This window comes from Rhipicephalus microplus, chromosome 10, assembly GCF_043290135.1.
Source record: "Rhipicephalus microplus isolate Deutch F79 chromosome 10, USDA_Rmic, whole genome shotgun sequence".
Classification (NCBI taxonomy): domain Eukaryota; kingdom Metazoa; phylum Arthropoda; class Arachnida; order Ixodida; family Ixodidae; genus Rhipicephalus; species Rhipicephalus microplus.
Genome location: NC_134709.1, coordinates 36,313,538 through 36,385,626, shown reverse-complemented (window position 1 = coordinate 36,385,626; position 72,089 = coordinate 36,313,538). Strand labels below are relative to the sequence as shown.

The 72,089-nt window shown below is 45.8% G+C and overlaps 1 protein-coding gene across 1 annotated transcript; it reads left to right on the top strand.

Annotated features, from left to right (window-relative positions):
* Positions 1-31,541: 31,541 nt before the first annotated feature.
* On the top strand, positions 31,542-58,467 carry LOC142774204 (uncharacterized). Its single transcript, XM_075874598.1, has 4 exons — positions 31,542-31,966; positions 50,343-50,985; positions 53,400-53,709; positions 58,030-58,467. The coding sequence occupies exons 1-4, from the start codon at positions 31,760-31,762 to the stop codon at positions 58,307-58,309; spliced, it is 1,440 nt and encodes a 479-aa protein (XP_075730713.1). The 5' UTR covers positions 31,542-31,759; the 3' UTR covers positions 58,310-58,467.
* The last annotated feature ends 13,622 nt before the right edge of the window (positions 58,468-72,089 follow it).

Below are 72,089 nucleotides of genomic sequence, written 5' to 3'. Positions count from 1 at the left end.
CGTTTACAGTCATCCTCGTGCCGATCCTACACTGGAACGCGGCGAAGAATTCGGGCATGCTTCTTACGGCCATGTTGCAAGCATGCCTCGAGCTGAACCTCGACCAGGCGTCGGCCTTGTGAGTGGGTGACTCGGCGCACAAGGTGAGACATGCCCTGCGGAAGAACGTCCTCAGCAACGCCGGCTTTTCGGGCTCTCGGTAAGCCGAGGCTGCCCACGAGCGGTACGCCTCCAGGGCCGACCGGAGACCCAGGGCGTAGATGACGGCATCGGGAATGTCTTCGACGACCCGGGCGTCTCCCGTTCGCAGCTGACAGGCACCGGCTGTGGCCAGGAGCGTGCCTATGGCACGCTCTTCTTTGTCGGTATGCGCCTTGGGCGCGAGGAAGGCGTGGAGTACGCGGGTGGCCATGAGAAAGCCCATGGAGGCGTAATTGAAGTACCTGTCGGCATTCGGGTATTCCATCGGCGGTAGCAAGAGCCAAGGGGACATGCACATCTCGTTGCCCACGTCGGCGAGTGACGAATCCTTGCCAACGCAGGTGTCCAGAAATTCTTCGGGCACCAGGAAGCGGGCCTTCCAGAGGCTCTCCTGTTGGACGAGGAAATAGGGAGTCTTTTCAGTGACTATGTCGAGATACATATATGATAAACGTACCGGGGAATGCAGGATCTTAAAGGGAAAAAACGTCCTTGTGACATGGCGTGCCGTTGGAGCCAAGGTTTGAACAAGCAGAATCGTTTTCTTCGAAGCTACAGATTGGACATGCAGCCTTCGAGAAGACATGTCGGCTTGTCAAAACGTTGGCTCCAAGGTCTTTCATGCTTTGCAGATTTTTCATTTGTGCGCGGAGAAAGCTCAGCCAGGAGAACGAATGAGAACAATCTTTACATTTCAAGAAAACCGACATCTTCATCTTCTGTAGTACATGCAAGATATAGCACAAGAAATCACTGCACAGTCCGTATGAACCGGTATGACACACCTTTAGCGTAAAACAAGCCATGGACTAGTGAACTTACGTTGTGGCATATAAGTTGAAGGGCTTACGCGATACGTAAAGCTGGTGGGATTTTTGCACCAGTGCAAGCTGATAGTTAGAATTATGCTTAATAACTATTCATAACAACTCTGCTTTAGAGCATATCTCAGGTTCAAATAATAATAAGGCATGTGACAGTTTTGCATTAAACTGTTAGCAGCACAGCTTTCACCTTTCGGCCAAAGCGTGAAGTCTTGGCGAAGTAACATGTGGTGCGCCAGAGAATTCTCATCTTGCACTGCGCAAGCGCTGTTGCGTTCGCTACGATGTACTTATTATAGTCCGTACTTTTTCATGAGTCCTTTGATGGCTAGGTAGCGTGAGCCACCGCCCAATCGAAACTATACAGCCCGAACCATTTATCCATTTATAGGCGTGACGCACTGGTCAAGGTTGTTTCGTCGCTATCAACAACAACAACAACAACAACAACAACAACAACAACAACAACAACAACAACAACAACAACAACAACAACAACAACAACAACAACAACAACAACAACAACAACAACAACAACAACAACAAACAGCATATTCACGGGGTCAATGTTGATGAATGGGGATGAGTTTCATTATTACCCGCAAATCTTCCGAGAATTTCACCCAGCCGATTATCATGTAAAAATGATGAGCACACGCTGCAGCCATTTTCCAAGCCCTCCACTCCACCACCCTGTTTGCCTTCGTCGCTCATACTCGAAGCACACAGACTGCCGGCGAAAGAGGAAGCACGCCATGAGCGAATGCATTTTAACGCAAGAGCGAAAACGGTCTCTTATTACACGACAGCACGAAGCTAACGCCGCATTGCTATCTCGTATTGATTTCATCACCTATGCCCTGCGAGATCCATCTAGTAATCTCTCATCAGAACAATAGCTCCTACGCATTGTCAATGGATGGATGGATGGATGCTATGAGCGTCCCCTTTATAACGGTGTGGTGACAAATATGCCACCAGGCTCGACAAAAAAAAAAAAAAACCTTTTTTCTTTTTTTTTTATGTTGGCCTAATGCCTCTACTTCGATAAATTCTATCTTAATGGAAAAAAGGTAAATTTTCAGCTTAAGTTCTCTGCCATTTACGGCACACTGTCCATATTTTATTTTTCCAATATTTATTTTTGTCCTTTCTCTCTAATTTTCTGCCACCAATACTCTAACCGTCTCTTACTTATTTCAATCGCGGGTGTGTTCAGCTTTCCATTGTTGTCCCTAAAACCCAAGGCTTCCTGTAGGCTCGTGCCCAAACGTACACCTGGGTGGATATCTCCACATTCAATCAGAACATGCTCCGCCGTTTCCTTATCTTTCCCGCAGCATGTGCATTGTTCTTCTTCTTTACTGAATCTTGCTTTATAACTACGCGTTCTAAGGCAACCCGATCTCGCTTCAAACAGTAAAGCGCTTCCCCTTGAATTATCGTAAAATGCCTCCCTCCTTATTTCATTTTTGCCCTTTCGGTAGTTACTCAAAGCCGGTTTTTTCTCCATAGCTGCCATCCAGTAAATCCTCTCCGCCTCCCTGACTTTTCCCTTAACGCTCTTTGTTGACATATGGCTCACAATACCAGCCGTATATTTACTAGTGAGTCTTCTAGTTCTTTTTCTCCACTGTGTGTCCACGCTCTTCCTATACAAATAACGGAACACCTTCTCTGCCCATCTACTCTCCTTCATATTTCTTAGCCTTTCTTCGAACCTTATTTTGCTCTGCGCTTCCCTCGCCTCAAAACCTGCCCACCCCATATCGCCCTTTACAGCCTCGTTTGTCGTCTTCCCGTGAGCACCCAACGCGAGGCGTCCCACAGTCCTTTGATTTACATCCATTCCCGATTGCACCTCTGCCCTCATGCACACCACTGAGTTCCCAAAAGTAAGCCCTGGAACCATTACACCCTTCCACAGACCTCGAAGCACCTCATACCTATTGTATCCCCACAACGCTCTGTGCTTCATTATTGCCGCATTCCTCTTTCCTTTTGCTGCCGAGGCTTTTTCCTGTACCTCCATGTATCTATCACTCTCATTTACCCATACTCCAAGGTACTTGTATTCACTTACCCTCGGTATTTCTTGGCCTTGTATGGACACCGTCTGATCACAGGGATCATTGAATACCATCAAACCACACTTCGTTACACTGAATCCTAGTCCAAGAGCTTCACCTTCCCTTCCGCATATATTCGCCAGCTGCTGTATATCATCTCGACTGTCCGCAAATAAGACGATATCGTCCGCATAAAATAAACCTGGAAGCTTCTGCTCAATCATCATGCCGCCCTGTTTGTGTGACAGATTAAAACCAATGTTGCTACCTTCTAGCGCTTTTTCCATACTCACCATGTACAGCATGAATAACAGTGGGGACAAAGGACATCCCTGTCTCAGACCCCTGCTAACCTCAACGTTCTCTTTGCTACGCATTCCTTCCCACTCTATGCAAACTGTATTTTCTCGGTATATCTCCCTCAAAAGCTGTATACAGTCGTCGCCCATGCCCATTCCTTTCAATATATCCCACAAAATTTCCTGATTAACGTTGTCGTATGCCCCAGTGATGTCTAGAAAAGCCACGTACAAGGGCCTATTCTCTATTTTAGATATTTCTATACACTGAGTGAGAACAAACAGGTTATCGTCTAACCGCCTGTCGACTCGAAATCCGTTCTGAAGTTCTCCCAAAATATCGTTATGTTCGGCCCATGTTTCTATTTTCATTTTTACTGCTTGCATCGCCAACCTGTATAGTACCGATGTAATGGTTAGTGGTCTATACGAGCGAATCTTGTCCTTTTCTCCCTTGCCTTTATAGATTAAGTTCATTCTACTTTGTCGCCAACTGTCCGGTATTTGTCCGTCCTTTAAGCTTTTTTCTACTGCTTTTAACAATGCTTCTTTAGTGTTATGTCCTAGTTCGTTAATGAGGCTAACGGGAATCCCATCTAAACCCGCGGCAGTGCGCTTTGGAATTTTTCCTTCGGCCTTTTTCCAGTTGAAATTATCTAGTACTAGCTCTTCCTCTGTTGCTTTCTCCGCCACACTTTTACTCACCGGGGAGATCCCCTGGACGCTCTTTTGAAACGAATCGGCTGTTATCTTTGGGATGTAACCTAGCGCTTCGTACCCTTCCAATTGATTTCCTCCTTCATCTAGAATATGTTGTTGCGTTGTGACAGACTTCCTACCTAGCGCCTTTATGTGGCTCCAAAAAATCCTAGGCGCGGCCTCATTTTTTTCGTGTATCTCTGTCATCCAGCGTTCACTTTCACCTTTGTCATGCATGGCAGCGCAGCGCCATCTTGTGAACACTCCGAGAACTAGAGGTGGCTACGAGAACGCTGGACTTGCTTACGCCTTAAAAAGCTTCGTGCCTAAAAAAGCTGGCCCGTAGATCTTCGTCCCGGCGCAACGTGCTTCGTCGTGGCACACCCTTGCTTTAACTTCACCGCTAAAGTGGTCCCGTGTATAAAATTTTTTCCGCACTTTCATTGTAAAAGAATTGACAGCACAATGGGTTGGAACCATACAAGAAGAAGCAAATGACACTTTCTGATAGTTTCTAACTCGTTGCAACATCAACTGTTTTACGATGAAACACCACAAAGTTGCCAAGCACGCTATTCGGCGTCAGCATTAACGAATGAGAAATTTCGGAAGTGGACGGCACATCACGTGACGTTCGCGTCATTAAAACTTGCCGTCGTCGCTTCATCCGCTCTCCCCTGCTCGCGGCACGTATGGAAATGCTTCGCCGCTATTTGGATCCGTCCGTTTGATGGCCGTCTGCCATCGATCGAGATGATTGAGCGTCAAATCTGTCAACACTGGTCGGATTGAAGTGGCTAGGAAGCAGGTTTCCGGTTTAAAAGCAACGTGTTTTAGTTTTGTGGCAACGGTCGCATGTGTTTCGTGTAACAGTATGAGAGGCAAGTGGTTTTTGGGGGTGGCATAAGCACGCTGCATATGCATAAGAGTCGAGAGTATGCACGAGGATTCCGCGAGCATAGCTCGGGATATGTGCATGCGACCTCTCCGCTGCTGCACCGGAATAAACTAATCACGTGACTATTCGGTCCACGGAGCAGCGGCATTTTGCCCTCACGTGTGAATCTAGCTTTGATGACCTGCTCGGCGGGACGGTAGACGGAGCGAGCGACAGAAAACGGGGGAGGGGTATGTCCCGTTGGCTGATCTGCAATAACCTCTCCCCACCTTTTCCCTCCCGAAGCGTCATTCTGGTCATGGCTCGCTCGTCGCATGGCTGGTGCCATACATGATAAGACGCACGGACGGCAGATGTTGCACAGTCACCGAGAAGAAAGCTATAGGTTCTGGTGTTTTACGTGCCGAAGCCACGATGCGACTGCGAGGCAAGCCACGATTGGGAGTTTCATTTCAACCTGGACCACACGGTTTCTTTGACGTGCGTCTAAGCTTTAGCGCACCTTCCTTCTTGCCCTTCGACTGAACCTAAGTGTGGCTCCGACCACGGCGAATCGAATCCAGGTCCTCGAGAATTCAAGCCCCAATCCGGAGCCATTGTAATGCTACAACTGTTCGTATTTTACGGCTCAAAACCACGATTTGATTACGAGGAACGATGCATTGGGGGGGGGGGGGGGACTCCAGAAATGTCGACCACACGGAATTTCTCTGACGGGCACGTAAATTCAAGTACGCGGGACTCTAGTATTCCGGCTCCATCGAAAAGCGGCAATGCAGGCCGCGATTTCATCCCGCGATCCTCGAGTGAGCAGTCGAGTGTCATTACCACTAGACCACCACGGCAGATGTTCGGCTGCTAAACTACCACGACTGGCTGCCAACACGAATTTGGGGGACTCGCTCGCTGGATTCCGTGCCGACCAGTTGTGCCCTCGCGATCTCCGACGACAGCGCAGCTCTGGCCGACTGGGTTAGTCCTACGCCACCTCCTGCCGCCGGTCCCCTACGATGACGACAGCGCAGCTCTGGCCGACTGGATTAGCCCTACGCCATCTGCCGTCGCCGACAAGAGCTCTCGCCGAGTGGTGCCCCGTCCTCGGATTCCGGTGACCGTATTTCCATCTTTCCTATCTCTCTTATGTCGTCGCTCATTGTCCTTGCGCATCTCTTTCTCTCTCTATACCTTTAATCCTATCCTTTTAATCCCTCCTCACCCCCATTCCTTGTGAGCTACTGTTGAGGTGTCGCACGCTGATGCAGACAGTTACGGGGCTCACGTTTCTCTTCTTTTCCTGTTATAACCACAATCATCACACGAACCTGGTACAAGTTGGGCGCCGCCGGAAACGCCTGGTACGCGGCTTCGAGCCGGGTCATGTTCAGGTAGGGTCCCGAGAAGACGCTCTTGTAAGAGTAAGCGCGCAGCATCTGGCTAAGCAGGATGCGCGCCGATGCCTCGAGGCGACGATTGAGCGAGACGCGCTTTACCAACTGCAGGGTCACCAGGGACATCATCTCCTTGGTCAAGAAGACGGCGCGCTCCGGCGCCAGCGTGGAGACGGCGAACGCCCGCTTGGCCGCGGACAACTGCTTGACGTCGAGGCGACGCAGGCACTCATCACCGGCGACGTCCGGGCTGCCGTCCACCTTGTCCGAGGATGCGAAGGTGGGTGAGGAAATCGCTTAGTCGAGGTCGAGTTTTTACGGCAACATTATTCTAGCATATTGAGAATACCCGCGCTGGCAGTAAAGACAAACGTTCAGGGGCACACCCCTGCGCTGGCCCCTAAAAAGGGAAAGCACACAAGGCTCCGAAAAAAAGTCTTTGGGTTTAACTACGAATGTGATGGTACTTCGTTAGCTTCAAGATAATGGCGAATTAAGATAGTTTGTGGCTGTTCATGGCTTGCACTGGTTACTTGGGGCGTAGCCAGAATCTTTTTCGAGAGGGGGGGAGGAGGTAAACTATATTTTATGCATGCTCGTGCGTGGGTTCGTAGTGCGTGTAATACACACAAACCAAATTTTAGAAAACTAAGGGGGGTGGGGGGGGTCAACACCGACCATTTCTATGCCCCTATTGGGTACAGTCTTGATAACAAACTTGTTTAGAGTTGTAAAGCACTTGGCTGTGTACATGGCACCATCCGGCGCTACGATAGCTCGCCTTGGCTACAAGCTTTCGTTCACGCTTGAATCACTGCACAAGGACCGTGTATGACTATGTTTTTTACTATTACGGCGTTGGTCTCCGCGAGTTTTCGCAACAAGCGGCGGCTTAATCAGCCGAATGCCTGGTTTAGAAAACCGGGATTCCGACTTCAGCGGAACGATCACAAAAAAAAAAAACAATTAGACGACAGATGGTGCACTATGTTGAATAAAACAGGTCACTGACCAATGTCAAACAAAACAAGACGTTTCGGAACCCATACGGGTCCCTTGTTCACAATGGAAAACGTCTTGTTTTGTTTGACATTGGTCAGTGACCTGTTTTATTCAACAATGCCTTTACCTGACCAGACGGCATTCCGTCTCTCGACTATGGTGCACTATAGCTCGCGCCTGGAAAAATACAAATGAAGTTGTTGCGAGTTTGCGCATCATCCATCGTCAACGTGTCCCTTTCTTTTCGTCCTCTTTTCGTAGCACCCCAGGCAAAACGCAACCACATAGAGGTCAGCCTTATGATTAGCTTTCTTATATTTCAGCGTATCGCTCTGTTGCGAGGTTACAAAGGGATCTGAAAGCAAGGTTCACGGTTATATCAACTGACCATTACATATACTCGTCCAGTCGAATAGCTTGTTTACTGTGATCAAAAACTATTGTTGGAAGACGACAGCTCCTGTCGTAGAAGCAGCTGTAAGCTTCTGCGATTTTAATGCTTGAATTGATTGTAGAACATATATGCAGTGCATGATTAGTGTTTGGCACGTCCTTGAGTAGCGACAACGAGTTGCTGTGATTTTGACGCAATATGAAGCCTTCAACCACTGAACAATCTGCAGATGTCCAGCTTTCCCTATCCAAAAAAAGGTACTGCTGTACTGATTACATTTGTTTTCGAGCAATCATCTAAGCTGGACAGAACACCTTTAAACGTTGGCAGTTCTTGTTCAGTGTACTGAAGAGACCTAAACCGGAACACGTTTATTCTCTTTTACGATATCGGTCAGAACTACGCGCTGGGTGAGACACATTTTCCGTGGTGTACTGAGCCCGCTTATCAGCGCTCCAATTCAACTGCTTATGATTTTTACAATGAAATAGATTGCTATCACGTGCCACGATGACTACTTTATGATTGCATTCTCGAATAAACACGGGAACTCTGGGGCGCGCTTTGATGAAGAAATACGATAAGAGTATATAGCTAGCACTCATACATAGGGCACGTAAAAAAAAAATCCAGGTCGTAAAAATTAACCTAGATATTGACGCTGCCACTGCTTTCATAGCCAGAGCGTTGTTTCAGAACACACTGTTCTAAATGAGCTCTTTTTCACTTGATGCTTCTAAACAAACAACAGATAACGGAACTTTATATAGAAGGAAAATACAGTGCAATATAAAAAATCACAATATAGTGTTAGTACCGCATCTTGTGTCAAGGAAAAACACGTCTGGTATATTCTGCACTCAAAAATTATGTTGCGAAATACTCATGGCGATGTGAGTGAATCATTAGCCACAAAATCGAAATTGTTCGTGACACGAAGTTGTCGTGAAGATATCTCAAGTGAATTAAATAGAACAAGAACCAAACCAGAAAATAGTTGCATAGCTATATAAAAAAATTACTTCTCTGAAACGTCTTACGACGCTTTTAAGGGCAACCTTGACCATATTTATGGCTGGAATGCCGCTCTGTAGTGTGTCTTGTTGCTGTTCCATGACGAACCAACGAAACAGCTTGAGGCGTATACAATCGACTACTTTGCCACCAGGCAATAGACAATTAAAGGAGACGTCTTTAACATTGTAGAGAGTTCTAAGGAAAGCTGTTTTTGCACTCGATGTGTACCTGCTGTTAGTACAGCTTCTGAGGAGAAAACGAAGACGCTTTCGTCTTCGAACGGCCGTCGCCGAATGCGCAAGAGACCTCGTGAGCTCTTTTCCTGGCGGCATTCGAGTCCTCTTGTTGAAACAACGACTTTAACGACATTCCCTGTTTACTATATCCCCTCACTAGAAGCCTAACGATGTTTCAAATACTGCAGTCCCGTACGTACGTTGAAACCACCATTTACCTTGACGTTCAGGTCGTATACAGCCCAAACGGCGTGGATGACGTGCGCGTACAGGTAGACCGACCGCGCCAGGTCGTCGGCAAGGGCGAACAGTTGCAGCACCGCCTTCAGCAGCTTGGGCGATTCGAGGGCCACGGCAGAGTCGTCAGTGACGTTCAGGCGCGTGTGCCGGCTGACAGCCTGCAGCCAGCTGCGGGTGTCGCCGAGTCCCAGGTTCGGGAGGACGGTCCTGGCGTCTCCCAGGATCCGGGACTCGTTCCTATCGCGGTTTCGGTACGCTTCCAGGACTCGCTGGTGCAGATCTTTCGTGCGGTTCAGGACGTCGCGCTGGCGGCCTTCCTTCATGGACTGGCTGACGAGGACTATTACCTTTGACAATGGGGAAAGGAGAAGCATTGATGCAGAAGCATCTCAACAACGACAAGGGTCTCGCAGGATTTTGTCTTAAGGGGGAGGAGGGGTAGCGAATTCGAGATGCATTTTGGTGGGGTAGGCGTCAAGTAACCTCTTTGCATCCTCCTGCTGGTGCCCATGCTTTAAGGTTGTGCGACCATACGTAATTGTGCTGCTATAGGGCACTGGAAGCATCCCCACCTACTCATCTGTGTCCTATCTGGCGCCTTACATGCCTGTAGTATTCGTAGTTGGAGTGTCCATACGCTTCGGAGGTCGACGGTTCGGCATCTTACACGCTTTGATGGTTCGAGGTTACGTCAAGGGCTCGATAAACTACGCACCTATAAGGGTTGCGAGTTCCTGTACACATCAGAAGTTGTGGGTCTCGGTGCCGTACATTCGCCTGTAGTCAAGGGTTTCATCCCCGGATAAGATGGTAGGTTGTGCTTTGAGTCGTTATTCATTGTGTAATATATGTTTTGCATGTATTTCCTCTGTATCCTTATGCATTCCAAAAGAAGGTTGCTAAGGTATAAGTGGACCTCTGTGTTTTCAGATAGGTCGCAACAAATTTCTATGAATATTCGCACATATTTTTAAGAATTTGGGTTAATCCTATAAACTCCGATTTTAACAGCAAATACGAACCATTTCTGTTTTTTTATCGAAATTTCATTTTTCAAGCAGTCATAGATACGTCGGTGGTTTGGGCGACATACATTTCGCCCCACGTCAACAGAATCTCGGGCTGCCGTCCCTGGTGCCAGACACGCCAATCTATGCAGGATGGCCAGGAGTGCGAGACATCTTGCTAAACGGTGCTTTGGTGACATTGAAGCACACCCTACGACATCGAGGGCAGCATCTTGTATGCGTCCTGTGTGTTTTGCGTCTCGCTTCTCTCGCAGTTACAAAGTTTCCTTTCTACATATTCTGTCATTTAAGAAATTTAGAGTATTAGGAATAATGCGAATTATAAACTCCGATACACTCCGAACTTCCGACAAAAAATGTAAACTACAGAAAAAGACCACCACAAAATTCACGAAGAATGAACCTTCAGAACACGGAGTGCAGTTAGAGACAAAGGGAGGAGGCGTGGACGAACTTGCTGGGTATGCATTCTAAAAAATAATGGTTACGTACTAAAATTTGATGCAAAAAGTTAGCGTCGATTTACCGGATATGCGAGAGGAACGCGTATTGCGTTAAGGGGTGGGACAATGCCAGGTTGGACCACCCTGAAGCTATAGGGTTGGGGTGTTCCGATAAATATATATATTCCTGTCCAGGGATATCGCACAAAAATATACTCGACAGCGCTGACAGACGCCGATACTCACTTTTCCCGTTTGATGGGGCATGTAACGTTTTCTCAAAAAGTGAGTCAGAGAAGACAGAGTGCCTGTACCGTCTGCCGAGTTCATGGTTTTTGTCACACACTTTGCGTTTGACTGCAAAAAATAGGGTTCACCAACTGGACCTGAACTCTGCTCCTAAACTTGCACTATACAACCTTTTCGAGGAGGGTGTTCATCTCGGAGGCGCTGATTAGCTCGTCGTTGCCGAGCGCGTTCACGACAAAGCTGTACTTGAGATCGATTGTGACGATCCTGATGAGCACCGAGACAGCAAATCGGGCACTCATGGCGACCAGCACGTCGACCAGCTCGTTGCTCGCCCGCTTTGCCAACAGTGTGTCCCAGCGGAGGCCCGTGGTTGTCGCGAAGCGCTCCACGAAGTAGGGCAAGTCGTGGCGGCTCTCCATGTCCTGCGAGCAAGGTGTCTGTTACACTAGATAAATGTCCAAGTACTGTCAACATGAAGTGTTTGCAGTACTTGGACATTTCGAAGCATTACTGCTAACACAATGTCCAAGTACTGCTAACACGGAGTGTTAGCAGTACTTGGACATTGGCTGAGTGTTAGTAATAGTTAGACAAGAGTTAGCAGTATAGTGGACCACAGATTGAGGGTTAGCAGTGGTCAGACGTTGGCTAAGGTTCAGTAACACTGGGTAAGGGTTGGCAGTAGTTCGCCATTGTCTAAAGGTTGGCAGATGTTGATCGTTGCATAATGGTTAGCAGCATTAGCCAATGGTATGTAGCAGTTGCCTGTTGACAAGGTTATTACAGTAGTTGGTCATCGGTGAAGAGTTAGTGGCACTGGCGAAGAGCTAGCAGAAGTTGGATATTGGCTATTGGTTTGCAATTGTAGGCCATGGGCTAAGTTTTTCTCGCCAAAATCACACTACGTGGATTCACTCGTTGCCAAGTGTGGTATCGGCACAGCCACCTGGGACGCCGACGCCGAAGTAACAAAGCATCGGGTGCACGTCTTGACGGTGGACCCGAGAGCGACCAAACAGACGCAGCGGGGGGCCTAGCGAAGGACTAATTTTTATTAATGACGATGGTTTACAAGCAGTGGTATTGCGATAAGAAAGCAGGATTAGTAAGCGACACCTAAACCACTATACACCATTCTCCGTCGTGTATCTTCCAGCCCGTTCTTCACCATGAGGAAAGAGAGAAATCGGGCAAAGTGTGACTAACGTGTGCAACTCTGATCGTTTATGACGGATTTGAGTAAGTTTTTTGCCGCAATCGATTCGTCAGGCAATAAACTTCAATAGTGAGATCATTCTATGACTAATTGGAAAAGGTGTTTCTGGACCCTGGAAGGAAAAGTCTTTCTGGAACAAAGTGACCCCTTGGTTCACTGAGCTTCGTTACTTCGCTCATACAAGAGTCTCACCTGATAGCAGGAGTGGTAGTACGACGCGAGCTTCTCGAAGGTGGCGTAGAGCTCGTGGGCTCCCTTTGGGTAGGCAGCCAGCCGGCGACGCAGGGTGGCCTGTCCGTCGGCAGCCAGCGCCGCCTCGAACGAGGCTGCTCGGTCGCCCCAGCCACCGCATACGTGACCGTAAAAGTCGTCGCATGGAGAAACCCGAGGGTCGGACACCTCGTCGAGGTACTCCTCAGCGTCCTGCGTTGAAGCGCATATAAAAGAACCTCATTCAATGTAACGTATGTGTAACGTATTGTAAAGTATGAGGTATGCAATGTATTGTCGTTGTTTGGCGTAAGTTACTACTTTTGTTGTGGAACATAGTGTAATGTAGTGTTGTAGAACAGGGTGTGTTGTTGCTTTGCATATTGAAGTTTATTGTAGCGTATAGAGCGAAGCGTGATGTTGTTACATAACGAAGTGTATTGTAGCGTGTAAAACAAAGTATGTTTTTCGTATGATGTACGTCATTACGCCTGTGGTATGCGTGACGTGCCCTTCCTGCTTGGACCACTTAATGTCCGCAGTATGTATTAAATAAATAAATAAAATAAAAGGAAATCACCGAGGGCGCTTCGCTCTAATGGCGCCCAGCTTGAAGGAAGTGCACAGCTCTATGGGTGACCTGCTTTTTTTCCCTTTAGTTTTCTCTTTCTTCCGCCTTTTCTTCCTCGGTCAATCTTATAATTTACTTGTTTCTGATTATTCCCAACTGTTTTTCTCACTCAACCTATTTATTTCTCTATCTACTTCTTTCTTTTCTTGCTCCGTTTCTCGCTTCCGCTTTTTGCGTCTGTGTCGGTAGTTTTCTGTCTTTCTCTTTCTTTCTCTCCGCTTCAACCTACTCAGAAATATATTGTAGTAAGACGGTAAGTTGGGCCAGTTGGTTAGGATCCATCATGAACTTACTTACAGTGCAACACCAGAAAAAAATACAGGACAGTGAAGCAGCAGCGCCATCTTTTCTTTCTCTTTTGCTCCTTCCCTGTCCTGTATTTTTTCCGGTGTTGCGCTGTAAGTAAGTTCATGATCAACGTACTCATTTTCTCACCCATCCGAGCTATTGCATCTCCACATCGGACGAATCGGCGCACATTTTCCGGTTGGGAAAGAGAAGATGGAGAAGAGGAGGAAGTGAGCACATGTCAGTTCATCATCATGATAGCTTTCTGTTCGCTCTGCATGGAACTAACGATCGGCATAAACATCCCTGCCGGGGAAAAATTAGGGCAACCACATTTCTTGAAATGAGTACTTCAGGATTATTTCTTCCAGGCCAGTTGGTATTCACGTAGTATATAGCAGCAGCGCAGGGTTCGAAGAAAGCGTAAGCCAAGAAAAAGGAATGATACACTGCAGGTGCGAGTGTAATGTCAATTGTGGGTGCGACGACTGCCTTTATTTCCTTTCCTTGTTATGGTTTTTATTGTTTTTCTTTATGAGCTTTGCGATGCTGCGATGTGTTTTGCATTAGGTGTCCTTGAAGTGGTTTGTGAATGTGATTTAGCGCAGTTTTTTTTTCGAAATGGTATAAGACAAAATGACATACGGGCGGTAACTTTCAGCAAACGATTGATTTTAATCCGGATCGCACACAGTTATGCATTGAACCAACACTCACGCATTCGCAGATACGGTTTCATTCAGGAACACAAGTTCTTTTTTTGTCAAGGGTATATAGTAACAGGGAAAAATGCTATCGTCACCCAGCCTATGAATATTAGACGATGTTACGATTAATATAGTGGTTTCGTCAAGACACCAATGTTCCATTTTCCGTGGGCATCTTGACGAAACCACTAGATTAATCGTAGCATCGGCATATATCCATAGACTGGGTTATGATTATGTAACTACATTGCCACTGCCTCTGACAAAAAAAAAAGTTTTCCTCAATAAAACTATCTGCGCATGCGTGAGCTTTGGTCCATTGTATAAACGTGTGTGATCCGGATTCAAGTATATCATTTGTTGAAAGCTAGAGCCTGTGTGTGTGCTCTTTGTCCTGTCCCGCTTGGAAAAAAATCTGCGCTATATTACTTCAAATATGTCGTATTAACAAGGCGGAAAGTTAGCCGCTGTTAGAAATCGTACTTCTGGGTCGTCACTCAAGTGACCCGGCGTTTTTCGTTTGCCGCCTATTGTGTTTCGTCATACTGGCAAAGCAGATCTCGGAGTCCATGCAGAAAGAAACACTTGATTCAGATTAGCTCCGCCAGGTGCCGCAACAATTCCATCCACTCACAAGAAAGCTGTCTGCTCGTTCAAGTAAGTCAATAAGTTAATTAGCAATAATTATCCTGGCAGTTATTATCCTTTATCTTGGCGAGAAAATGGCATGGCGAAAGTCAATAAGTTAATTAGCAATAACTATCCTGGCAGTTATTATCCTTTATCTTGGCGAGAAAACGTTGCTGATCACTAGTCGAAGCTTTTGAGAACACGCGAGTAAAATATTATAACGGTACACGTGGCCATTTATATTCAATCGATTCTCAAAGTGAGTAAAAAAAAACGTTCCCTCTTTTGTCTGTAAATGATGGCATATGCCAAAATTCACGGATATGAGCTGATTTGAGTATCGTGAGCTACATATTTATTGCGGCCACCGCGAAAAGCCACCTCAATCTCAGGCGTGCAATCGCGATCACACGGGAAGACAGCCGTGGGTTCTCGAAGAAAAAAAAAGAGTGAAGTGCTCAAGGGGAAGAAGTGCACGTGACGTGGCTTATTTGCCCCGCGAAACTGCTCCCTGCTTAGCTTCCAGTGCACTATTTGGGACGTGTGAAGAGAGAAAACAAAGACAGCGTGAGACGCATCTTTAACCATACGGTATTAATTGAAAGATTCTATATCTTTGTGCGATGGTCGATTCGTGAGGCCATAAACAAACGCCTTTTAAGAAAAAAAAAAACTTGCCACTTCGAAAAGAAAAGCGTTGCAGAGCTGCTTTAAAGGGGCTCTTACCATTTTCTGAGACTACAAAAAAACGAGCCCATTATATTATATGGTTTGGCAAGTCCGGTTTACTTTCTACCAAGAAGGATGAAAAGCATTGCTGGCGTGTAAATTATTGCCCAGGAGGGAAGCCGAACCAAGCGAAATATGGCGGCTGCGGCCGCCATTTTACCAGGGTCATGATAATCTTTCGGTGTTGGGCGATTGAAACATAAAGGCTAGAGTGTACTAGAATAGGTTGAGTGGCGCGACCGCCGCTGTTTTCCTGAAGCTCCGCACGCGGTTGCGATAGAGGGCGCTACGAGCAATCCGGCTTGGTCGCGCATCGCTCTTGCGGTAGTGCGTTGCCGGGCTTCTGCGCCTTTGGCGACACGTGCGACGGCCAGTTTCTTACCGGTGTACGGCTATAGATTTATACTGTCAGAGTAGCATTAAAAATGGTGTTTCCACACGATAATCAGGCTTTCGCCTCATAATATTGCCCCTAAATGTTGCTGCACTGGTTTCGCGGCTCTGAGCGTCTGCTACGGTGACGCGCGAATGCGCCCCTTGTGTAGGTTCTGCGCGATTCCGTTTTTTTTAGTCTTTTTACCAATTGAGAGAAACTGTCAAGTCCACGTGCTGTCCGTCTCATTGTGCATGGCCGCAGTAAAGCGAAGCTGTAAATAGCAGTTCAAATTGGAATGAATGTCGTGAGCGAAAGCTACACGTGTGCTTTTGTCACAACGCGTCGGCTACGAAAAAGAATGATTTAAATAACGATGCTAATAGAAAACTGCTTTTTTTTACACCCATATTAAAAGGACAACAGCGATGTCTGCATCCCTTAGGTTTTTATTGGATCAGCAGCAAATATACAAATATCGTTCAATGTGTAGAAACAAGCAGCTGTAATTTAGCCAAAGGATAAAGCCAGGCATAAACCAACGCGGTTTTTTTCCACCTGTCAACAGCATATTAAATGTGTTTACAGACACGACAAAATAAAAATAAACATGTTTAAAACCGGCTGCTATATACAAAGAAATATCAGTCACACACACTATGCATAAAGATACATTTTAAAGGAAAACAAAATAAAAATAAAGATGCTTAAAACTTATTGCTTTACATATATACAAAGAAGTATCACTGTTACACTGGCTATGTACACAGATAAACTTCAAAGTACAAAAAAATCACTGTAAATACTATGTGCAAAGAAAACTGTTACAGGTATGTAACAGGACGAGTGGAGCACTCAGCTGCACGGGAATCCTACACGCACCTACGGAGCTTTAGGTGCTGCAGCCTCCTGCGCCGTTCTTCCTTAGCTCTATTGATTCCTTTAACCAAAAAGTGCAATCGAGTGACAACATAAAATTTTACCACATGAGACTTCACTGCTCTTGCATGTTGAGCACAGCCAAGGGGTCTCCCTTCAACCCTGACCAGATGCAGCACATCTAAAATGCTATCACTGCGCAGTTCATTAGTGCTGAAGCAGTCTGTAAATGTGTCGTCTAAATAGCTAACGATGTCAAACAGCTCCTTAGACGGGTACAACAAACCACCTTTGTCGCAAAAGTTCGTAAACGCCGAACACTCATGTTCCTTCCCTTCTGAAGCTGGAACAAGCAGTGAAGTACGACAAGCAGTGCATCCTGACTTCTGCACACACTTTCTAGAACATATCCAGCCATGTAATATGCTAGGTGAGAGTCACTTTTTTTTTCCCACAAGGCTGCAATGCTCAGTTGGGGCAGCAATACTGTCATGGCAGGCAGCACTTTCTATCACGTCAAGATCTCCTTGAGCGATGTTCCTTGAACACCGGCACTCGTTAGTGCCGGTGTTCCGCGCTCAATCCTCACCTCCTTTCCGTTCACAATGTGCACGTAGTCCCGCTGAATGTACCACTTATCGAAGTGGAGCTCACACACTGCGCATTTGCTATCCAGGGGTTTGTCGCTCCGATGTAAGTTCTTCTCCACGAGCGCCCGACGAGCTTCATCTTTCGGCACGCTGAACAATGAAAGCTGCTTCTCCGCTTTAACGCCCGAGTAACCGGTGTGACAGCCTATCGCATAACAATGCCGATGCCTGCCTTTCGGCATGGCTACACCGTTTTCACACACGAGTAAGCGGCGCTGAGTTGCAAAACATTTCGCGCAACACGCAGTCCCCGTCGCCTTCGCTGCAAATTGCAATGGCCCGGCGGCGGACGCGGAGGAAATTTCCAAGCCGCTTCGATCGCAGCGCCCCCACGCTAACTTTCCGCAGTTCGGGCTTCGCCAGGAAGCGTAGGCGGCGCCCGGCGATCGCGCCACTCAACCTATTCTAGTACACTCTAATGAAGGCGTATTGCGTACTAGCAATGGCAGTTCCGGTAAGTACAACTGCACCGGGTAACGGAATCACTACACGGGGACGTACAAACAAGACAGCGTCTAGAACAAATGTTCGACGATTTAGAGTACGATGTACTCTAATAAAGGAGAGCAATAGGCTGTCGTTAAGAATAAATGTTAAATGATTTAGAGTAGTCAGTACTCTACTATGGAAGAGCAAAAAGCCATCCCGCGGGTCGGCGAACGAGGAGTGCGTCTGCCAACCTTGAGTTGATTTTCCGGAGCGGGGTAGGGGGGTAGGGTAGGGAAAAGTGGGTAACGATTTAGAGTACCAGGTAATCTACTATAAGAGAGCATGAAGCCGTCCCGCGGGCCTCTCTATCGATGATGCCCTGCTTAGAATAGAGTCTGTTTAGAAACAAAGAAGTGTTGACCGATTTATATTACTTGGTACTCTACTATGGGAGAGAAGGCATCCCGTTATTAGTCTTTCCCGTGTTTATACTCCGCGATTGTTGTGTGTTTAAAAACAGTGGTTAACAATTTTAAGTACTAGGTACTCTACTAAGGGAGAGCATAAAGCCGTCCCGTGTGCAACCAGGGGAGTGAAGATAAGCGTTTAGAAGAAATGTTTAATGATTTCGAGTACTTCGTACTCAACTATGGGAGAGCACTGAGCCGTCCCGCTAAAACTACCTGTGTTTAGAAAAAAAAGGCTTAACGATTTACAGTACTTGATACTGTACTATGGGAGAGCTGAAAGCCGTCCCCGAAGTACACCGACCTGAGGAACGAAGTGTTTTCCTCGCAGGCCTAACAAGTTTAATGGGAAAACTTTTTCGAGTAAGATACTGCTCGAAGTGCATCTTGTGTTACTAGTTTTCATTAATAAGCTTCGAAATTCTAGGCGAATTTTCTTAGGGGTTTGGTCACCAATGCTCGTCACGATGTTTTATTTCGTCGGGAACAACTGTATTTTAACCTATGCTTAACGAGCGCTTACAGTAACAGATCAAAACCACTTGAGCTGAAAGTGAGTGTCACCAGAAAAAGAGCGTGTTTGCGAGAGTTTCGGTGGGCAAAAGCAGGCTTCACCTTACATGCAGTGATTGCGGGAGCTTCCACTCCAGCAGTTTTTTAGGCTCGAAGCTCTTTAAGGTCGAAGCTTTTCTGTTGGAATGCGCCGTAGTCGTGATGCCGATGACCCTGTTGACGATTGTGATTACGCAAAACGACTGGCTTGTGTACCATATGACGTCTCGATATGCTCTAAGAGGTATTTAGTATGACTGAAAACAAGCAACAAACACCAGGAGAACGTGCCCAGACCTCGTCTTTGCCAACTTCAGGCTACTCCCGATGCGTAAAATCAGTCCCACGAAGTCCGGTAAGATCCGATGCGACAAACGAAATTCACAACTCAACACAACGTACCATTTATGACCAGTAATCCTTGTACATAGCTGTACACCACTTAGTGAGTTCTTTACATGCGTGAGCGGTAAATTTAACGAGTGATTTACGGTAGCACTAAACGGTCCCACTGCTTCAACTACTCATCATCGTTCACTTGATAGACATGCCATGTTTTTTTTAACCTGATTGCCTTCTACCGTTCTAGGCTGCATTTTCCAACTCTTGGTATTCATTCCCTCGTTCTAAGTTTCCATACGCATCACGTGTTGGGCCGAAGTCTACATTCTTTATTTTAGAGGAACACTAAAGAAGAAAATGAATTTTCTCTAATTAGAAAATGACTCTAGAAATTCAGTAGCCACCACGCTTTCCTCCACCTCGAGAGCACACTAGGCGAGCGCGAATACACGCAAAAAAAAAAAAAAGAATGCGAGTGGCGACGCCACCTTAAAATTTCAACACCGAATGTCATATCGTTATATAGTTTAACGGCGTCTGCTAGGTTATACCTAGTTCCTGAACGATAAAATGAAATAAATTGCACTCTGAAGGGGCATAAAGCAACATATTACGTTTCAGAAGCTTTCATTGAGCTAATGTCACTTAAATGCGTAAAGTACACTTTCAAATACGTGAAGTTACGGGTGGTGTTTCCGGTGAGAAATTTAAATTGAGACCAAGACCTTGATTTTCTCGATTGCAATAATTTATCAGCCCCCACCACTTACGCAGAAACCTCCGCTCCTTGTGGCGACAAGATAATGTCACATTGCCGGAAGGCCAATTCGTGCTGGCGGCGTCTTTCGGCTGAAAAAAAAATTGCTGCCGTTTCGGTTTACTAAGGAAACTGGTCGCGCGCATTGCTCGCGTTCCGCCGCAGCCACGGAGTCGGGACGCGGGGCGCGTTCGGCAAAGCTCCTTTCTTGCGCCGTGGCCGCTCTCTGCCGGCTGCGTTTCCTTTTATTTTTTAAAGGCAAATTCATTTGTCAATTGGGCTTTGTCAGGCATCCGTAGTTGTCAGCGGTGGTGACCACGCCGGCAGATGTTATCTTTCCGCTCTCACTCCTCCTCCCATAGAAAGCAGGAGCGAAGATAAGTGCGCACACCACACGCTCCCGTTGCCCCTAGAAACATGAGCTGTGGTGCGAGAGAGTTCAGGAGAGGGTAGGCGCAGTGCTTCGCCACTCCATATATCGCCGTTCACTTTCTCTCCTCCCTGCGCACCATTCTCCCGTCCACTCGCTCCTCACTCTCGACCGTTCGCTGGCTGGGCGCCCCTCAAGGCGATGGCAGAAGTCAGTGAAGGCGAATGTATGGCGGCAATGGTACCCTCGGCTGAAAAAATTCATTCGCATATCCTCACGATTCCCTTCGGGGAGGATATTTGCGGTTGCGGCTTTGCGCCGCTAAACGCCACCGAATGAAATGCCCCCATCGGAACATATCATCTTTGTATTTTTTGTTACGTTATCTGGATGCCTCCGGACAACCGTTACAATGAGACTTTCACCTCCTAAATATTTTTTCCGTGGCCTGAACCGATTTGTGTTTTCACTTTAGTTTCCCTTTAGTGCGAAAGGTTCAGTGCTGATGAAAGTGGTGATCTGCTGAAGTGAGCGTACAAGTATCTAGATCGTATATGTGCTCTAATGTTGTTCATCTTCGGCGGCAGTCGAATATGTAAGTAAGTGGTTCGTGAAATAAATAAAAAAGAAGCCCATTTCTGTCTGCTCTGTAGGTGACATGGCTCAGCTCCTTGTAGGGGATGGGTGAAGGATATAAAAAAACAGAAAAAGATATCTATCGAAGACTGAGCACTCGCCCTACACGAGTGATGAAAGAGGAGAGAAGATATGGGAAAGATGGGAGACATGGTCGAAGGATTACGAAGACGGGGCACCATTTAGCGAGAGCTACACAGGTCGTGGGTCAATCGGTGAGAGCTACGCTTGCATCGGAGATCACGCGCGACAGAACCATTCAGCACAGAATCCAGCAAGCGAATCTGATATGTGCTCGGGGTATCCGCGACACACACAGATAGAGAGAGATTGAGGAAACAAAAAGACGAAACTGCTCAGCGCCGTGACACAGCAACCATGCTTTCGCAATCGTACCACTTGGGTTCAGTGCCCTTTCTGGGATGACGCTAGTTCGGAAAGGGACGCTTGCTATGTGAAGCTCGGCGGGCTTATTTCACATGCATTCAAAACGGCGAAAACTCGCTTAGCATTGGAGAGCTACACAACAAACATGCGATCACCTCCTTAAACCCATGCGATACGTATCGTGAATGATCTTCTTGTGGTTAATGCTGAAAAATAAGAAACAATGCTCCTTGTGAGTGACAAAAAGGTGCCTTTTCGTGATTGAGAAAGATTTGCATTTCAAAGAAGTGCTTAGGCTATAGATTTCAAAAAACGTTGTGCCGATTTCGTGGCCGACAGGAATGAAGCCCTACAAAAGCTTCGCAATTGTAGTGGTTTTATGTACACACTGCCATCTTCGAGACACTTTAGAGCTGCTTCCGGTACATCTGGTTCAGGAAGTCTACGGGACGGCTTTCAGCTCTCCCATAGCAGAGTACCAGGTACTCTAAATCGTTAGTAACTTTTTTCTAAACACACAGAGCCGGTTCATGGCCCGGGTGCAAGATTTGGTCGGCACGGCCTCGTCAAGTCTGCGGGGGAAACGTGGTGACAGCGAGCGCAAGACAGGCTCGATTGGCGAAGTACGGGAGGTGCCTCTGTCGCGCAGTAGGCATTGTCAGGTCCATGGTGAACACAGCGTAAAACACTCACCTTACACGCGGGGCACTTTCGAGGAGGCGAGCCAATCACCTCACGCTCTGCAAACAACCAGGCACACATGGAGGCAATGACGCCAAGTATGATCAGTGCAATGCCCTGGCTGACCACCAGGTCCAGAGGATGCACGGGGTTGGGTTGCCTGTGCTTGTGAGACCTCTGGTCGCTGCTAAGAATATCACCCGAGAGCCTGCAACAACACAGATACTTTCAGAGTGAGGGACACTGCTATTATTAACATCATCATTTCAAAGGACTCTCAGTGTTGCTACTACTGGCTACTGTTCGCCTAATTGGCCTACTGGAAAGGCCCGTATGCAGTGACCTAAAGTTATGAATGGTGACATGGCGAATATTTGGCGATTTTCGGATTAAACCATATATGCCTGAACTTTGGGATATTATTAAAACGATTTTATTCTCTCCAAATCGTAGATTTAAAGATCTCACAAAAAGAATAAAATGTTTATTCACGAGAATACTTTTTATGACAACGGTTTTGGTACCGTCTTCCATATAGGACACTAGGCCCATGAGGTGTCACGTTGTGTCAATTTCGAACGCGTCGCGCACTATTTACTTAGTTGAACAGTATCATCATCATAAGCCTGACTACGTCCACTGCAGGACAAATGACTCTCCCATGTTCCGCCAGTTAACCTGGTCCTGTGCTTGCTGCTGCCAAGTTATACCCGCAAACTTCTTAATCTCATCTGCCCACCTAATCTTCTGTCTCCCCGTAACCCGCTTGCCTTTTCTGGAAATCCAGTTAGTTACCCTTAATGACCAGCGGTTAACCTGTGTACACGCTACATGCCCGGCCCATGACCATTTCCTCTTCTTGATTTCAACTATAATATCCTGAACCCCCGTTGGTTCCCTAATCCACCCTGATCTCTTCTTGTCTCTTAAGGTTACACCTTACCATTTTTCTTTCTATTGCTGGCTGCGTCGTCCTCGATTTAAGCTGAACCGTCCTTGTAGGCCCCCAGGTTTCTTGGCCGTAATCGTTTCAACTTATACCGTTGAACGGTATAAGTTGAAACATTTTGCATGCACTTTGATGTCACATTCCCACAACGTGTGGTGGTCTTTCCATGGCTATGAACGCAGCTCGTTTGCTTTTTATTTGGGGGGGGGGGGGGGGTTGGGATCACCAAGTGGTAAGTGTAGTCGAATGATCTTTGCGCTTCTAGCGGGGACTGGTGGCTTCTGCCACACAATTATTTGTAGCCATATATCTTTCCGTACGACATTTCTACTGCCCTTCGAAATTTTCCCAGATCCGTTTTGTCTGTTCCCTTTCTGTTCAAATGAAATGCATTGTTCACACATGTGTCAAGAAGATCCGTTGGAAATGATGACTACCACTTCATACCTCTCATGACAGTATGGTGCTTTGCAATACTTTGATTCATTCGGTCTACCCCGCCCATGTTGGCATTGTATTTGGGAATCACAAAAGGCTACTCCGCCGTGACCTTGGATCGCTTTTACCTAGAGTATTTTTCCACCATGTGCTGCGGTTCAAGCCCATGACTATTCAAGATCACGGTAACCACGCCGTTGTCCTTCCAACGGCATACAATAATTTATAATTCGGTGTCGACTCTGCATGCCATCGTAAAAGCCTGGATGTTTCTTTTTTCATTTGTTTTTGCGTGTATTCTTCAGCACCGCTCTATTTACCTGTCACTGCACCAGCATAAGTGTCGGGCGGAAGAATGCCGACAAGTGAAGGCACGTCATCGCTAGCGTCCATATGATCCGATGTGTCGTTGAGGGTCTGTGGGTGTTTTCTCGAGTGAAATGAACTGCAGAATCTCCTGAGTGCAAATAAAATGAAAACATGAACGCAATATTGCAACACCCTTATGCATGCCATTGCATTACGACATGCCTCATGAGCCCGACGAGGCACGCGTTCCAAATCGACACAGCACAACAACCCATGTGTTTGGCGTCCTATATGCAGGGCACCTTTGACAGACCGCAAACAATAAACTTCCCCGCATATTACAGTCATACAAATGTTACTGCAAACCCAGCAATCGATAAGCAATTTACAAAATTATGGGCAACGTCGTAAACAGTTCAAACCTATATTAGTTGCATTTTCTTCCGTGGCATGGTGTTCTGCTTCGTGCACGTTAAAACAACAATTTTGGGACTGCGCCCACGAGGTGACTGGTAGCCCGGCGTTCGCTATAGACTTACGCGTGAGAAGAACAGGGCATCGTCAACACACGTCAAGTATCGCTAGCCTTCTTACAAAAACAAAAAAAAAACATTCAATTTACAATGCAATTTACAATCACAATAGATGCGAAATGATTTAACTTATATCGTTCAACTAAGTAAGTAATTCGGCACCCGTTCCAAATCGACACAACGCGACACCTCATGTACCTAGTGTCCTATATGAAGGACGGGGCCAAAATCGTTGCTAGGAAACGTCTTCTTGTGAATCAAAGCTTTATTATTTTTTTTCTGAGACCTTTTAATCTGTTATTTTGAGAAAAGAAAATCACTTTGTTAGTATCATAAAGTTTAGGCATATACGGGTTAAGCCCTCGTGGTGCTTTAAGCGTCTACAAAATTACGCTACTGAAGTGGCTAAATCACGATTAGGCTGCGTGCTCCAACCATACCTACAACTGTTATGAATAGCTTAACGACTGCTTCACTGCGGCAGTAAGCCCTAATTCACTGTGTAGAATTTAATTTTGGTGTTAACGTATATTGATGTGTGGGGTTTAACGTCCCAAAACCACCATATGATTACGAGAGACGCGTATACTAACGTATATTTAGGGCAAACCAAGAAGTTGACATCTCTGGGCACTCTTTAGAAACTGCACTGAGGTGCTTTCGCAGCGTAAGTTTGACAGCACGCAAAGCGTGATGCAGGCATTGCGCAGGTTATGCAGTGCTTTCGAAAGAAGTTATTCCCATTATTTTGCTATTTGGTTGTTTGTTGGAGTGACGGTTCCACTACAATGAAATTCTTATATTTACAAACAGGATGGCAGCACACGGCATTGCTCCCTTGTAGCAACCGCTTCGCCGTGTAATCGTTGCAACTGAAATCAACTACGTTACAACTTTTGATATGAGGCGCTAGCTATTTAGGGACGCAGTTGGTGTAAGTCCTCTTTTAAGCACACCAAAACTGCTTATAGAGTCTCTCAGAAGTGATGACGTACACATACTCCTTCGAGTTTGCAGTTCTCCGTATTGCTTTGCGACGTACAGTATGCCCCAGTTTAGATACGTAAGACGCGCTATTGCATTGGGAACGACTGCTTGTAAATTGCACTGAAGAAGCCGTCCGCCGAATGCTACCCTACTAAGAACTCGGTACTCGCGACTTAGAACGCAAGGTTAATGCACTGGTAGGTGCTTCGTATGCGGCGTCCTGTATGTTAAATTACGTGGTACTTGAGCAGATTTCGTCTGTCGTACTTACGGGCTTAGTTCACCGTCTGAAAAGGCGTCCTGTTCTTGCTTGCTCATCTTCCGCGGTCCGCAGTAGCGGGCCGCGATGAATATTCGAGGAACCTCCTGCTTGGGCAATCAAGAGCCAGGGTCCTTGTTCTTGTTCTTGTTCACCTATTGCTCGTGGCGCATACCCACTGTGGGGAATTGGCTAGAAATTGAATGTTTTTTAAAAATAGTATGCAGTTTCAGAATAATAGAAGTTGTATAATACAAAGATTCTAGATTACTATGAATAATATGGTGCTTGATGTAATAATATATTTATTTAAAAATACTTTTTCCTGAAAGTAGAGCAATACCCTCATTTTTTATACACGTATCATGTCGTCAACACGTTAGGATAATAATACTGATTCAACCGATTAAGTTTTTTAATGTAGTCCCTGTAATCCACGCATACTTTCGCACTGGAGAACCCAGAAATAAAGGCCCCAAAAGACAAAATGACGGGCACTAATAAATCCATGCCAGTACCACGTAAAGGTACCCTTCAAAGGGTTTTTCGTACGGTAGTGAACCACCTGCAGGTCAAAAAGAAGTGATCTGTGCTTTCTAGTTCACCACAAAACACGCGCAGTGGCGAAGGTGCCTGAGCAGACCTGTGTTTGGAGAAATTTGTATTCGATACCCGGGAGCTCAGCCTTGTGATATAGCTTCTTCTATAGTTTACAAGTTTGGCAAAAGGTTCTTCGCCGGTTATACATTGAATGGTGATATTCGGTTGAGTTTTTCAGTGTTGTGTCACCAAAGACTTCCATGAGAGCACGCCTTCGGAATCACGCAGCAGTCACTTGGGTGCATGAACTTTTCGACGACTTAACTAAGGAATCGGCCATTCGACTACAACACCCCATAAGTCCAAGCACCCAAACTAATCGAACTTTTCTCAAATGCGCAGGTACTAGTGCACGGAACTCCTTTACTACTTGAGAGTCAGAACCAACAGAAAGTCCCACACAGACAAATAGAGAATCTCTTATTACAACAGCTGATGTAAGGGTTCCTTCCCATTTTTTTTCTCCTTCTGGTCGACTCCCAATGCGAAAGAATGCCATCGTGCAAAGTGAAGAAAAAGGTTGTCGGTCAAAGTGGTATTAAGGTTAGTTTTTAGGCAATGTGTGCCTGAAGGCAAAAAAAAAGAATGAAGTAACTTCGGACATATTCGCTTTCAAAGTTTGGTTGGGCATCTTTCTCTAATGGTAATTTCTCTAATTGATCAATAAAGCATTTTGTCATTATTGTGATAGAAGGGCTTCGTTGGGAAAACTTACTTTAGATGGAGCATTCTGCCGGATCAGATTAGATAAAAAATAATAAATTTTCTGTGCTTGGGGCATTCTTGCGTCGGACGCAAGTTGCCAGCAAATCGCACGAGTTTCTTAAAAGGTCAAATACATTCCGGCTACAGGTTCAATGTTTACTCCTTACGTCAACCAAATGTCTTTATTTTTGCGTAATCTTTGGGCATTATTTGTTTATGCCCTTTTCTATTCGTTTAAATTCAATAATTTTAAGTTCCCAAAATTTATTTTATGTATCATTTGAGTCGATGAAACAACAACACGGTCGCCTATGCATAAAAAAAAACTAACTTGAAAACCAAAGCCATGCACTTTTACTTTTCAGTTAACGTATGAACCTTGCCTCCCCACCCTGCGAAACTTCCCACACCCTAATGTGGGTTTGCATGACCTTCGAGATCAAAGAAGTTGCAAGCTTTTTCAACCTTATATACTTTAATACTGCCTCCGAGATCAGCCCATCTTCGCACATTCATGATGTCACGTCATAGAGACGTCATGACGACGTCACAATTTTCGCAATTTGTGGGGTTACGATGCCCCCACATGGACACGTCCTCACGTTAGGACGAAACTTCGCCTCTGTAGTGTTAGCGATAACGCCGGGTCAATTTTGGAGTTTGACGAGGCAGGTAATGCTTTCGCCTTAATATATGAAAGTGTTGCTTGATCCGTTGCAGCTTGGGCAACTCGAAGGCTGAAACCATCTTCTGTTTTGTCTAATTCGACTGCATTGCAGTGTAGTTGAGAGCAAGATTCTGAATATTAGGCCACGTTGCTTTAAGATGTCGCCATAACCTGCGTGAAGAATCTAAGTGTTAGCCTTTCTTTTACGATGCGCCGTTTGCCTATTCACAGCGCATCGCGCGATGCACCTCTACACGAAACAGAGCTATCCTTGAGAACGCCCCGCCGCGGCGGTCTGGTGGCTAAGGTACTCGGCTGCTGACCCGCAGGTCGCGGGATCGAATCCCGGCGGCGGCGGCTGCATTTCCGATGGAGTCGGAAATGTTGTAGGCCCGTGTGCTCAGATTTGGGTGCACGTTACAGAACCCCAGGTGGCCGAAGTTTCCGGAGCCCTCCATTACGGCGTCTCTCATAATCATATGGTGATTTTGGGACATTAAACTCCACATATCAATCAATCAATCAATCAATCAATCAAACAATCAATCAATCAGCTATCCTTGAGATCATTTCGTCACCATGAGAGCTTTCGTGATACATGAACGAACAGGGAGCTGCATGAACGTATACTTCATTTGAAAAGGGTGGACTAGCAAGTAAGCGATGAAGTGATGCACTCCATACACATATTATCACCAAAGTGTGTAAGATTCGCTGTAAGGCTTTGGTATGATTCCTGGAGAGCGCACGAATCTCGCGCGTCTGAATCGTTTCTTATTGTAGTTACAAAGCGAACCGGCGTGTGTCGCTACCGTTCAACTCATCAAGTTTCTTTGTTCGTTGCCTGGTTGAACAATTCTTTTATCTCCACGCGTGGTTAGTAGCAATGCGCGCGGAGTATTGGTGAAACTTCGGCGACATTTTAGGTTCATTTTATTTTCGACAAAGTACTGGTATTGATCCTTATCGCTCATAATGAAATCGGACAGTCGTCCTGCTAAAGTGGAGTCGTTCCTTTAAACTATGGCACACACGCACGCTTGTGGATTGGGCAAAAACCGGGTAGTTTTTGAAAGGAAAATTCTGAAGAAAAATTAAATTTTGCAAATATAAGATGAAAGGAGTAAACAACAAATAAAAACAATGAAGGAACAAACAGAGCTTGTCCCTTTATCTGTATTTTCTCTCTTTTTCTAACTATTTCTTTTTCTCTTTTTCACATGTTTTACGTCCCCCACTTTGCCTAACAGTTTTTTTATTTATATGTATATAAAGAGAGGTTGGCGTCTCTCCTTATATACATTTAATTAATTAAAAAAAAGTTTTCATGCAACGCTTGCATCTGCAGTAGTCGGTGATGTGTCTCGCCCAGTTCCTATCACGCTTACCTCCCTGTAGAGCTTTGTATGACGAATCATAAGTTACTCCTAGCTCAAACAGCTTCGCTGCAAACAAAAAAAAAGGCAGATCCCACGTACAGTAGGAATCTATGATATGCGAAGCATGAATAAAGGTTGATATGTCACTTTAAAGTCAGCACAATATACGAGGTGGATGTAAATGATGTCGTAAACGACTTCCGTGTCATGATTATTATGTTTGGATGCGTCGTCTACCTTAGTCATCTATTCACGTCACGTGATACCAAATTTAGTATATGCGGAGCTAGCGAAACAACCGTGAGCACACCTTTAGCGTGGTATGTTGTCATGTTCTTACATGACACGCGTGTCAGGATTATCACGTTTGCACCAGTCATATATTTCGTCAGTCATTGACGTCACGTAATACCAAATTTGGTATATGTGGAGCTAGCAAAACGGCCGCGAGCGCATCATGAAAAGCCCAATTATATACTACTATGAACGTTCGCGCACGCGCACGCTGAGCACAGCGACGCTACGTTAGCAAAACGCGAGCCCTCCATAGTCAGGCGCGACCAGCGTCCGTCGGCGTGGCCCGACGGCAAATGGTGTGAAATGCGACATGCTGCATTTCGCGCCGATGCGTTACCCAGACAACACTGCGTCTCCCTCTTTTCGTGACGGAGGAACGCCGGATGCGCTGAGACGCGCATGCGTCAAAGCAACGCAGCGCGGCGCGTGCCAGCGAGTACACGGCAGGACCGGTGACAATGCCGGCGTGAGGCGACATAATGAACGCTGGCGAGCACAAGCACCGCGTCACGTCGAAATGTATTGGTGCCTTGACTGTGGCATGTAGTCGTGTTCTCACATGAAACGCATCTCATGATCATCGTGTTTGCACCAGGCACATACCTTCGTCAACCATTGATGTCACGTAATAGCGAATTTGGCATATGTGAAGCTAGCGAAATATCGGCAAGCGCATGATAAGCGTGGCATGTAGTCATGTTGTTACATGGCACGCATTTCATGATTTCCGTGTTTGCACCAGTCTCATACCTTCGTCATCCATTCGCGTAGTGTAATACCAAATTTGGTATATGTGACGCCAGCGAAACGGCCGCGAGCGCATCATGAGCTTGACATGCAGTCATGTTTTTACACGACACGAATGTCATGATTTTCATGTTAGGGCCTGTCACTTGTGTTCGCCATGCAATCATGTCTTACCATACCAGTTTTGCAAGATGCCATGTGAACGAAATGACCGCAAGGGCTGCAGGACCATGAAATGTAAGTCATGACATTCATGACATAAATATCGAGATTTTCATGCCATGACTAGTCAAATATATTCTTCATACAGTCATGTTATGCCATACGAAGTTTTGTATCGATACCATTATCGAAACGGTGACAAGAGCTAAAAGTCGTAGGCGGCTAGATATATAGATAGGTACGCTCAAAGTCGCCGAAGTTCGCTAAGAAATGCTTCGCATTTAAGTCTCCTACACCAGGCATATCTGAGTCGACATCTGACGACTAAAGTACACCTGATCACTTCAGTACTGAACCATGACCCGCATCCCCCAAGTGATAGCCAGAGCCACAGCAAAAATCACGGCTATTACACAAGATGCAGGAGACATTGACCAAGTCAACCACAGCAAGTGTCTCGCACGACATGCCCGAGATAGACCAGGAAATTGTAGTGACGCTTTGGTTTTATATGCGAGGCAGCTCTTCTACTAGCCTATGTAACGCTGTCTCTCTGTCCTCACCGCGCTCCACTAGCAGCAGGTGTGGGGGTGGTGCCAAGTAGGTCACGCCTTTCCACGCAATGCGCGTGCGTCGACATCACTCTCTCCCTACCCTGTCGCCGCTCGCCGACCCGTGTCACTTGCTCGCTTCACCCTCTCTACCGCTCGCAACGTTCGAGCGCACATCGAACGAACAGTCTTTCTGCAATAAAACTTACAGAAAACCCAACCCGCCTCCCGGGTCCTTGCGTTTCGAACAAACGTTCACTCGAGTAAGCGGTACACCGAGTTTCGCTTCAAACCGATGTTTCAGCACCCGCGTCGACGCCCGTTTCGCCCGGGTCAACGTCGTGCGCATCCCTGCTGTTTCGCAGTCCACCAGGGTTACCTTCGGGAAAATGGTTCATAATTTTTTTTCATAGTTTCCTTCGAGACGATGGTCCATAATTTTTTTATGAATGCCACAAGCATGCCTTTGAAAAGCTAAATAAGAAAGCCGGGGTTGTTATGCAACTGCTGGATGTTCTTAGTCAAGTGTTTTCAGATCATGAGTCATCACAATGGCATCATATGACTCTCTTTTTGTACTGGGGTGAGAGGGACCATGATTTCTCTGTCGAATTCCGGATATATGAAGTCGTGTATGTCCAAGAAGCTAGGTGACTCAACGTCCTACTTAATTACTGTGTACGTACACTGCTCCTCCTTCTCTTTTTTTCTTCTTATTTCTTGCACTAATTACCGTACTATCACAATGAGGTAGCAAATTGAACTTTCATCTAGGTGAACTCTCTGCATTTCCTTCGTCTTCTTTTTTCTCTACAACTACATCTTGTTCTTGTTCATCTTCTCCTGTGGCTCACGCACCATGTGAGGGGTTGGCCGACACTGAATTGAGTGGTTTTATAAAATCAGACGGAATTTTTAGAATAACGAACGTTATAAAGTAAAAACATTACATATTTATTATAAAACTTTGTTGCATCTTTTTACCGCATTTCTTGTGGTTGAAACGACAAAAATAAGACGACGAGGAAGAGAACGTTTGCTCGTGTCCCGTGGTGAGCGCGACGTGCCGCCACATTGGACCACCCCGCGCAGTTTCTGGGTCTTCACCGGGAGCAACAGACATAGGAGGCGGACTGCTCCGCTCAGAGGGTGGAGATTCAGCTAGGCGATCGTGTGAGCGCACCGGAAGTCGGCGTCTTCGACGACAACCGCAGAAGGCCGTTCTCGAAGCCCGAAGTCGGCGCCGGATACCATGGCCAGCAGGGCTGTTCTAGCGATCGTCATGGCGTTGGCCGTCGCGGCCCCGGACGTCAACGCCGATGGTGTCTACCTGCGGCACCACCACCCAAACATCCTCGAGAGGATCATGGAACCCTTCGTGCACGAGTTCGAACGCTCCAAGCTTGGCGGACCGGCGAAGCAGTCTTTGCGGAACGACCACAGCGAGGTCGTGAACAAGGTACGACACCTAACGCTGTAGCCGCCATGAGCTGTTTTGTAAGAGTGAGGAAAGGGGGCGTCTGTTCTCCCGGCAACCGGCATAATTGATAAAAAAAAATTTCTCCCTGCAGTCGTGGCGTTAGTGTGTCTGTACTGTGCCGGGCAATCCCACAGCATGTGCGGAAGCGTAGCCAGGTGAGTGCCGCAGCACCGGCAGTGGGAGGTTGTGTACACGTCCGGGAATGCGAGGCGAAAGCTCCATGAGGCTCTGTGGAGCCCCGCTCTTTTCGACCAAACCGGGGCGACCCAGAACGCCCGTGAGGCAGCGTCGAGGGAAGTCCTTGACGTCCCCTCATGGGAGGCTGCGGCCCGGCCACCTAAACCTGCTGGTTTCTCATGATAAAGTTTATTCCTCCTCCTCCCGGCAGTCCCCTCCCATTGGCTCTCATGTCACGTGACTAACTGCCGGGATAAATTTTTTGTACGATTCTCCCGGCAACCGGTATAACTTAACCTAACCTATTCAACATAACCTAACGTAACCTAATCTAACCGAACGCACGCTGGGCCACGTCTGTCCAGTCTGTCCCGCAGCCTAACCTAACCTAATCTAACGCACGCTAGGCTACGTTTGGTCCCAGTCTGTCCCGCAGCAGCCAGCTTTTTCTCATCTTCCTACGGCATTCAGTCACGTGACATATGAGAGCCAATGGGAGGCGACCACCTGGAGAAAATTTTTTTTTGAACAATTATCCCGGTTGCCGGGTGAATAGACATTGCGTTGAGAAAAACTGCAGGGGCGAGTTCATGACAGTCCTTCTATCTTGAGTTCGATTCGCTGACCATCTTCGCTAATAATATGCCAATGCATTAGATATGCCCAGCACCATGATCAGATGAAATTGCGTAGTGCATCTGATTGAAACCGAAAACGGTTCTTGTGAATATTGGCCTTGATCCCCTGTTATGCTATAGGCATGTACATATTGCCGGGTACATTACAGTCGTGATAGAGTACGCAAAAAAAAAAAAAAAACGTGTTAACTATAATGCGAATCGGTGCGGACTGTAATGGCAATATTATCAGCTGATTTCTTGTAGAAATATTTCACCTCATCGGTCGGGGTGAAAATAGCAATCACATCAGCACGTGTTGCTTCCTAAGAAACTTCCGGTTACTTCAGTGGTCACGAGTCTCTAATGCTGACGCAGAAAGGTTGTTTTTTTTTTAGTTGTGCCGAGTAAGGAAGAACTCGTTTTCCGCTTTCTGATAATAGGAAGGCACTTAAAGTCAACGTCTACGTCGTATAATGTTGTGTGCAGCTTAGAAGAAATTTTATTTGAATTATTTGGCCAGACAAAGGGGAGAAAAGTGTTGAAAATGAGCGGGCTACTCGCTAACGCATTCGTTCCCCGCCAATGCTCCTACGCTACGCTGGTGCACAAAACCGGAAGCCTTGGAGTAACTCTTTTTTAAACGGCGAAGGGTGCTACTGTATTTTATCGGTGGTCAAGTGAACGTATCCGTGATGTGTCGAGTACAAGACAATGCAACATGCTGTTGTGCAAAAGAAGTATCCGCAAGAAGGCACTTTGGCTTGCCTACAGTGTGTTAGTGCGCGCTTCGCAAATGGCAAAGCCAAGAGGAACAGGGGGATCGTTTCGGTCAAACTTACACCAGTTATTGGTTGTGGCATTACAATTTAACAGAAAAATGGGCCCCGTATTTGCATTTAATTTGCAAATTTCGTTTAAAGACGATAGTGTTGTGTGTGGAGAGAGGGAACAAAACATTTATTTGATGTTCTGCTCAACAAAATCGGTGAATGGTATTCTGGAGGCGCTGCGTTAGAGTGCCTCGAGCGTGCAGCGGAGGCGAACGAGCGCATCAAGTCACGTCACATGTGAGACATAAGCGCCATCTGGCAGATTTTTTTTTTCAAAAACAAAGCGCGTGGCTCTGAGACCAGTGTGCGCGTTCGCCTCAGAGGTGATAAGGTGTAGAATGCAAGGCGACGGGTAGGTGCCACTATATACCGTCTCGTTTTAGCAAAGCGTTGGAAACACTCGACTTTCCGTGCAAGCGCAGCGTGATAAGCGCTACGGTCCTTAAAATTGCTTATGTATGCCTTTTTTTAGTAAAAGGTGCACATGCAGAATATATACGCGTTCTTATGGTGCTCCAGACACGAGCAATAATTGCTTATTAATCGACAATCGCACAAGTATGAACGCTGAACCTTGAGCAACATAGATGGGCGCTGCGGGTGGGGTCAGCAATTTAAATACCTGATGCTGTTAAGAGTGGACAAACAGACAAATGTACAGGCAGACAGACAGACAGACAGACAGAGACAGACAGACAGACAGACAGACAGACAGACACAAAATTTTTGCGTCGAAGGTCCCTTGGAAAGATTATCGTCTTCAAAAAAAGCCAAGCCTACGTGGAAGGCCCAGCTCAGTCACATTGAAAAGTAGAAGAACGGCCTTTCAGAGCCTTTTCGTAACGCTCATTGGGTATAACTACTGCAAGAACACTTGCTTGATACCTACTAGGGCATTATTAATAAACTTTTGGGTAGTAGGCCGGCATTCGCTATGCTATTTTTTCGTCATTCTTCAGAAAAGCGTGTTATCCGCTAAACACTTGCAATGAATTTCGTGGCAATTGTTCATGCAGTGGCTGACACGATGAGAAATCATGGCTGAAGTGGGTATGTTCCACAGGTAACTAGGGAAACAAGAACAAGCTTTTGTAATGGGTTGGAGCATTGGACGGCCCACTCGTTACGCTAATCGCCTTGTGCGACGACTGGTTGCTCTTTCGCAGTTCTAAAACGCTTTAGGAGTCGTAATAACGCGATTGCTTTACAGACATCAAGCCTGCTTAAGGCAAGTTTGCCCACAAGTCCCAAGCACCAGCGTCGCTCAGTGGTAGAATACTGGCCTGGCAGCCCGCAGACCCGGGTTTCGAGCCCCACCGTGTCTTTGGGACCAGTTTTAAATGCGAAGCATTTCTTAGCGAAATTCGGTGACTTTGAGCGTATCTATCTATCTATCTATCTATCTATCTATCTATCTATCTATCTATCTATCTATCTATCTATCTATCTATCTATCTATCTATCTATCTATCTATCTATCTATCTATCTATCTATCTATCTATCTATCTATCTATCTATCTATCTATCTATCTATCTATCTATCTATCTATCTATCTATCTATCTATCTATCTATCTATCTATCTATCTATCTATCTATCTATCTATCTATCTATCTATCTATCTATCTATCTATCTATCTATCTATCTATCTATCTATCTATCTATCTGTCTGTCTGTCTGTCTGTCTGTCTGTCTGTCTGTCTGTCTGTCTGTCTGTCTGTCTGTCTGTCTGTCTGTCTGTCTGTCTGTCTGTCTGTCTGTCTGTCTGTCTGTCTGTCTATGACTTTTAGCTCTGCTTATTTCGATAATGGTATTGATACCAAACTTGGTATGCCATACCATGACTATGTGAAGAACATATTTGTCTACTCATAACATAAAAATCTCAACATGTATATCATGAAAGTCATGATTTACATGTGAAGGTCCTGCAGCTCTTGCGGTGGTATTGTTCACATGGCATGTTGCAAAACTGCTATGTTATGGCATGATTGCATGGCGAACACAAGGGAAAGACGCTAACATGAAAATCATGACATGCTGTCATGTAACAACATGACTACATGCCACGCTCCGGATGCGCTCGCGGCCTTTTCGCTAGTGTCACATATACCCAATTTGGCATTAACGTACATGAATGGAGGAAGAAGGTGTGGGACTGGTGCAGGCATAATAATCATGATATGCGTGCCATGTAACATGTCTACATGGCATGATCATGATGCGCTGGCGGCCGTTTCACTAGCTTCACTTATACCGAATTTGGTATTACGGGACGTGAATGGATGACGAAGGTATGATACTGGTGCAATCATGATAAACATGAGATGCGTGTTATGTAACAAGAGGACTACATGCTACGCTCATGATGCAGTCGCGGCCGTTTCGCTAGTTTCTTATGTACCGAATTCGATATTACGCGACGCGAACGAACGACATAGGTTTATGACACATCCAAACATAGTAATCACGACATGCGTGTCTTGTAAAAAAATTACTTCATGCCACACCGATGAATCCTCATGGCTGTTTCGTTAGCTTTACATATGCCAAATTTAGTATTACGTGACGCGAATTGAGGACTAAGCTATGTGGCTGGTGCAAACAAGGTAATGATGAGATACGTGTCATGTGAGAACATGACTATACATGCCACAGTCAAGGCACCAATACATTTCGACGTGACGCGGTTCGCGTGCTCGCCGGCGTTAATTTCATTGCGTCACGCCGGCGTTGCCACGCCAGGTGCCGGTCCTACCCATATACCCGCAGGCGCGCGCCGCGCTGCGATGCTTTGACGCATGCGCGTTTCAGCACGTCCGGTATCCCTTCGTCACGAAAAGCGGGAGACGCAGTGTTCTCTAAGTAACGCATCGGCGCAAAATGCATCATGTTGCATTTCGCGCCGGTTGCCGTCAGGCCGCGCCGACGGACGCTGGTCGGGCCTGGCGTCAGACTGTATACAGTGCTCGCATTTTGCTAGCGTAGCGTCGCTGTGCCCAGCGTGCGCGCGCGTCAGCGCTATATTGGAGTACATTAGGCCCTTCGTGATGCGCTCGCAGCCGTTTTGCTAGTTTCACATATACCAAATTTGGTTTTACGTGACGTGAATGGATGACAAAACATATGACTGGTACAAACACGATAATCCTGACACGTACGTCATGAAACAACACGACAACATACCACGCTCATAGCGTGCTCGTGGTCGTTTCGCTAGCTCCACATATACTAAATTGGGTATCACCTGACGTGAATAGATGACGAAGGTAAACGACACATTCAAACATGATAATCCTCACACGGAAGACATGTACGGCATCATTTACCTTCACCTTGTAACGTTGTGCTGATTTTAAAGTGAAATATCAACACTTTCATTCGTGCTTCGCAGATCATCAATTCCCACTGTACGTCGGATCTGCCATATTTTTTCTAATTTCGCGCGATGTGGTTACGGACACCGGTGGCGGCGGCGGCGGACAACTACGCGTGACCTGAGTTGTGATCTCATAACAGCTTTCGCTGTAAAAGGTTAACACATCCACTAACTAAACACTAACCGTTCACTTGTCACAAAAGATATTACTCTCTCAGTAGGCGAAGGTAGTAGAATGCGACATCTTGAAGTTGTCGGCCTGTTTCGATGGCGAGGCCTACTAACTAGAAGGTTAGTCCATTTCCAAGTTATTAGTAACTGGGCTAACTCAATGATGAGCGAATAACAAACTAGACGTTTGTTTTGTTTATATGTGCGTGCATTTTCATATCTAGTTGATGTTATTAAAAAAAAACGTACGAGATGCAATCATGAACCAAACGAGATTACACTCCTATACCGAAGAACGTGAATTACTTTAAACATTTACAATGGTAAGTAGATATCACCACGTACATAGAGGCCTAAGCGAACCACACGCGAGAACACACACAGAAACTCATGTGTTTGATTGATTGATTGATTGATTGATTGATTGATTTGTGGGGTTTAACGTCCCAAAACCACCATATGATTATGAGAGACGCCGTAGTGGAGGGCTCCGAAAATTTTGACCACCTGGGGTTCTTTACGTGCACCCAAATCTGAAACTCATGTGTTTGAATAAATGGTGAACGCTTTAGAGCGCTATACAACACCTACTCTACTATTAAAGAGTCATGAGCTGTGTTTGAAAAAGAAATTGGCCCCGTATCTGCATGTTACACTGCACATGTGGAAGTGCGATAGTCTTGCGCCTGGAGAGAGTAAACAAAACGTTTATTTGATGTTCTGCGCAAGAAAATTGGTGAATGGTATTCTGGGTGCGCTGCGTCAGATTGCCTCGAGCGTGCAGCGGAGGCGAACGAGCACATCAAGTCGCGTCACACGTGAGACATGAGCGCCATCTGGCAGTTATCTAGGAAAACTAAGCGCGCGCGGCGTGCGCGCTCGTCTCGGAGGCGATAAGGCGCAGAACGCAAGGCGACGGGTAGGTGCCACCACCATGCCGTCTTAGGAAAGCGTTGGAAACACTCGCCTTTTCGTGCAAGCGTTGCATCGTCAGCGCAGCGTGATAAGCGCTACGATCCTTACCCCCGTATTCTAGAACGTCCCTTCACTCAACACTTCACCTTCACTTGAGAAAGCCGATGAGAGTGCCGTCTCTAGGCACGGTAAGTCACTGCATATCAGCGGTATTCTGTGGCGATTCTTGAATAGGAGCATCATATTCAGCCGAGCAGTTGCGCAGCGCTCAACTCTGTCAAGCTGTCAAGTGAAGGGTGAGAGTCGAGTCGAAGAGCGTTTGTGAATACGGGGGTTAGAATTACTTAAGTGTGCCTTTTCTAGTAAAAAGGCAAACATACAGACTATTGACGTGTTATTATAGTGCATCAGATTTGCGCAATAAATGCTTTTTAATGCACAATCTCACAAGTATGAACGCTTAACTTTGAGCAATATTGGTGGGCGCAGCGGATGGGGTCGGTGGTATGGGTTAGCGTTAGGTGCCGTTTCGTCTTCAGTGTATAGTTAACGATGGACAAATAGACAAATGAACAGACATACAAACTTTTTCTGTTGAAGGTTTCCAAAAAAGTCTATCATATTTAAAAATAGTTTAGAAATGAGAGTAGGTGAATAGGTGAACTGTGAACAGCAAAAGTGCGCGTGATTTGCAGCGCGTAGCGGAGAGTCCGAAAACCACATTGCTGCGCCGTCTACTGTGCTGCGCCATGTTGTCGAGGCTACCGTACACAGCCTCAGTGAATAGCAAAGATGTGTTTAGACAACGCGCCACGGCTGGATCTAATCTCGGAAGCCGAGGCCGATAACCTCCACACCGTGGTGCCCGTCACAGTAGGCGGCACATGTGCGCAGTTTTGCGCCGCTCCATCACGCGCTGCACATCCCGCAAAGTCTTTCTTTTGACAGTGCGTGCTCTGCTACGGGAGTACGAGGCGTTAACCACTGAGCATTCTACTGCGGGAGAGCAGTAGGCCATTCCTAAATACTATGAACTCGAGCAAGAAACATTGTCACTGTGTTCAGAAAAAGATGATGGGCCATCTCGCTGAAGGGAAGCATTAGTGGATGCGAAGCAAAAGCGGTGCGCACCCCGTTGACCCGGCTGAAACGGGCTTCGACGCGGGTGCTGTAAAAAACGGTTTGAAGGAAGGGGAGGAGGAAAAAATCTTTATTGATGCTGGCTGTGCCAGGTAGCCCTTATCCCCAGCGGGCTGGTTGACATCCCTAGTCCGGGACGTCATTAGTCGAGGCCGCCACCCGAGCCCGCTGGACTAGAGTTCGCTGTTCCTCTAGTGTGGAGCTATTGAGTAGGGTCGTCTCCCAGTCCTCTTTGGTGGGGTTGGGAAAGGGGGTTAATTTTGGATTCATTTGGCAGGCCCAGACCATATGGTAAGTGTTGGCCACTTCCCCACAGTACTTGCACTGCCCACTTATTTTTGGGTCGTAATATTTTAGTATGGCTGGACAGAGCAGCGTATTTGTCTGTAGGCGCCGCAGGATGTGCTCCTCCGTTTTCGAGAGTCCCTTCGCTGGTGCGGGATACAAGCGGCGTTGCTCAATGTATTATTCTTTGATTCCTCAAAACCGTGTTAAAGGTGTGGGACGTTCAGGTCTATCAGGGGAACGGGGAGTTTCCCGGGAAGTAAGCACGCGGGCCGGTGCATGTGCAGCCTCGTTACCCTGTAGACCCTGATGTCCCGGAGTCCATATAAGACGTCTTGGGGTAGGATCGCGGTTCCTGATGCTGAATTTTAAAAGTCTATTAGCCAATGGAGAGATTTCTCCTGCAAGATAGCTCTCGCAGGCTTTTCGAGAGTCTGTAACTATTTGTTTTGAGTTTGGATGGGATACTGCCAGTGCAATGGCCACCTCCACCGACTTGAGCTTGTGGCTTTGAAAGTGAGGCCGTCCACCTGCGTTCCTTGATGTATTACCGCCGCCGTGTAGTATCCCCTAGGTGACGGCCCGGCCACATCGACGTAATAGACCCCATTACGGGAGCCAAGCCGTTGTTCAAGTGCCTCAGCGCGCGCTTGCCTTCAACCCTGGTGCGCCTCCCTGGTCATATTGCGGGGAAGCGGGGACACCCAGAGTTTTGTTCTCCAAAGTTCAGTAATACGCTCCGCGTTTTCGATTTCGCATTCGTGCCGGATCAAGAGGCGGTCCAGCAGGCGCTGCCTGGGGGGCGTCTGCGTAAGACGCGTATATTGATTTGTGAGGTGGGCTTCTTGGAGCTCTTGTATAGAGTTAAATACTCCCAAATGCAGAGAGTTTCTGATTTGAAGTGCTGATGGGTAAATCAAGTGCGCGCTTAATTACTTTCCTAAGAATAGCATCGACTCTGTTCTCTTCGTGTTTAGTCATTCGTAAGTACGGTATTGAATATAGAATCCTGCTAGTTACAAAAGCATTGGCGAGCTGAATCGCGTCCCTTCCTCGTAGTTCCCGAGCTTGTTTGACACTCGGCGGATCATGTGCCCTACCTGTCTTCCAATTTTTCGTAGCTTGTCTAGCGTGGTGCTGTTTTAGATGCGGAGCATCTAATGCTCGAGGCTTGTAGTGCAGCGCCGTCCGCAAGCTTCCTCCTCCTTCTTTCACCATCTGTGCATCCCTTCCTCCTCTACACACCGCGCGCGCTTCACTCCTCCACCATCTGTGCACCCTTCCTCCTCTACACACCGCGTGCGCTTCTCCTCTTCACGAACATTCGCTAGCTGTATAATGTAGTGCGCATGCGCCGTCACGCTTCGAGAACATCGGCAGCTGGCGCGCGCGCATGCGCCGTCGCGCTTCGAGAACATCGGCAGCTGACGCGCGCGCATGCGCCGTTGCGCTTCTTCCCCTTCTCGAACATTCGACAGCTTACGCGCGCATGCACCGTCACCCACCATCTGTGCCGCGCGCGCTTCTCCCCTTCGAGAACATTCTACAATTCTCCTGATTCTCCAGTGGACGCGCTTGATTCTCCAGTGGACGCGCAGTGGACGCGCCGTCACGCTTCGAGAACATTCAACAGCTGACAGTGCATGCGCCGTCGCGCTGTATATATACTCAAGGTCGGCGCTCGCTCGCTCAGTTGCCGCTCGTCGGTTGGTTTGTACGGCGCGTCGACGTCCAAGGTCGCGGTGAAATGAATTCCAACGAATCCACAAACACAATGATCGACGTCCCTTCGACCAGCGCCGCCCTTTCGCATACGTGTGTACGTGTTCACTCATTTAACACCCCCTCCTACAACCACGTTAACCAATTTAGCCATCGACCCAAGTAAGTCGCAATTTAACACCCCATTTCACAACCACGTTAACCAATTTAGCCATCGACCCAAGTAAGTCGCACTTTAACACCCCATTAACCAATTATATGCTCCGCATCCTCCTCAGTGTTCCCCCGAGGGAAGCTGCGGGCAATCTTTTTTTTGTTCTGTTGTGAATCAGAAGGCCAAGGATTCGTAGTTCTGAAACCTCTCGTATTGTTGATCTTGATACCATCAAGTTCAGGGTCGTCCTATCTTTATGGTTTTCTCTGATATGCAGGAATTCAGATTTGGTTGGAGCGCACTGCCACCCACACTGGGCCACATAGTCCTCCACAATGGAGGCGGCCTGCTGCAGGCGGTCTTCAATTTCTCCTAAACTGCCCCGATTCATCCAGATTGTTATATCATCGGCGTATATTGCATGATATATTTCTTCCACTACTGCCAATGCTTGCGGGAGCTTCATCATGGCAATGTTGAATAGCAGCGGAGACAGGACAGCTCCTTGCGGGGTTCCCCGTGTCCCCATTTTGAATGGTCCATGTTCCTCGTTATCTATGCGAATGAACGCCAGTCTCTCAGAGAGGAAGTCTCTGATGTAGGAAAATATTTTCTTACCACAATGGACACTACTCAAGCTCCTCAGGATGCTTTCATGTTTAACGTTGTCGAATGCGCCTTTGAGGTTGAGTGCAAGGATTGCTCTGTCGTTGTGCGTCGAGGGAATGGGTTGGATAATGACTCGTTTTAGTTGCAAGAGGATATCTTGCGCAGACAGGTGTGGCCTAAAGCCAAACATGGAATCTGCGAAATGCCCCTTGCTCTCGAGGTACGTGACGAGACGGTCTCTAACCATTGTTTCCATCAATTTGCCGGCACATGAAGTTAATGATATAGGTCTGAGGTTGTCCGTGCTGATTTGCTTGCCTGGTTTGGGGATGAATGTGACAACTGCTGTTTTCCATTCAGTTGGCAGTGGTTGGCCATTTCAGATCGCGTTAATGTACTGCAATAGATGCCGATAAGAATCGTCTGACAGATTTGCTAACAGTTTTACCGTGATCAGGTCTAGGCCCGGGGCAGTGCCCCTGCGCATTTTTTTCAGTGCTGCTTTCAGATCGCACATTTCAAAAGGGGCATCGAGCTGACTGTTTTCTCTACCTGCGTATTCATATGCGTTCCTGTTGGGATCTATGGTGCGACATAGGTATCTAGCACACAAATCATCAGCCAGCTGGGAGTTGGTTCCCTGAAAACTGTGCAGGGCTCGACGGAGCTGCTTTTGCGCTTCTCCTCGGGTTTGGGCGGGGTCCACGAGAGTTCGAAAAAGGCGCCATGCTTTCCTTGTATTCATTTCTTTAGCTACAACATTGCACCGTTCTATCCATTTGGATTCGTTCAGTTGAGCAGCATATTCATCCGCTTGCTTACTCAACTTGGCCATTCTAAGTTTAAGCTTGCGGTTGAATTTGTTTTTCCGCCAACGTTTAGTTAAGCTTCTGCGGGCGTCCCAAAGGTGGAGCAAGTACTTATCGACGGCGGGGGTGTCTTCCGATGTCTTTATAGTTTTAGGACACTTGGAATTGGCTGCAAGAAGCTGTTTTGCCCATCCCGTATATCCTCCCGCCCCCGGCACAGAGGGGATCACCTATGAGCGGAAGGCTGTCCAATCTGTCAGCTTAGCTTGGCTCCATGTTCTACGGCCTATGTTGCCGGAGAGTGTGATTCTGAGGAGACAGTGATCACTGCCGAGTGTTTCTTCTAAGTTTTCCCATGTTGCGTAGGAAATGTTCTTAGTCAGTGATAGATCCGGGCAAGTATCTCGGTTTACAGAATTCCCGATTCTAGTGGGTTTCATTGGATCTGTGAGAAGCGATAGACGAAGAGTGGATATGAGTTCTGCCAATTTCCGTCCCTTGGGGACTTCGCGGGTGTAACCCCAATAATAGCTGGGGGCGTTAAAGTTACCCAAAATCACTAGTGGGTTCTTATCTGCTTCCTTAATCGCTTTATAAAACATTTCGTTGAAGACACATTGCCTAGATTTTGGAGAACTGTATACATTTAGAATGTACAAGCTAGGATCTCGTCTTTTATTGGGAAGGACTTTGACCATTGTGTATTCATGCACCTCTGACAGATCAAGGTCTATCTGACAAGCGGTATACTCCTTGTGTACGAGAACACAGGAGGACGCACTTCCCTGAAATGAGTTGTAACCAGGCAATTTCGCCTGTAAGCCGGTTTCTTGTAGCGCCAAAACTGCAGGGGTAAAATGTTGATTCTGCAGGAAAAGGTCAAGAGTGGCCCTGTTTTTCTTATCTTTAAACCCCCTGAAGTTCCACTGGAAAATATCGAGTTGCTGTTGTTTGGAGCTTTTATTATTATGTTTAGAGTCGCCTGCCATCATGAATTTATTATTGAGGAGGTGTCATTTTCGCCACTGCAGCCAGCGTGGGAGCCTGGAGAGGCGTGGGGGACTCAGTTTGGTTTGTTAACGACTGGGCTATGTTGTTCTCGGATTCAGAATTTGCCAGGTTACGATGAACAATTTTGCGTCGGGGTTGTTCTGTTGTCTTAATGCTAGTTTTGAGTTGGTCCAATTGGGGTGTGAGCCAATTTTGAACGGTTTGTAGTACACAGGCTGTGAGAATTGGTAAAAGGCTTTGCTTGAGCTCTTGCATAGCGGCTTGAACCGATAGGTTCAGCTGCTGCGGAATAATGTCTTGTACTGTAAGCTTGGTTTGTTCTAGGATCATTTTGCTCTGCTCCTCAAGTTTAGCCTCTAGTCTGCTTAGTCGACCTTCTATGTCGTTCGAAGCACCTACTACAGTTTTAGACACACTAGTGTTACCCGATACGTCTGACTGAGTGTCCTGCTCATCGTCCGAGCAGTCGGAGGTGTGCATAACCACCGGTTCCGACGGTGGTGGAGGAGCAGCACCCTGCGACGCCTTCAGCGCCTGATTTTCGCGTTCCAGAGTTTCAATGCGTTTTTTCATGACTTCCAATTGTTTTAAAATTTCAGGATTGGAAGGGGAGGCAGTGGTGGTGGTGGGAGACTGAGAGGAGACCCCTACCCAATTGCTCACCAGTTTAGGCGGGTTTGCCAGTGACGGGAAATCCTCGGTGCCGAAGGTAGACGGCCTCGACTTCTGTCCGGCTGGGGCTTTGATCGGCTTGGGCTTGTTATGCATGGGCTTCGCTTTTTCGTGAGTCCTGAGAGGGGCTGAGGGCTCTTCTTGCTTGTTTTTTAGTCCATGTTGCCGCTGTGTTAGAGCGGGCTTCCATGCCTTCCGGAATTTTCCGACGCACTGCGCTGAGCCGGTGAAATGGGTTTTCACCGCATATAAGGCACTCGGGTTGACAGTCGTGCTTCGCTGGGCCCTCCAGAGTGAGTTCCACCTTCGCACCACAGTGAATGCACCGCTGATTGTCCGGATTGGGGCACGCATCCGGTCTGTGGCCCACCGTTCCACACCGGTAACATGCCGGAACCGTTTTCTTGTAGTAGCGCACTGGCACGTTTTCACAGCAGTAGTGAATGAATCTTGGAACGCGGCGTCCTTTGAAGGTTGCCACTGCAACGTTGGATGTTCCGAGTTTTCGCACATACAAAATTTCACCATCGATCCACTAGAGCTTGCGTCGAAGGGATTCCGAAGTTTCATTGTCTGCGACGGTGACGACACCCTTGCAGGTTTCTCCGGCTGATTTCAAATGTCCTTGAAATGGTACCTGGCGGTCCCCGATCGTCAGCGTGATGCTCCCGATGAGCTTCGAGGCCAGGCTTTCCGTTTTCACACCTACAACAACGATGTTTTGGTCCCACACCGGTCACACGGAGATACCAGCGTTCGTGGTGCTGCCGGTGAAGCGTTGCACTGCTGTGCCAATCCCGCCTGGGCCGAACGCAGCGTGCAGATCTATGGTTATTTTTGGTTTAAGCACAATAACCAACTCGTCCGACCGGATTCGAGGCGTGTGTGTTGGCTTCCACGTCGCCAGCTGCCGCGGGGACTCAACGCAAGCTGCGGGTGTTGATCCTGTTTTGCGAGCCTGTGGCTGGGCGGCGGCCGTCGAGCCTCGGGGCTTCATTTTAGCGAGCTTCTCTTGCAGTTGGCGAACCATGATCTGAAGATATTCGTCTTCACCTGGTATGGGGTCTTCCCGTGTTTCTGCCACCTCGATGTCAACCCACTGCATCGTGCTGGGGTCATAGCCTGTCTTCGTGGACGCTGCCATGGCTGGGGAGCCCGGGCGTAAGCCTCGTCGGCGTTAGGCTTAGCCGGGCTCGGGCGTCGCGTGGTGTGCAACCAGTCGTAGATTGGCGGAAAATGGGCCTACCTGGATAAAATAGGTATCCAGAGGTTCCTGATGGCTTCGCCGAAACGCTGAAACCAGTTTCTGGTGGATATTTGCCAAAAGTCCACAACATTTGTCGATTTATGACGGAACCGACGTGACATGCGTCTCACGCGCGCGCTGAAACGCCGCGTCCCCCTCTTTGAAGGAAAACTCCGTGTAACGTTTACTCGAGTAAGCATTTCTTTGAAACGCAAGGACGCTTGGAAGCGGTTTGGCTTTGGTGAAAGTCTCATAGCACATAAACGAGCCGAAAGAGTGCTCTCACTCGACGGGTGGTCGAGCGTTACGGGTGGTGGAGAGGGTGAAGTGGGAGAGAAGTGTGTTGCGACTGGGCGGAGGAGCAACACCACCTAGGTGTGTTGGGAGCAGCCGGCAGCTGCTGCGGGTGAGAGAGAAGTGACGTCAATGCGCAGCTGCGACTTGACCTACTTGGCACTGTTCCAGCTACTGCGGCGTGGGGAACGCGATGCGGCGCGTTGGCACAGAGACACACGGTCGGTCAGCGTTACACAGGCTAGTCGAACAGCCGCTTCGCATCTAAAGGTGGTTAAGAATTTAGACTACTTGGTACTCTACTATGGGAGACCGTAAAGTCGTTCCATGGGCCTCACACATGGTGAGGCCCTGTCGACAAAAATAACGGGGTGAATGTACCTCTGAGGGGCCGACTGTGTGCTTAGCGAAATTCGGCAGAACCCACGTACGTGGCGATCGACGTTATGCGAAGCATGCGGAGAGAAGGTGACCTAGTTGCAGTTTTTTTTTCATTGAGCGACACACCATGAAATGACGCTAAGTATATGTACAAATGTTGCACGCACAGACATAGTTTACAGACATAGACATACACAGACGCACAGACACAGACAAGGGTTGCAGATGTTTATGTAACCAGGTGTTTGCGCTTGCGCAACGATTCCAACTGGAACATGTGTATTAGCAACATAAGAAGCTGATATGAAGCACTGATGCTCGCGAAGATGCTGGCCTTGGACACTGCTATATAAATCAACTTCAGCGCACGGCACCCAACTACAACTGACGTTAACCCGACGTGACTGCTGTGTCAAAGGATGCATATGTAATATTTTTAAATTATGGGTAGCCAGCAGTGCAACCACTATTAACGTTTCACGAAGATTAGCGTCTATTTGAAAAGTAGTTCCGAGACATGGCCTAGTTCAGTGGTATAGAGTACTTAACTGCCGTGCAGAATGCTTGGTTTTGATTCCTGCTGGGACCCTGAAATTCATCATTTGATTTTTCGGGCGTTCAACGCCTGCCTATTTCAGGTTTTTCTTAACACTGACATTTATTCTATCCCATCGTTGGGTCGACGCTACCAATGTCGGGTATTTCTTAACGCTTACGCGTTAAAATTGCCCATGTGTGTTCTCATCGTTCCTAGGTAGATACTAAGTGTCAACCACCTGTGGCACATACCCGCACACCAGTGGCACATACCCGTCAATGGGTATGTGTCGCTGTTTGTCGGGAAGTGTTTGACGACGTACGCGACTGGATTGCGAGATTATTTGTCTAGACCAGCGCGTCATGTTCGATCTTTGAAATTTTGTTCATTAACCCAAACCAGCACGGTAAACTGCGTAGTCTGTTTCATTACGCTTCATTTTGATCTGTCCAACACGCTATTGCATTTCTTTTACATGCTTCAAACTTACCTATTCATGTGGAATACATACGACTACTTCTGTACTTGGACATATTTTTGCTGTTGTTGACGTACTACATTGTTCTTACTGACTGTTGGCCCAATTTGGTATTACTTTGTTTCGACCCCCCTTACACAATGCCTCTGCGAGGCCTGTAGGGTACTTGTAAATAAATGAATGAATAAATAAATAAATAAATAAATAAATAAATAAATAAATAAATAAATAAATATATAAATAAATAAATAATAAAAAAAAACCATCTTACCCTCCCATGCTAATTTTGGTTCACGCCAAGTTAAGGGGGTGACCACGAGAGCATCCAAACGTAAGCGGCTTGATAGACAGATAAATTTATGCGCTCAAAGTTGTTGAAGTTCGTTAAGAAATGCTTCGCATTGAAAAAAAAAGGTTAATAATTTAGAGTACTTGGCAATCTACTATGGGAGAGCATCCGTCCCGTGGGCCCAGTGGTGTCACAAGTGGCTCGACACCAGGCTGACTGTGCTTAGAAAAAGTGGGTAACAATTTAGAGTACTAGATACTCTACTATGGGAGAGCATATAGCCGTCCCGTGGGCGTACAATAAATAGACAGTCCCCTTGATGACAACTGGTTGTGGCCACCATTGTGCTAAGTGTGTTTAGAAAAAGTGGGTAACGATTTAGAGTACTAGATACTCTACTATGGGAGAGCATAAAGCCGTCCCGTGCGACTAATTTTAGCGCGTCCTTTGCATCAATGCCGTATTTAGAAAAAGTGGGTAACGATTTAGAGTACTTGGTACTCTACTATGGGAGAGCCGAAGCCGTCCCTTGTCAATGCGCAGCGTGCGACACCGACTTCTACGTACCTGAACTCGGCAGTGACAGTAGCTGGAAGCCTGTGCCTAGTTTGGAACAGTATAAATTGCACAGGTTAGCAGTTGGAGAATTTAGAGAAGTAATCGATGATTTCTATTCATTATCAACTGGACGCTATTCGCATATATGTTAGCCATCACATACCACGTAATTGTTATTCCAACATAGTCAGCAAATTATGCTTTGTCTAAATTTGCTTTAGACTGTCGCGATTAGGTCATAATAGACATAGTAATCTACCTAGCGTATGGCAGCCCAAGGTGGTTTGGCAGTTACCAAATAGAAAACGCTAAAAAAAGCTTGCCTGGTCAGAAAAGGCAAATGTATCTATCGTAAAGGGATGCCTCAAAGGTAGTAAAATGCGCTTGAAACATGTCAATATTTGGGCTTACTGTTTACCAAGTTGCATTAGGAGTGTATAACTCGATGGGTGCGCTGCTAGCAATGAATAGTTATTGAATGTCTGCATTACAGATTCCTCAATATGGTTTGCTTAACGGGCAAGCCGGTCACTTCGTGTGAACATAAGCGTCTGACCTGTGAACAGCAGCGTCTGATTAGGCATCTGATATGGCGGCTAATTACCGCAACATCGGTGTTTACGCATCACGCTGACCAACCTTTTAACGTGGATGGCTCATAACAAATAATAACCACTTCAGCGTTCCGTAAACTATTCGCACTTAGACGTGAAACAAGGACACGCCTTCTAGTATCAAGCTTTTAGCGCATTTTTCATTCCTAAGGCCGACGCTTGAGTACGCTTGTGCATTTTCGGGACCCACATACAAAGCCATTCACCAGCTTGAGAGCATTAAAAAAAAAGCAGTTCGCTTTATTTTTTTAGACACGAGAATTTCGTAACTAATGCAGAATAAACAGATTACACACCTAGAAATCCGAAGAGAGATAACTCATTTTTTTCCTCCAAAGAATTCCGCGCAAAAGGGTAAATATAACGCCAGCGTCTTTTCTATGGCGGCTGACGTCAAGTGGAACGCGTCACACATCGGCACATGCTTTGAAGCCATTATTAGCTCGTACAGTTGCTTTCTGTAATAGGGTTAGTTTTTTTTTCGAGGCCGATGTCAGAATGGAACGATTCACCAAAATTTCGTTGTTCAAGCAGCCAATGTTCAGCACTGTCCAGAAGAACACTTGCCGTACGATTTTGTGATACCAGTTGTTTGCTGCTTGTAACCTTTTCGTTAATCAAGCAGCCAATGTTCAGCACTGTCCAGAAGAACACTTGCCCTACGATTTTGTAATACCAGTTGTTTGCTGCTTGTAACCTCACTTATAAACAGCTCGTTGTGGTGCTGCATGTATTTGCGATTGTTTGTAAGAGCTCATTGTGAATGTGTGAATTCTGGACATCCTAGTTCATGTTAATGCTGGTACGTATGAATGCTCCTGCTGCTTTGGGCCGGAAACTTTGGGCTGGCATTATACTAGCACATTTATGTATAAATCTCTGCATTCTGTAGAGAGAGTTATTGGTACGTCTCGGTATTGTAGGCAGATCAAAGAATACTCGCACGATACATGAGGCATTCGCTTAAAACAAATCGAAGGTGTAAGCTTTTTTTATTTTTCTGCTTTTTTTCTTATCATTTGATTGTATCTAATTCCCCCCCCCCCCCATTTAGGGCCCTCTTAGGTGTTAAAGCTTTCTGTCCTATCTTGCACTGCTTGAGCCGGCCACCTTTAATGAAGCGAGGATGGCGTGTGATGAGGTCACTGTGACATGACAATCTTTGGGTATCCGAAAAGTAATCAAACTGTCATCATGCTGTCATGTTACTTTGAGGCCATGGAACTTTCGGTCCACCAACGGCTCACATACGCGCTCATCAATATAGCTTGACATTAGAGCAACTACTTTTTTTTTCTTGCATCAACCCTGTAGACGACGACGCCTCTCTATGTCTTGCCAAACTTAGAGATTCGTTGACTCAATGAGACATGTAGGGTTCGCCTCTTAAAATAATCAAAACAGCTCTAAGGCCCATAGAATGACTGCACAGTTGAAACACCTGTTTTTAACTGCGTGCAGCTCAACGTGGAACCATTCGTCGAGCCCTTGTTCGTTCAGGGTTTCGGATTGCCTTCCGTCGCGGAGAAGGGAAGCAAGCACGCGGTGGTAGGGAAGAAAGAGGTCATTGAGCCTCACAGAAAGGAGGTAGTTGAGCCTCGCAGCGTCAGCGAACACAAGGTTGAATCGAAGAAGGTGGTCATTGAGTCTGACAGTGGTAGCGACCACAAGGTCGAAGGAAAGAAGGTGGTCGTCGAGTCTGACAGTGGCAGCGACCACAAGGTCGAAGGGAAGAAGGTGGTCGTCGAGTCTGACAGTGGCAGCGACCACAAGGTGGAAGGGAGGAAGGTTGTCGTTGAGCCTGGCAGCGGCAGCGTCCACAAGGTTGAAAGGAAGAAGGTAGTCGTCGGGCCTGACAGCGGTAGCAAACCCAAGACAATCATGGTGTTAAAGAATATCCTCGACGTCTCGTCCTCTTCCTCCTCGGATCTTGTCGAGCCTCCGTCTCCTGTTCCGCGCCTGGGTAGCGGTCGCAGGAACGTGGACCTGATGCAGTACTTCTGGAACAACCTCATGGCAGCGCCGCGCGTGATGCACCCGAAAGTGGCACTAATGCCCCAGAAGCCTGTCTTCGGGAGAAACGGAGAGAGGATGGCGAGGACAGGTACGTATGCCGCTTCTTGCGCTACGCTGGACTGTAACTGAAACAAGACAGCGTAAGATGGAAGCATGCATTGATACGAAAATCTTGAGTAAGGAACGGCCAACAAAGCGTTGCAGAAATGCTAGGGGAATGGCGCAAAAAAAAAAACAGACCAAGGGCAAGATGAAGTACCACTTACCAATGCATGAAAATCCAAGGACGAGATTTTGACTAGAACTTTTATACCATATATGAAGGATAATAGTGTTAATGCTGGGTAGTTGGTTAAACATGTTGAAGTGGGAAAATAGCGAAGACAGGAGGACTTGTTGTCACCCGTGCCTTTACAAGAAAAGCGCGAGACACCCTTTTGAAATCGCAAAAGTACAGCCACTACTACAGTGTTCAGGACCACTTGAGCACGTTAAGGGGAAAATCTATATCACAATATTCGAGAACTTTATTTGTTTTGCATCGTTACCGCATTTTCTACATCACTACTGCGCTATTTATAAGGTACTTGAACTAAATGATGAGCTTTGTCTAGGAAAGCTGAATAAACAAGCACACAAGAAATGGCACAGGGAAAGCCTTATCTAAAACATTTTAAAGAGAACATACGGATTGTATAGACAAAGATTAAATGCATAAAAAGTTAATATAATGCTCACAAATCACGGACACCAGCCGCTGCAGTAGACATGAATTGTAGTTCCACACATCTTTCACAGGGCATATCTGCCAGATCGACATTGCGCGGAGTGCTAGCCACCCAATAGTATTGGAAAATTTTACATAGCTTACAGCAATGACTTAATACCTCCAAGAAACCGGGGGTAAAGGAGATCGACGAGATACAAAGTATAACGAACAGACCATTCAGCGTGCGCTTACAAAACGACACCCTAACAAAGTGTTTCCAGCAGTATCAAAGACGATTATTTTTGCCCGCTAACATCTCCCTGCACCTTAACAAAACTTTTCCAGCGTCTTGTGGCAGAGACCAGCAGAACACGAGAAATGTGAATTGCGCCGCTGTTTTGTGAGCCATTTTATGATATATGCCAATATAGACGCTTACGGGAACCTCATATAAAAGAGAGGTCAGGGTATCAAGAAGAAATTTAGCTGCTGGATTTGTGTTACGCGAAAGCGAGTCGAATTGACGCGACGAGCTCGGTTAGCACGCCCGCAATGCATGTGGTGGCCTGACAGTTGCCTGGGGAAGATGGTTTCACTCTTTCATATAAAAATATTGACCCAGTGATTCGCATGCATGGGATTAAAACAATGTTTTTGGTAGCTCTATTGTGCTGGGCAAAACAGGTTGGAAAAATAAAAAAAGCCCATAAAGCACTTTAAGTTCAAAGCACAAAGTCTTTTTCCTTCAGAACTTCACTACCCCTACTACTGGTGCTATACGCACATATTCACCTTTCAGTGTCTTCATAAAGCACGTGAAAAATGTCATTATTAAGCTCAAAACCACTAATATATTGCATTTTCGGCTATACGCTATTATCCGCATGTGCAGTCGATAACTCATAATTACAAAATTAAATCAGTTGATAGCGCCCCACCAGTTGTTGATGCGGTACAAGACAAACAGGACGTGTGACTGCATGACGAAGCGGGGTAAGAAACGATGTGCGAATCATATTCGTCGCATATGAGGCAATGGAAAGCTTATCTCATGACGTCACGTGAAGAAAAAAAAAAGGCTGTTGGCGCCACGAATTCTTCCGAAACGACGGGCTACGCCAGGCGAGAACAAAGTGTTCGTTGTGCGGGTTGGTTCACCTTGAAGGTTATTTCGGAGCGCCCCAAAGATGCGTGTTATCACTGTTGCAGTGATTGATTGATAGATTGATTGACTGATTGATGAATTCATTCATTCATTCATTCATTCATTCATTCATTCATTCATTCATTCATTCATTCAATACCAGATCCATCGACACTCCACTTGGGTGAATAGTACGTCGTTCATTGGGCTACGCTAAACAAATCCAACGGACAATTAGCTCAAGGTAACCACAAGGACATTGCATGTCATCTTCAACGTAAAAGTAGTAGCCATGATATAAAGAAATGGAAGTGGACAAAAAGCACCCCTTTTGTTTGTAGAAAACCCGCAAACATCGAATTACGTGCCCGATGCTCAGTTTGACACATAAAGGAGTAAAATGCCGCCAGCCTCGGGCCGCAGTCTTTCGACGGTTGCGGAGGCAAATCACACCAATGGAAAGGGAGACTTTTCGTCCACTTTAGATCCTTTGCATTTACGTATAGCGGTTAAAATACAGTCTGAAAGACGGCAATTATTCTTGATTTGCTTCGTTTGGCCTAATTGTATGTTGGATTCCTTTGGTTGTCCAAGAAAGAAACGAGGACTTCGAAAACAAAAAAGAAAGTACCCTTCTTTCGTTCTGCAGTGGTCTTCAAGAGAGGCGGAAGAAACGGCTCTGGCGTCCAGCGTGAGCAGGGAGTGGTCAGCATGGACGTGCAGGTGTTCGTCTTTCCCAACTCGTCCGCCATTGCCAAGAGGAACGCCGCCGATGCTCGCGCCAACGGCGCGCTCTCGCAGATGGCCGCCATGGAATCTCAAATGAGCGGACTCATGTCTCGGCTCTTTCCTGGCGCCGGGTCCGTGCTGGAGGTGCCGAGGAACCGCAGTGCGTACTCCGTGGTTGACGTGTTTCCCGCGCAGGACTGGGAGTTCGAGGAAGTTTTGGTACCAAACAGGTTTGTTCATTCGTACCCCCCTTTTTTTGATCACTCATTAATATCTATGATGTGAGGTTTTACGTCCTAAAGCTACGATATGATTATAAGACACACCGTAGGGGAGGACTCCTGAAAGTTCGATCATCGGATGTTCTTTAACGTGGACTGACATTACACAGTACATGAACCTCTATAGCATTTCATTTTCATCGAAACGCGACCTCCACAACCGCGATCGAAACCGCGACCATCGAATCAGCAGCCGAGCACCGTGGCCACTGTTCCACCTAGAAGGACATCGCGTAGCTCATTACAAGGGCGTAGGCAGAAACATTTTCAAGGAGGAGGCTAGGAAGGAGCTCCTCCTTGAAATGGTCATTTTTCGCTCCGTATGCCATGGTGGAAAAGGTTTTTTTGAAGCAGGGGGGGGGGGGGAGGAACTATACGGGCTACAGCTCTGGCTCATTAGCTCGAGACAGATGCATGCGGTTTAAGGGCCGTGTATGCTGTTTATGCTGTTTAACTGTTTCACTTAAGTGAAACAGTTATTGAGAAAAAATTGATATTAAGTACGCTCATAAAGCTCTATTGCACTGACGTCGTCAGAGGGGTGGGATGGGGGGACGATATGGATTGGTTCAACCGTCTCCCTTCGAAGAGTATCGATGTCGCATGTGTATATGGTATACACGTCAGGTCCCTTTCTAGTCCTCTCCTCCCCCTCCCTTCCACACAAAGATATTGGGGCTACGCACTGCTCTGCAGTTGTTAATTTAAGCATAGTAGGCTCAATGTTACAAGAGAAACTCAAGATCAAAGTTTCTCGTGCAAACTTCGCTTTGAAATCTCCACGCATGACGTGACAGGTTTCAAAATGCTTTCCCCGTGTTTCACCCACAATGGCTGAAAAAAACTTTTCTTTCGCCCGCGCAGACTGCAATGTATCTCGTATTACAATTGCAAAATTAGCAACCGCGCAAGCGTTAGGACTCGCCGCCACAATCAGTGGTGTCATGGTGAGCTCGTGGACACGCTTCGAGTTTTTGTCGCCACACACACACTTTTTTTGAGATAATTTTCCTGTTTACCAAGCTTTCGGTGACAAGCGTGACCATGTATGTATTTTGAAAGATTAATTTAGTAATTAAATTAACAATACGAGAAAAAGACTTATTTGCGCTTTTAAGCACAAAGACACAAGCACATACATAAGTATTGTAATTGCAAGCTTTATAGCGATGAACTTCTTAAATAAAATGCGAATGAACACGACACACACAAGCTCTCGCGTCTGTCGTGTTTCTTTGTCTTTAGTGTAATGAGTTCCACGCGATAAAACTCCTCATTGTGCATTAACAACTAGCCCGAAGCAGCGCCTTGCTTAGTTACGCGTTGCAAGCATGGTGAACTTTGCTTGCTAAAGAGTCGGGAGTGTGCCTTATAGACGACTCTACAAAAGGCAAATAATCACTGCCACATAAAGTTGTTCAAAGCAATGTTTTCTGCCTTTTGTATATTTGTACGGGAATGAACCGGCGCAACCGTTTTCATGCGTATGTGTCTACCGTAGCACTGATTCGCTTAGTAGTTAGATACACAAAATGGCAAGGTTAACAGCCCAATAAAGCATCACCTAAATCTTTCCGTTAGTTAGACGGTGAACTACCCGTTTGGAGTGATCTTATGACGTAACCATGAACGCTGGTGCACGTTGAAGGGACCCTGCAACACTTCTCGAGCATGGCCAGGAAACGCGATCGGTATTGCAGAGGCTGCCGAAAACACGCGAGACAAATATTAGAGTGCACTATACGTGGCCTCGAATTCACAATAATTTATCAAAGTCTGCAGAAAATTGCTTTCTATTCCCTCGGCAAATGACGGAAGACGTAACTTAGAAGTGTGGCAGCTTGGACTAGTTGGTATGACATGACGATAGTTATAGCGCTAGAACAGAACGACGACACAGACGACACATGCAGAGTCCTTCGTGTTCTTCTTGTCTCTGTGTAGTCGTTCTGTTCTCGCGCTATAACTATCGTCATGACAGAAGACGCTCAGAAATCACTTGCAGAAGGCCGTCTATCAGCTATTGACTGATTTGAACATAGCGCGTTTGGTCGTTATAGGGATAGTCGCGAGAGGCCGCGACCTGTCCACGCGTGCGCACCAAAGAGGATTAAGAAAATTACTGGAGTGGAAATAACTGCGCAGAAGTGAAGCCGTTCCTCTGGCAAGATGGCGGCTGTGGTGGCCATCTTACTAGGGGCATAATAAAGTATCCCCGTTTAGTGATTAAAGACAAAGCGATTCTCTCGCATGCCCAACGTGTTTATTGTGGGAATTTTTCCGGGTCACATAGTGCTCCAAGTGCGTCTTACAGTTACTAGTTTTCCTTAGTAAACCTCTAATTGGAGGCAAAATTCTTTGAAGATTCAGTCATTCATACTCGTTTCTGTGTGTTATTTCGTCGGGAACAAGTATCTTTTAATATAGAACTAACGTAGCATTTACATAACATATCAAAGCCACTTGATCTTTTGTGGGCACTATCAGAAAAGAGCATGTTTCGCCATCTTGGCAGTGGAAAAAGCTGACTTCACTTCTGCTGGCAAGGTATTGCGGGAGTTTCCACTCCAGCAATTTTTCTCTAATCCTCCTTGGTGTGTGCACGATCACACAACGCTTCTTCTCGGGAGGAGAGAAGAGCGAATGCAATTGCAGCGTGCACAAATGTTGGTAAATCCGCTCGTACTGGACGTATTCTTAAAGTTTTTGCGGCTTCCAATTCGTGAGGCAATGAGCTCCTTTTACAAATCTACTCAATAGTTATTTGAAAGCCCCTTCAAGGTCATCATTTGTTTTAACAACGTTATAAACCAAAACTAATAACGTTGCTGGCGCCACTTCAATTCAGGACGTTGAGTCGGAGTTAAGTCTATAGTTATATAGCCACATGCTTGGTATATTACGAGTATCGCATGAGCTTTAGTATTTGCGGCAACGAGAATAACGCGCAATGGAATGGAAGAACTGGTCTGTTTTGAAGGTCACACGCTCCTGAAAACGTCTTATAGTAATGCAATAGCTGCATATTGTGACAAGCTTTGAGATCGATAAACCACAAAACAATTAAAAATTCATCTCAAGTGGAAATGTCTTGCAAACTCGCGGCCAAAGAACCATTTGCCCCATTCTGCTGATCTGCCCATTCAGGAGAATAGACCTGATACCTCTAAAACAATAGGTTTGCGTAAGCGTCATGAATACTGACATTTGTTCATTTACTGATTGATTGATATGTTGGGTTGAACGTCCCAAAACCACCATTTGATTATGAGAGACGCCGTAGTAGAGGGCTCCGGAAATTTCGACCGTCTGGGGTTCTTTAACGTGCACCCAAATCTGAGCACACGGGCCTACAACGATTCCGCCTCCATCGGAAATGCAGCCGCCGCAGCCGGGATTCGATCCCGCGACCTGCTGGTCAGCAGCCGAGTACCTTAGCCACTAGATCACTGCGGCGGGGTTGTTCATTTACTGTAATTAGCGTTTTATTGTTTTATAAACAACAAAAGATTGAAACTCTGGCCCTAATGTTTAGGGGAGCTGCTACGCACGGTGCTTCAGCGAGCATGGGAATGATGGGTAGTGCATGGATTTGTCTAATTTTAGTACTTAATCACGAAACAAAAATCGGTAAATGCTCAGCAGTCGCACTTCACCACCTCAACCTTTTATGCTTACCATTTGAACTCGGGTGATGAAGTTCAATAGGGTTCGTTCTTTCCTTCAAAAAAAAAAAGCGAAACACAGCAATGAAAAAAAAGCCACAAGTGCGATCCGCCACCCGCAAGTACGAAGACTATAGGCAAATACGTGTACTACCCCTAATTACCATGGTTGCTGAACGATCGCAGCGCCATGGAGTTTCTTTCAGTTAATTTTAAGAAACTCGATGTAACGAGGCCTCGCGTTGCCTGTGCGATCGGAAGCGTCGTGAACTTTCTGTTGTGATCTGGTTTATGCATTGCCTTCGTAATCAGCTTATTTTCGACCGAGTGCCGATGTCACGTTATGGCATCGTGTTAAGTGACGTCGGTGCATCACGATAGATGTCAGTGCCTGTTGTGCAGTATTCTGATGCCATCACGTGATATATTGCTCCACTCGTCTTGTCACTGCCTTTGGCCAGCTGCAAGTTTTCACTTTTGACGAGGCATCTCGTGATATCGCCGTAACGCGTAACGTGCGTCGATCGACACGGATCTCGTGGGTTATCCATCAGGCTTCGCACATGATCGATGTCCGTTGATCGATACGATGACTCCCACGCAGCTTCCCGTCCGACTACGCTTCCATGGTGGCCAGCAGCGATGCCTACGCCAGCAGCGCCTTCACCAAAATCACTCTTCTGCTGCTGCTCATGACCGTGGCCTGTTGCATCTCCTGCATCCTGGGCAGCACGCTGCCTTTCTCAGTCAAGAAGAACCGCACCAGGCGCGCGCCGTCCGTCTGGGTCACCAAGACTGGAAAGCTACTGCGCCTGCGCGGACCTCCGCAGGACAGATCCAACGCCCTACCCCTGACCCACATCACTGGCCCTTGGAGGGCCTAGAGGGAGCTTCCGGAAAACTGAGAAGACCGATTCTTCGAGGGATTTGCCGATTGGTTTCAAGAGCTAAAAGAGTGGGACACTTCTCAGTTTTCTTGAGGGAGACATGGATTGGCAACTCGATAAAGAAACCAGTAAAGCAGAAGAAATTTTGGTTTGAATTTGAGGCTTTTATGAATTGGTTGGGAAACGTTGGGGCAGAGTGTGGAAAGACTGGGGGGAGGAGAAAGGGGAAATTCCAGTCCATTGTTTTGCAAAAACATGTATTGAAAAGCAATTGCGGGGCTGGTGCGCTAGAAGTTTGCGGTCAGTCTGGATTGCCCGTGGAAAGCTAGAGAAGGTTCTTTCATGGAAACTAGATCATGGTTGTCCACTTGTTGCCACGCTCACCATTCTTTAGTCGCACGACTGACAGGCTGTTGAAAAGTATCTTTATATAGGAATCGAGATAAACTCTTTGACTTAAGTGCGACATCGCCTGTAGAGCCCGAAAGAAAGAGTGAGAAGATGATCGTTCACGTTATGAAGGGTTCTAAAATTTTGCTACCATTGCACGTAAGGCGCTATGTTGCTGGGTGCGGTAGGACGTAATGGTCCTTAGGCACAACTGAATGTAGACTACGTTTGCGGCTGGCGTTGCAGTGGCCTCTTGCTTTTAACTCTGATTGATTAACACCTGGAGTTTAACGCCCCGAAACCACCATATGATTATGAGAGCCGCTGTAGTGGAAGGCTCGAAAAATGTTGACCACCTGGGTTTTTTTTAACGTGCACCCAAATCAGAGCACACGTGACACATTTTCGTCTCCATCGTAAACGCAGCCTTCACAGCCGGGATTCGATCACACAACCTGCGGGTCAGCCGTTGCGCACCTTAGACACTAGACCACGGTAGCGGAGTCGTGCTTTGAAGTCTATTTGATCATTCCAGCGACTATAGGTGGCGCAGTGGAAGGTCGAAATGGCGGAGGAGACAGTGATGTCCCGAGCGTTTACGTCAGCGTCGCAAGTAGAGCGTGAAGACGCGCTCAGTGGTTTGACTACTGAGAGACCGAACTGAGTCGTAGTTATATCACCGGGTGACAGCTTGGGAGCACGGCTACATGGCGCCGCCTGCATCGCTGGAATAACCGAATAGCGTTTAAGTTAAGCTTTAATTCCGAACGCAACGAATGGAACCCGATGTATAACTTCCCCTAGAAAGCAGGAGAATCACGCAGTTTTCAGCGGAATGCTTGCATCCTACACTGTGTTCACGATACCTCTGGTCCAGGTTAGTCCAGTTTTTGAGCACCTTCTAAGTGACGGGAAAATTAGTGTACGACCATACCTTTCTGCACAGTTACAGTTCAACCCGAGACATGCGCTGCTTGGAAACTCTACCGATATGAAAGGATGAAACATATTTGACTCTAGGCAAGACTAAATATACACTGCTCGGAAAATTCATCTCGAGCCGAAATACACCTCCCTTGTTCTAAAAAAAAAGTGGAGCACTTTGCGTAACAAGCGTTGCATCAAAACCTAAAATGCATAGAGCATGAAATTACTTTGTGTTGCGACATTTAGTGGCTTTTTATTTTGTACGAAAAACAAGATTTAGCTATTATCCAAAAATATTAAAAATGGCGAAGGAGTTGACGTTCGAGTGAGCGACTGAGCCCTTTTCACAAGAGCCTCTATAAAAGCGGTGCATAATAACGGGAATGGGAGCCGGGTGTTACTAAGGGGAATCGCTGAACGTACGCGCTTAAGTAGCTTGATAAAAAAACGCAGTAAATATTCCGTTCATCACATGTATAATGTTGTCCGTGAGGACGATCCTTCGATTAGGCGCCACATATAGAGCGTCAGTACAGGTGAATAAGGTAAACGGTGTTCCAAGTTTGAACTGCCATTGCGACAGAACCGTTATTGGTATTCGTTGAGCAGCAACGTACGGGATTGTGAATACAGCTGGAGCTCGGTGTGTTATTCTGGTAAGTGGAAGCGATTTCGTGCCAATGTTCTATTTGCATAACAGCCAGATCAGTTTCAACACGGTTTCTTTCTGCCACAGTAAGGAAGGGGCATAAACAGCGCATCAAGGTGCGTAAAAAGCGTGACTTAATACTCCTTTCCCCGAGGTTGTCCTAGAGAAAAGGGAATTTCAGGAAGTTGCAGCAATGAAATTAATCTGCATATTATTCGATGAAAGTGCACTGAAGTGTCATGGACCACTCAAATGCACATACGTAAGTTATGGAACGCCTAGTAAAATTGCCCCTGGCTTAACTCATTCGTCTCAAAATAGCAAAAAAAAGGTAGAAAAAGAAGAGCATGACATTAACTGTATGTCTGGAGGTCTTATGCCTCCGATTTCCCACAAGCTTGGTGCCCTCCCAAACGACTATGTACTTCATTCTTCCGAGCACTAGGCCTGATACATTCGAATACACAGGTACGCTCCTATACATTCGCGGAGCAGGATACACAGGGGCCGGATACACACAGTCCCCATACATTCTCGTGGGGTTGTTCGAACGCGAAAGCCATCTGGTGGTCGCATCATCATCATGGCCATCATCATCGTTGGAGCTGGACAGCTCGCATGAGTAGCTGCCCCATTCGTAGTTGCTGCTGCTGCTGATGGCGATCGTGATCGTGGGAGCGGCGGTGGTAGTGATGAACATAGCTCAGCAATTGTGTAATGAGTTGATAGCGTTGATCCCCGAATTCACATGGTGTGACTCCTGGTGCGCAACTGCTACGCAATATTACGCGCATTTTTTTGCACGATGGGAAATGTGTCGAGAGTACTTTTCTGTGGTAGAGTACTTATCTGGCGTGCAGAACACCTATATTCAATTGCGACTCAAACGCAGACCTTAATGTTTTTTTTTTACTTTCATTAAACTCACTTAGGTCACGTGTGATTTCGTACTGAAGGCTGGGTTTCTCACTGTTTGTGCCTTGTGAGGTATTTAAGGCTTTCTACTTTTTGACAGGCTGTCTATACTTCACATGCAAAGAAACACAGATAAAATTCATATTTAAATATCAGACACAGAAGCTGCTTGCCCCAATACGTTTTCTCCACTATGCAGAGGGAGTTGTGTACCCGCATGCAAGTTACTGTCTGAAAGCGAATTGAAGATCTCTCAAAAAAAGTTTCCTCAATGTCTCATCACTCTACTTCTTCAGCGTCCTAAGAAAAACGTGTTGCATTTGACAGCACTAGCAGATACGCTTCGATCCACAATCCGCTCGAAAAGAGCGAAATGCATGCGTCAATAATTCACTTGCCTCGAAGCGTATAAGGATGTCGTACTTCACACACAAACCCACATCGCGCTTTTGCAGAACGTCGACGTCGTTAACGCTCGACAGAAACGCTGTCAGCGTTTGCGTTGCTCTCTAAAACAAAGTTTCAGTGTTTTCATCGTCCCGTTCCGTTACACCGCTTCGTCGGAAGCTCACACACTGTGTTCAGAAATTATCTGGCTTTTGTGAATGCCAGTTTTTAATTGAGGAAAAGACGCGCTGTGCTATGACCTTGCGGCAGTAACAACGTGAGGATTAAAGAGAGTGAGTACTCTATCCTCACGACTCCAAGCCGAGGACTAATCCTGTTACTGAAAGAGCAGTCAGAGGCTGGACACTAGGTGTACTGCTTTCAACTGTTCGCTTCTTCTACCTCCTTTCCCCTCCATCCATTTTTTTTAGTTACATGAGCAATTCGCAGCCCGTACAGGGGCTTGGTAGAGCATAGGACAGCTTATCGGAAGGCTGTAGATTCGATCCCAACCGGAGGGAAGTTTCTTCATCCACTACACTTTCCTTACATTGATGTGATGGTTGGAACAAAAACTAACATTAATATATTCTTTACATTCCTTGGCCGTTGCATGTATCAGAATAGCGTCCTACAAAGAAAGAAAACTAGCCCTCAATCCATTACACCTTCTTCGTTCATTTAGGACAACGAGGTGTTTTGAAAGTTTTAAATAATATACAACACTCTTTCGACACGCAAAAGGAACGTGCGTAGTTAACGAGTTTGAAGAGCGGGAACGGTAATTCTCACGTTTGAAAGCATGGCTGGTGTCAACATGCCTACCCAATGTCATCGCAGTTTTCAAGACGTCATGACGAATCACACCTTGTTCAAACTCGGTGGCAGATACGTACGATGGCGTAGCCGATGACGGTGAAGACACCGCTCTGTGGCTGCGCCTTCATGCGGCCGCAACAGTGACCCCGGGAATCGTGTCGTCACCCACAGCGTTAACAGGTACTGCGACGTCAAGGTTTATCTGTGAATTGTGACCTAGTAACTCGTGACGTGCTCGGTAGTGATATCGAAATACACCTCGAAAATCGGTGGTGTATAGAAAAAACTCCGAGCTGAAGTGAAGTCGTCTGTTTACGTATTGTTTATTACATACGTTAGCGCGTAGCGGCGCATTCTATTGCGAGGTGCATGGCGGCGAATTTCATTGCCACTGCGCCACATCATGGAGCGAGAGCTCACGCCGCTAGGGCACTTGGTCAGCCGCGGGATCGGACGCCGTGGTCATGCGGAGGAAGTGCTGGGCGACCAGCGGCAGCGTCTGGTTTTTCCACCTCCAGAACGCCCTCGGGTACAGCCTGCGCGTACAGATCACGTGTATGTAAAGCGTTCTTGCTGAAATATGTACATTCCGTAAACCTATGAACAGGGCTTGTTATTGGAGGTTCGTGTTTGCACAGCCATGTCCAGTGTAGCGGCTGTGGTACAGTCATGTGGTACAGCGAACGCTTCCTGTACTTACTTGCGATGCCAGTGCGAACGCTCACGATTGCGAGCCGTACTTAGTAAGTGAACAACTGCTTGGAGCTCAATAGTTCGAGGAACGTTCATGTGGTGAGGTAATACAATGAGAAAGAGGATGGGTTCACTGACGAAGTTAAGGGGAAAACAGAGATCTCGAGCTCCGTGTGGGTAACACTGCGTTCACCTTGACTGCATATATATATATATATATATATATATATATATATATATATATATATATATATATATATATATATATATATATATATCCATGCAGCTGAGTCACTGCGACGTCACCCCCTTGACATACAGGGCACATGGCGCAATGAATAGAGACGCGCAATCTCAAAGCACCGCGTATGCGTGACAACCAACAACCAACACAGTAATTAAGAAACGCGGCTTCAGGATCGCGCATCCGACACATCTGACTCGCGCTGATAAAATAAAGGGGGCCCCTTACGGAAACGCCATACATGGCCCATATATAAGTTATATCTGGCCATATATAAGCATATACGGCAGCATATGTGGCCACATATAGGCATATATGGCAGCATATGTGGCCACATATAAGCATATATGGCAGCATATGTGGCCAGATATAAGCATATATGGATGTATATCTGGCGGAGTCGGTTCATGTATGGGGTTATATACGGCCAAATATGACGCGGTTGGCCCATATAAGGAGTCAAATCCGGCCAAATAAGGCACGGCCACACCATATATAACATATCAAGTGGGTCCTTATATGTGGAAGTGCTCTCTTATTTGGGATGAACCACGTATATATTTAGCACCGTGATCACACTTTTATGCGAATTGTAATATATAACAATTTGTACACAAAGCTGACCTGCTTATTTTTCATAACAATAGGAGTATTAAATATATATGTTGTTTCTGCCATGCAAAAAAAAAACAAATTTCAGGTAAGCTTTGTGTTCGTGATAGTTGCAACTCAGTTGAATGCATATATGCATGCATTCGTGTAATTTAACTCGTACCATTTTCATGGAATTTAGGTTTGAAACAATAAGTTGCAATTAATACGACGGAAATAATGTATACAAGAGCAGACATGTTTTACGAGGAAGGAATCGTGTCAAGTCACAAAACGTATTGAAGCTTCCGAACCTCGCTATTATTATAGAGCAATCCTATATAGTATTATGTAAAGACAAAATGCATGCAAGTTATATTGTTCACATTAATGCATTGTTTAAAGTGGCAGCAAAAAATAGTAATTTCAATGCACTTTTAGCTTCCACATCGGTGGACAAAATTTCTGATTATTTGAAAGTTTTGATGGCTATATGCTCCCTTCATATAACAAGATTTCTATTAATCCTGTTCACCCCTCATCTGCGATTGCTTTCAGCAGCCATTTACTATTATTGCATGCGCAGTTCAATGTTTAAGGGAGTATTTTGAAAAACAAAAAGAACTTACGTGAATGCAACTTGCCGGCACCATTATGATTACAATCAAGATTGAAGTTGTACTAATTTATTGCAAAATACATCTTGCGTTTCCTTTGGCTACGTACAATGTTCCTGGCTGTGCCTATAGTAAATTTATCAAAAATTTCATGATTGCACAAGTGAACAAATAATTTATTGTAATGTTTTCAAGCGTCAAATAAATCTCACGTCATAGACATGTACGTTAAGAAAGGTGCAACTGACTCACACGTGATACATATTTAATGGACCATGTAATGAAATGCTGAAGCTTTATAGCAACATTTACCGTAGGCTGCCGAATTCACATAACTTCTATTTTGTGTTGGTGTGTCATTACTTGGTCGAGGTCACTAAAGCGCACGTGCCATCATCATGATTAGCCTAAACATTGCATTGTGAATACAATTAGTATGACACATTTTTTGGCGGGCTGGCGTGATACCTAAGCCAAACTCTACATTATGTAAACAGCCCTTTGCTGTGCAGGCGCGTAACGATTCAAACTGCTTGCGAACATGTCCTTTCAACACCAACACGGTAGTGCACTTACTTATAAGATATGTATGCCGGTACATACCCACCAAACTGCGCAAGTGCACACTCGCGTATAGAGATTCATGGGCACCAGGACACTGGCATTTCATTCAATGTGGTTAGATGTTTTCGGCCATGTCAGAATGATATGAGTGTATTATTATTATTATTATTATTATTATTATTATTATTATTATTATTATTATTATTATTATTATTATTATTATTATTAATGTTGTTGTTGTTGTATTTCGCAAAACGTTCAACAGCAAATCCATATGCTGTCATACTGTGTCGTTATGTAAGTTTTATGAGATCAGTTATCTTGGCGTTCTTTTTGATAGCATGCTGAATTTTTTCTACTTGCATTAAATGTGCTGCCATGCGAGGCCTTCATTCTCTTCTTGTTGGCTCAACATCTCGCGAGAATCCGGTTCTCCTACAGCCTTCTACAAGTTGTACACCGCGATATGTCGTCGTCAACTTGAGTACATATGCATATTTGATTTGGAATGGCCCTGCTAAATCCAGCAGTAGCGCCACTGAGTGAGTCCAGAAAAATTTCATAAGCATTTACCCCCATCGTTTCACTATAATCCTTTCAACACTGCTGGAATATTATATTTGCCACCAGTTAATGACCGGCAAAATCGCGCTGAGCTGTTATTTATTTACAAGCTAGTTCAGGGTGAGATATTCTGCCCTTCTCGGTTGTAATAATTTTTAAACTTTGCGTAAGTTATCGAGAGAGAATCGACCGTTGCATGTACCTACCAGCTTCTTTCAACACTCTATCCTTTACAGAATACCGAGTCTCTCTAACGTCAACTTTCTTGATTCGTTATGTTTTTCATAGTCTACAGTCATTTTGTTTTGTCAGTGAGGGCTGCCCTGTCCCAACGTAGATTTGCATATGCACAGATTCTTTCCTTTTCCGTCTTTCAGGAAGCCTTCGGCACGGTTGTGTATATTCCACATTATTTTTCAGCCCCATTCCATGAATATCTACTCTTTTGTTTGTTGTCCCATTGTGCATTGATTTTTTTCGACTGCTCGTTTTTGCTCTCTTCATTGATTTGCTTTTCTGTGGACAGTCTGTAATGTGTTGTTTATTATTGTTTTATTTTCGCGCGCGCCAGCGTGAAAAACCCTGTGGTTGTTCTTGGATACGTTAAAAATGATTGATTGATTATTGGTTGATTGAATAATATTATTATTATTATAAGTCCTTGCGAAATAAGATGAAAATTTGGCTGAAACGCGTCTTCGTAGCCAGCGTACACGAAGCAGTGATTTCAGCTCCACGGAATGCCTGTCTCAAAGGTCCTCCATGTGCAGCTTTTTCGGCTCGCGGGAGCAAGTTGAAATCCATTGTTCGAAAAAACTCGCCTGACTGCATTGGTTGCAAGGGGTGCGCACAGTAAAAAAAATACAAAAAAGGGCGCCCATCGGATGGGTGGACAATTCGGAGAACGTAGTTCGAAGAAGCGCACGTGCGCCCTGCAGCCCTGCTGTGGCTTACACCAGTCTGTCCACACAGCAGGAAAGAGAGTGCCGCGGCCCATTTCAAGTAACGACGAAGAAAATAGTTTGCACAAACATTCAGTCGTATGGTAATAACATTGCGTCAATAATTGTTAAAAAATGAAACGTCGTTCGCCAATAAGCTCAGGAAAATTTAGTTCTAGTGAAAAGTGCGTAAACTATTGATCTCAAGGAGTAATGTAATGTTCATTGTGATGTGCATGGCATGCACTGTATCCATCCGCGCCATTGTTGCTTTTTTGCTCACCGGAGTCATGGGTGCCGTGCTGATCGAGTTTGTTAATTTTCATTCCTTCTGCTCTATATTTCGTGTTCAACTACTGCTCCAATTTACACAAGATAATCGCGCAGCTCTCAGGAATCTACTTCGCTGTACGTGGCGAAATTGTGGACGGACGTGGAAGTGTTTTTGTGTGCGTGTGCGTCTGTACGCTGCTGGATTGGCGATCGCCAACTTTTCGTGCGAGAAAAAAATGGATACCTATGCCTGCGGGCAAGCGTTCCTTCGAAACTTCTTCCTAAAGCAGTACGAATGGACGTGGTGGCTTTAAGGTGTGAATAGGTTATCAGGATTAACAGGCTGCTTGAAAGACAAGTCTCGGTTAAATGTTAAGGTAAGTTCATCATTTTCATTACCTTCGCACGTTGTTCATAAATATTATGATAACTCGAAAACATACCACATTGCATGCTTGCTGAGTAAATAACTTTATGCTAATCGTGGTTACGTCCTTAGGCTGTTTTGTTTAAGCGATACGACAACACTTTCTTTTTTTTTCACTTGATCCAGACAGTGCTCTATTTAATCAAAAAATCTACGCCAGGAAATTGTTGGTTTCGTGCCATTGTGCTTTTCATAAATGTATTGATGTAAATATACTTGTGTTGTATTTTTCTCATTTTAACGCTTGAGGAAAAACCAAGGATAAATTACAACTTGCGCAATCACAAATAAAAAAGAGTTGCATATCTCCAACTCCAAGGGTGTCATGAGATTTATTAGCCCACGTTTGAATTTGTCTTGCGTTTGAATTTATCTTTCTTCGTCTACGTTCCACTTGTTTTTATATTTACGTGTGTTTTGATAAGGACACGCAGTTAAAATTTTGTTGCTACTTTGATTCTTCAAACCAGGGTGCTATGTCACGGATCCAAATGGAAAAACTTAAGAATAGCCCGTAATTTTGTTTCCGCCATCTACAATAAGGGTGATATAAGCGTAAATTTGACTGGAATGCGTACATCACAGGCGACATTATCGTTATTGATGTCGCAAAATCGCGTGGTTATCTTGAGGAACTGCGCATACCCGCATCTATAGTTACACAAAATAATGCGATGTCACGTTTTAATCTGTGAGCACTGTAGATAGTTTTACGCAAGCCAACAAATAAACTGGTATGATGCATTAGGGCTTGCTACTGTGTGAAAAAATTGGGGGACCGTTAAGCTCCGTTTTTCACAGTTGAACGTGATAGCAGTATCGATCCTGTTTCTTGTGCGTAATTCAATCACTTAGTGTGTACTCTTTATTGCATGATGCTACTTGAACAAATTTAATTGTGGAATAGTACTGTGTAATTGAGAAGGTTGAAAGTGTCTCAATGAAGGTTTCGCAAATGGCTGCATTTTGTGTAAAAAAGGGGTAACATAGTTTAAAGAACAAGAAATATTATGTAATTACCGAGTTGCGCGAAAAAATTGAAATACAAAAGGAAGACACCTAGACGCAGCACACACTGACAACTGAAACATTGTTGGAGAAAACAGACATACGTATATATGCGGCTACGAGAACACGTGCGGTGAAAGAAAAGGATTAGATGAGCAGACAGATTGTATAAATGATGCGCTTCCAGGAAAGCTATCTCAGTAGCAAGCAACATAAGTGAGAGTTACGTGACACATGAATCCCCAGCTTTGTTTATGAAATACGCCTCTCCGATTTCCCGCGCTATACCGTGTCACTGAATCTAGCTTTAACTACCGTATTCCAAACAAGGGCGCGCAGCCACACTCTCTACAATATGATGATTGGTTAGAGAATGGTTGTTAATTCCTTTAGAGAAGCTTTGTGATCTACAATTATATAAATAAATTCTAAATAATACTTCCCACACGACAGCGCAGTGCCGTCCACCACACGATGTCCACACTGTGGAAGAAAATGATCAGATGTCTGCTCATCTAGTCATTTTTTTCCACCTCACGTGTTGTCGTAACCACATACATATGTCTGTTTTCTCCAATGAAGTTTCAGTTGTTAGTGCGCGCTGTGTCCAGGTGTCTTCCTTTCGCACTTCAAATTTTTTCGCGCAACTAAGTTAAGATGAAGTACCAACTCGCCCAGCAGAACGTGCTTCTCAATATAATGTGTGTAAAATGTTTTAGAACTTTATGCACCCACTACGCAGTCGTGAGGGAATACGTGCAGTAACCAGTGTACCTTTTGTAATGGTTGGCCGTCTTTAGACCGCAAAGTCACGTTGGTAATAACGTGTTGTGATGCTTGATGACAATGCACACTTGTATCATGCAATATAGCTGCGATAATAAATGTTGTGTTGTGAAACCTGTATGCAGGATACATGTATTTGTTAAGCATGACAGTTATTTTCCTTGCATTTACAACAAGAGGAAGTTATTCATGCTTTATTTCCAAGCAGATGCATAGCTGTGTGGTAGAGCACTTGCATGCCATGCAAATTGCCTGCATGATTTCGATCATCACTCAAACCCGAAAATTTACAATATTTGTTTTATTTGCATTCTCTCAATTTTCGATCATTGACAAGACGATTTTTCATGGAGAGCCACCGATGCCTACGCCATAATTTCTGCAGAATGAGCTCTTTACCACTGTTACGTTAATGATGCATTATTGGCAAAATGGAAAGCGTATTACGTTTACAAAGTACATTTTTAGTGTCCCGTTGGCAAGAAATATTGTTAAATGCCTCCGTTCCCACGCGCACAGAGACCTATAGACACCAGTTTTAGCAGTCGTTCTATAGGTCATTAGTCACAATACTTGTACATAACAAGCTTGCATACCAATCACTTTCGACCGAACTCCTTAAATGTTGATTATCAACTCATTTAAGTTATTCAATGCACACGCAGTTCATACTGTCAATAGCAAGTCAATATTTCGTTTTGACTGACTATGGACGCTCCATTGACACGCGAGAAAAGTTTTAAACATAACACACTGTAAAAAATATCTTTACGAAACTCAAATTGGGTTCTTTTATGGTATTTATTTTTGTCAAGTCGGAATCGATAAAGCGGAATATTTACTTGCACTGTACTATTTCTCAGACCGTGTTGACCATAGGTTCAAGATAAGAATAATCGCATGCAAGACTGACGTGTTTCAAAATGATTTTTACAAAAAAAATTACAAGATGAAACCAGCTGCCTTCTAGCATTGCCTCTACACTCCCAAATATTTGTTTTATTTCATGTTAGACTTGTTCCGATTTATATGTTAGAACATGTTCCGATTTATATATGAATTTCTCTTGGAGATTGTGATTCAGGTGACTTTGATTATTTGTTTGGCTGACTATGTATTTTTTGTATTCTACTTTTCGTAAATGCTCCCCCAATGTAATGCCAATTGGTGCTGTGGGTAATGAAATAAATAGATAAATAAAAAGTGTCGATAAGTAAGCAATAAATTTAAGCACAAAGAATGTATCTCTTCAGGAAAAGTGGACTAACAGTGACATGTGCCCACCACAAACTTTAAATATGATGCCAAGTTACATTCTAGCAAATAGTTGTTGAGAATAACTTGAGATATAATCAGGATAACTTAATTGGGTATGTACTGCCTTTATTTTGGAGATGATAGTGACTGCACGCAGACCTTACAACAAACAGGTATATTTCTAGCTGAAGAATGATTTGAGCAGCTATATTTTTTGCCGGTGACACAGGCTGAACTAATATAGATGAATCATTTGAATGGCTTTATATAAAAGCATCCATATAAGGCCATATATGAAAGCATCCATATAAGACCTTATATGGATGCTTCTATATATAGCCATATATGGCCATATACAGCAACACCCATATATGGGGATATAAGGCCCATATATGGCTATATCAGGATTTGGACATATCAGGTTATATACGGCCCATATATGGGGATTCCATATATGGGCCAGATATGCCCAATTCCTGATGTAGCCATATATGGGGATTTTTATATAAGTCCATATATAGGATTTTTGTAAGGGGCGCTGGTACATCACTTAGCATCGTATGCACGTAACCAAATGGGATTCGATATTTTTTCAAGGATTTAGGGTAGTTCGCTCACCCTACCACAGACTAGTAAAATTTTCTTGGACCATTACGGATCTGTGGTGAAAATTCTACGTGATAGAGAGCAAGTGGTCGGACGCGGCGCAAGCGATGAAATCGTGTATTATTGTCTGACAATGAGCAACATCTTTGGCAGGCCCGCTATTTAACTGCTTCCGTATCACCACCTATTTAAGTGCGTTCAGTAAATACTCTAATTATTGGCTAAACGGCTTGTACATCTGTCACACGAGTAGGCCAGAATTCTTTAACGTAAGCTGTCTTAACGGAGAGTCGTTACCTCACAGACATACTAGTCCGACCATCTCTTTACTAAAATGTGGGGTTTAATGTCATAAAACGATGACATTATTACGAGAGACGCCGTACCGGAGGGCTCCTGAAATTTCGACCAACTGGGGTTTCGACGTCCACCTAAGATTTTCGCCTCCGTCGAAAATGCATCCGCCACGGCCGGGATTTGATACCGCGAAGCTTCGGGTTAGCAGTCGAACTTCATAATCACAGACCACCGTGGCGGGGTGATCATCTTTCTGTAGTGTATATTTCCGAACGCACAAGTGAAAGCGTGGTACTAGCTCTCAAAACAAAACTAGATGAACAAAATACGGATTTGAATATATAAAATTAAATGTCCCTATTCGGGAGCTGTAACCTTTGGTCTTTGTGTGCATCGAGCCTGTTCAGCCACCGGTGCTGGCCGTACAATTTATGGTGTCACGCCTCTTGCGTACATGCAAGCGATCCGCTATAGCGTCACCATCTCTTGCGAGCCTATCGACATGCTTGCGCAGTACCGAAAAAAAAGCAGCTTCAAATGATTGATTGATATGTGGGGTTTAACGTCCCAAAACCACTATATGATTATGAGAGACGCCGTAGTGGAGGGCTCCGGAAATTTAGACCACCTGGGGTTCTTTAACGTGCACCCAAATCTGAGCACACGGGCCTACAACATTTCCGCCTCCATCGAAAATGCAGCCGCCGCAGCCGGGATTTGAACCCGCGCCCTGCGGGTCAGCAGCCGAGTACCTTAGCCACTAGACCACCGCGGCGGGGCAAGCAGCTTTAAATGATTACGCGTGAAGCAAGGTGCGTCGGT

Coding starts and splice junctions, on each gene's coding strand:
- LOC142774204 (XM_075874598.1), top strand. CDS start 31,760: ATGGCCAGCAGGGCTGTTCTAGCGATCGTCATGGCGTTGGCCGTCGCG. Junction 50,986..53,399: donor AGAGAGGATGGCGAGGACAG/GTACGTATGCCG, acceptor TTCGTTCTGCAG/TGGTCTTCAAGAGAGGCGGA. Junction 53,710..58,029: donor GAAGTTTTGGTACCAAACAG/GTTTGTTCATTC, acceptor ACTCCCACGCAG/CTTCCCGTCCGACTACGCTT.